Genomic DNA, 71,146 nt, shown 5'->3' with positions numbered 1-71,146 from the left:
CTAAATCTAATTCTGTAGATGCCTCGTACCAGTAAGACTGCCCGCATCAGCACCGGAGGTTACTACCCGCCTCGTGGTTTGTCCATTGAGCCTGAGGAGGAGGAGCCCCAAGAATAAGAATTTGATTTGCCAACACCTGTACCTATGCCTGAGCCTGTCCAGAAGGAACCCAAAGAAGTCAAGGTCGTCCAACTGTCCGACGATGATGATGAGAAAGACGTCGTTGAAGAGGATGAGCCGATCCCTCCCCTAGGATGGACGACAAAGGTTTGGTATAAGCCATGGTGTGAATCCTCCATTTCACACCACCGACTCATGAGCATTCTTCAGACTAACTACGAAGATTGGGATGCAGCGGTGGGTGGAGTACGTCTGCAATGAACATACGCACCCTATAGAAGACACCTATTGGAAGACCATGGTGTGCATCTCCATCTAGGATGAGCAGAAAGGCGCATATCAGCTGGATTCAAACTATGTGCATCATGCTCAGTGTGCCACCATGGAGGACAACATAGAAGATGCAGCCGCTGAAGCTTGCATAGGCCTTCGTGGTCGTCGAGTCGAGGATATGAAGGATGACCAATATCGATTCCTCCCTCACCAAACACCCGGAATTGGGATGGGCAATGATGGACCCGCAGGGCACGAATTCAACAACCCAAGTTATGGTACACTTTGACTATGAGTCCGTAGCAAAGATTCGCCGACTGGAGGATCAGTTGAAGGCACAACAGAAAACCATCAAGAGACACCAACATGTGATAGATGAACAAAGGGTGTGCCTCAACCTGCCAAAGATGTATGAGAAGCTTCCCCATAAACCTCATCCATAGATGTTGGAGTCCCTTTTATGTAAAAAACGATAGTAGAACGAGTCAAGTTGAGTCTAGTCGAGTCTATTAGTGCGGTATGAACATTTGTGTGCCTAGTTGATTTGTTATTATATTTATGTGTGAGTTGGATTTTTAATGAGTGCTGGAATTTTGTGGGCTTGTCCACAAGTTCCATAGTTAAGAATATTAAAGATTGGGTCAATAAATAAATAGTTGGGTTTGGTATATCTTATTCTCTCGGAATTTGTTTTTCAAAGCAGTCTGCACTTATCTCCATGCCAATTAAAATATACTTCACCAAAAATTATGAAATTTTTATGGTAATAACTAGACTTAAGTATCTTTCCAATGCCTCTGGAATCATCATATCTGATCTCGTTTCTGACATATTGCTGTTTCAAGATAAAGTTTCTGCGCAGTCTGGAATCTGGGAACAGTTTCGGTTGTATCCTAATTTTTAGTAACCTAACGACGACAGAATCTGGAAATATGGTCTGAATAAAAGTTGTAGATAATTTCTTAAGCTTTCCAACCGTATAAAGTATGACTCTTTTGGATATCTGCAACTCGAGATATGACTATTTTACCGAGCTGCTGATGTTGGAACTCGTCCAGAAAATTTCAGAATGTATTCTACCTTGGAGATCTCTAAAATTTGAATATTTGTGTTGAATAACAGATGTCTGGAAGAGGAAGAGGCCGAGGTCGTGGAGGTGTTCCCCCACATCCACACACCACCACCGCCACCGACAATTGAGCAACTCTTGGCAGTGTAGACACAGCTCATGCAAACGTTGGTGCAGAATCAGCAGAACCAATAGGTTGGTGGAGCACCGCATGACAAGCATGGTGAATTCTTGAAGGGCCGTCCCCTAGTGTTTTCTCATGCCACTGATCCACTGGAAGCAGATGATTAGCTTCATGCAGTGGAAAAATAGCTCAACATAGCACAGTGTGATGATCAGCAGAAAGTGTTGTATGCTTTAGGACAGCTCTAGGGAGAAGCTCAAGACTGGTGGGAGTCATTTGAGTATGGATGTCCCGCTAATGCTCCTCCTATCACCTGGTAGAAGTTTAGAGAGAATTTCTAGTCCTATCATATACCTGAAGGATTGATAGAGCTCAAGCATGAGGAATTTAGAGCTCTGAAGCAGGGATCTATGTCTGTAGTGGAGTATCGTGACAAGTTTGCACAGCTGTCATGTTATGCTCTGAATGAAGTGGCTGATGATGCCGACAAGCAGCGCCGCTTTCTCAAGGGTCTGTATGATGGTCTGCAGCTCCAGCTTATGTCCAATACATACCCCAACTTTTAGACGCTGGTGAATCGCGCTATTGTAATTGACAATAGGCGCAAAGAAATGGAGGCCAAGAAGAGGAGGCTTCAGGGACAGACCTCTAGGAGCAATACTCGTCCGCATACCAATCCTCAGCAAGGCTTCCAGCAGAGGTTCCAGGGACCACCCAATCAGTGGAATCGTGGTCAATACCCTCAGCGCAACCCGAACCAGCAGCAGAATGGCAATCAACGTCCTTAGCAGCAGAGTGGTCAGCAGACACCACGACAGGGAACACCTAACAACACTCCCATGAAGACCAGTGCACCTAGTACCCCCAATGTATGCTATCGTTGTGGAGAAGCTGGGCATTATGCTAACCATTGCCCCAGGAAGCAAAATCAGCAAACACCCCAAGGTCAGCATAGTAATCAAAAGGGAACACCACAGAAGCCAGCACCCAACACAGGAAAGGTGAACCATGTGTCTACCATGATGGCGCTTGCAGAACCAGAAGTCATGCTCGGTACGTTCGATGTCAACTCAACCCCTGCCACTGTTCTTTTTTATTCTGGAGCTTCGCATTCATTCATATCACAAGCATTTGTTAGAAACCATAGCATACCATTAGTGCTATGCAAAATCCCTCTATTAGTAAACTCATTGGGATGTAGTATGCAAGCTTCATATAGTTGTCTTCCAACTAGTCTATCCGTGAGGGGGGTAGAGTTTAAAGTGAGCCCCATTGTGTTGAGGACATCCAGCATGGATGTGATTCTGGGTATGGATTGGATGATGCAACAACAAGCAGTGATTCAGTGTAAGGAGAAGGTAGTTGTTGTGACCGCATTGAATGAGGAAGAAGCAGTGTGGATGTTGTAGTGCAGAAGTAGTTGACAGCCATAGTGAACCAGCGTTGATGAACGCGTCAATAAGGAAGACACTAGTGGTGGATGAATTCTAGATGTGTTCCCCGATGACTTGCTAGGTATGCCACCTGAACGTGACATTGAGTTTATTATTGAATTATTACTTGGAACTGCACCTATATCTAAGCGTTCATAAGAATGGGGTTAATGAACTAGAGGAACTAAGAAATAAATAAAGGAGTTACAGGAGAAGGTTTCATTCATCCTAGTTCATCACCTTGGGTAGCACCGGTTATATTGTTGACAAGAAAGGATGGTACTCAGAGGATGTGTGTGGATTATCGGTCACCTCAATGAGGTTACTATCAAGAACAAGTACCCGCTACCTAGAATTGATGATTTGTTTGATCAGTTGAGAGGGGCTTGTGTTTCTCTAAGATTGATCTTTGTTCTGGCTATCATCGGTTGAAGATTCGTGCAACTAACATGATGAGGACATCACTCCTTCAGATGTATCCGCTGATCCTCCAACCGTTATGCAAGGTCTAATGACCGCGGCTCGAATGCGTCAACTCAATTTAGAGGTGAGCTCGTTCTTAAGCGATCCTTTTCATACTTTTGAGAATAGAACTACTATCTAATGATGTTATCTGCTTAGGAACATAGGAGAGGTCATGAGGAACTTGGAGAAAGGTATAGAGGTGGAGAAGACCAGCAAGGACGACCAACACAAGCTGGAGGCCCATCCAACTGAATGTTGGAGCCCATCTTAGGTTCCCAGGACCAGTATATCATAAAACTGGTCACACCGGCGCCGTCCGGTCTGCATTTTGACAATCCACATATGGATAGAAATCTAATTAGATAAGGAAGCCAATGCAAGTGGTCTCATGTCAAAAACCCTTCGGAATCAATGGGAATCGTCGAAACAACTCAGCATCCAGAATCTACCAGGGTGCTGTGACACTGTCTTTTGGTCCGTTGGACGTGGTATTGTGTTTGGGCCCATTAGAGGTGCGTCCAGGGGGGTGACGCCCAAGACTCTATATTATACCGCCGTCACTCTCATTAGGGTTTTGGGTTTTGCTTAGATTAATCGGTCAAGAATAGTTCCACCGTTCATCGGTTGTGAGACGCCAACATTGTCAGATTAATCATTCATCTGTAATTTGGTTGTTTTCTTTCTTGTTCTTGCTTGTGTTTTTCATTGCGCAGGCAGGGGTTAGCCTTCTTGGCGAGGTAAATCAGATCCGTGTCTCGGTTGAGAACCAGAGCAAGTTGTGGTGCTAAAGATTGCTCAGGGTTCGATCTTTCAACTGAAGCCGGACCGGTTGTCATTCTCCGCCACCAACGATAGTTATCTTTACATGACGTAAGATCAGGATCCCCATCCCATTAAGTGGTATCAGAGCTAAGGTATACCGTCAGGTTTCATATTTATCTCCTAGTTTTGAGTGTTTCGCATTTGTCCCATAGTCTAGTGCCATACTCATTTTTTTCAGTCCTAGAACCTTCCGCGCCATAGCCTTTGCATATTTTAGTTTTAGAGTCCGTCGTGTTGAAGTTTGTGTCCTGGTCGATGTCTTGTTGCTGGTTAGGTCGTGTTTAGAGTCCAGTTCGTGTGTTTTTCCCCATCGTTTTCCATCAAATCCTTGCTGTCGTGACAATTTTTGCGCGCATTGTTCCCATTTTGTCCTCTAATTCGGAGTCGGTTCTCAAAAACTGGTCTAGTTTCGCATATGAACTATGATTTCGACGTTCCATATATCAAAATTGATCAGAAAAAATTTTGGATCCATTCATCCCGTCTTTTTGGGTTCAGAAAATTGTATTTTGGCCAAAAACTGGTCACAAGATCCTCTTTTCGTGGCTATAAGTTTTTTGTCAATTTTGAGCACGTCTTCTGAATTTTCCACAGGCCACGCCTTTCACTTGTTTATGCTCATATTTTCTGTGGTTACTTCTTTTGTGCTCCTAAGTGAAAAAATATCAAAAAATTAAAAAAGTCAAAGTTTTCCAAAAAAAACAATGATAGCCCAAAAAAATATAAAAAAGAGAGGGCAAAAGAGGAACAATATCTAAAGGAGCACATAGAGAAGGCCAAAGTGAGTTGTGTTAGCGTGTGCTGTCTGGTGCCTTGTTCGTGTTGCTCTTGCTATCCACCATACTTGTTTACCACACACCTGGCAATCTTGTTATCCACCATACTTGTTTGTCAAACACCTGACACTTGGAATATTTTAGACCAGCAACGAGAACAAGTACTTTGAACTATAATTCAACATTACTTTCTGTTACTGACTTGTGTGCCAACTATACATATTATTCTTTGTGTGCCTTCCAAGCTCCACAAACTCTTTAGATTAGTACAGAAAAAAGACCCTTGCAATCTTGGTGCCACTGCCTCATAGGTATCATGAACCAGCCACCGATTGTACCGCCCACTGCTTGTGTTGGTAAGAACTTTGTAGGAGCTTGGTAAGACACTTCCACTTGCTGTGAAAAGTGACACCACTGCAACCACGTAGTCATTTTGGTAGGGATAACTTTCACCATTTGTTCCTGTTTTTGTGTTTATAATGGGCAGGAGATGATCAGACTGGAGATAACAATCCCAAGGATTTCAATGAGTGTGTCAGCCAAGAGCAACTGCAAGCTGCTGTAGAGAATGCCCAAAAGGATGAATGCGGCCATCAGGAAGGCCGTCACTGACGTACTCACTGAACTCAACATTGGCAACAGCATGGAGAGATTGGACAAACGAATTTCCACGCTAACCGACAAGGTTACTGAGTGGAAAACCTTTGTGGCGGTCAACAACGACATCTCTGACAGCAACACCGATGGTCTCTTGCAAGAAGACACGGTGTTTGATGCCAATGGGAACATAGATCAAGCAGCCTTCCGACAAGCAAGATTACGACGAACGTCTTCGGCGCAACACGAAAGGTATGGGGTGGTGTCCACCACCATCAAGGTAATAATCATCGTGTGCCCGATGATCCTTATGCTAAGATTATGTTCACAATACCCATCTTTTTCGGGTCATTATGATGCTGAGGGATATCTTGATTGGGAGATGACGGTAGAACAAAAGTTTAGTGCACACCTTGTGCCTGAGCAACATAGAGTTCAACAAGCTACTAGTGAGTTTAAGAACTTTGCCATTATTTAGTAGAATGTGCTAGCTACATAGAATGCTTACCTGGTACATGGAAGAACTTAAGATAGCTATGCGTGATTGTTTTGTTCCTCCTTCGTATCATAGAGACTTGCGTAAGAAATTGATGCATTTAGAACAAGGAGAGAAATCTATACAGGATTACTATGGTGAGCTCCGAAAGGGATTGATGCGTTGTAGTGTTGTGGAGGAAAACAAAGATTCCATTTGTCATTTTTATTTAAGTTTGAGGCATGAGATTCAGGACATTGTTGATTATAAAGAATTTCACACTATCAACCAGTTGTTTCTGTTCGCTATGCTTGCAGAAAAGGAATTGCAGGGGCGTGAATAGCAGAGCAAGAGCAAGGTCAGCACCCATCTTCGGGGCTGACCAAGCCAACCACTTTTCGGGCACCTCCACCAGCGAGCAAGCGACCAGCAACCTCTGGAGTTTACCGCTACACCTAAGGCACCTCCTGCACAACCTTCAGATTTAGGTAAAAATTCTTTGCAGGTGCCTGCCAGGAGTGCCTCATCCATTGCATCAACAGGACGCACTTCGGGCATTCAGTGCCACCGCTGCCAAGGAATTGGCCAATATGTAGACGGACTACCCAAGTCAGCGGGCATACATTGCTATAGAAGATGGTTACATCAGCACCTCTGACATTGAAGATGAAGAAGACGAAGATACAGATGAGGAGGGCGGCGAAGTCCTTGGTGACAAGGCCACGACGGCCTATAGGAGCATCATTGTACAACGGGTGATTAGCACACAAGTACAGCAACCTGAGAAGCTACACGCCATAACTTGTTCTAGATTTTCTTCATCATCAGCAACCATTGAGCACGTGTATTATTGATGGAGGCAGCTGCAATAATTTGGTGAGTTCTGATTTGGTCAAGAAACTTGGCTTGACCACACGCCCGCACCCACGTCCATACCATATTCAGTGGCTAAATGATTCTAGAAAAGCAAAGGTAACACAAACTTGCAGAGTTTTATTTTCCATTGGTTCTTATGCTGATTCTATTGATTGTGATGTGGTACCTATGCAAGCCTATTCACTCTTATTGGGTCATCCTTGGGAACATGACAATGATGCTACACACCATGGTAGAAGTAATAAATACACTTTTGTGCATAAAGGAAAGAAAATTACTTTGGTACCTTTGACCCCTGCTCAAATTGTACAAGCTGATAGAGAACGCGCTGCTAGTTTGAATGATGTTCAATCTAAAAAATCAGCAAGTTGCTAATTCTATTCTCCCACCTAAAAAGGTTAAGTCTACATCTATTTCTAAGGCCGAGGGGATTAAATTGAAGGGTGGTGTTATGCTTGTAACAAATGTGACTTTGCTAAAATTTCTAATGATGATATTTGTTATGCTTTGGTATGCAAACGAGCTATGTTTTCGCTTGATCATATTATTAGCTTGGTGCCTCCTGCTGTCACTAACCTTTTGTAGGAGTATGAGGAAATTTTTCCAGCTGAGATACCCCCGAGGCTGCCGCCTATGAGAGGGATAGAGCATCAAATCGATTTGATTTCGAGAGCATCCTTGCCCAACCGTGCTGCCTATCGAACCAATCCTGAGGAGACTAAGGAAATTCAGCGGCAAGTCCAAGACCTTTTGGACCGTGGGTATGTACGCGAAAGCCTTAGTCCTTGTGTTGTTCCTATACTTTTGGTTCCTAAGAAAGATGGAACTTGGCGTATGTGTGTTGATTGTAGAGCCATCAATAACATTACTATTCGGTATCGTCATCCTATTCCTAGGCTAGACGAACATGCTTGATGAGTTGTGTGGCCTCTATAATTTTCACCAAGATTGACTTGCGAAGTGGCTACCACCAAATTAGAATGAAACTTGGAGATGAATGAAAAAAAACACGTTTAAAACCAAATTCGGGTTGTATAAGTGGTTAGTAATGCCTTTTTGGTTTGACAAATGCACCTAGCACTTTCATGCGCTAATGAATGAGGTTTTAAGAGCTTTTAATTGGTCATTTTGTGGTAGTTTACTTTGATGATATCTTGATTTACAACAAGTCTTTTGTTGAACATGGATCACTTACGTGTTGTTTTTAATGCTTTATGTGATGCACGATTATTTGGTAACCCTAAGAAGTGCATCTTTTGCATGGATCAAGTTTCTTTCTTGGCTATGTTGTAAACTCCATAGGGAATTGAGGTGGACAAGATGAAAATTGAAGCATAAAGAGCTAGCCGGTTCCCCAAACCGTCACATAGGTGAGGAGTTTTCTTGGTTTTGCAGGATTCTACCGCCGCTTCATCAAAGAATTCAGCACCATTGCTGCCCCGTTGCATGAGTTTGACAAAGAAAGTGGTTGGTGTTTCATTGGGAAAGGCACATGAGGAGTCCTTTGACACTTTGAAGGACAAGCTCACACATGCACCATTGCTGCAACTTCCAAACTTTGGTAAGACTTTTGAGCTAGAATGTGATGCTAGTGGAGTTGGCATTGGGGGTGTTTTGATGCAAGATGGTAAACCCATTGCTTACTTTAGTGGAAAATTGCATGGCCCTGTTCTGAATTATTCCACGTATGATAACGAATTGTATGCACTTGTCCGTTCTCTAGAGATGTGGCGTCATTATTTGTGGCCTAAAGAATTTGTTATCCATTCTGATCATGAATCACTTAAGTATCTTCGCTTCTCAACATAATCTGAATCGTAGGCATGCTAAATGGGTTGAATTTATTGAATCTTTTCCTTATATTATCAAACACAAGAAAGGGAAGGATAATGTGATTGCTGATGCTTTGTCTAGACAATATACCTTGCTGTCCCAACTTGATTGTCAGATTTTTGGGCTTGAATCAATAAAGAACAATATGCGCTTGATCCTGATTTTAAGAATGTGTTGATGAATTGTAGAGAGGGAACGTACATAGAACAAGTTTATGATCAATGATGGGTTTTTGTTAGAGCTAACCGCCTATGCATTCCAGTTGGCTCCGTTCATCTTTTGTTGTTGCAGGAGGCACATGGAGGCGGATTGATGGGACATTTTGGTGCCAAGAAGACAGAGGAGGGGGCTGTCCACACATTTCTTTTGGCCAAGGATGAGGCGAGATGTAGAACAGTACGTGGCTCGGTGCGCCACATGTCAAAAAGCTAAGTCCGGTTGAACTCACATGGTTTGTATATGCCTCTTTCTGTTCCTTCTACTCCTTGGGCTAATATATCTATGGATTTTGTGTTGGGTTTGCCAAGGACTAAGAGGGGGAGGGATAGTATTTTGTGGTGGTGATCATTTTTCTAAGATGGCACTTTTATTCCTTGTCATAAGAGCGACGATGCTATTTATATTGCTAACCTTTTCTTCAAGACATCATTCGCTTGCATGGTATGCCTTCTACTATTGTTTTAGATCACGATGCAAAATTCTTGAGTCATTTTTGGCGCACTTTGTGGAATAAATTGAGGACTAGGCTGCTATTTTTTACAATATGTCATCCCCAAACTGATGGGCAAACTGAGGGTAGTGAATCGAACATTGTCCACCATGTTGAGAGCAATTTTGAAGCGCAATTTGAAGATGTGGGAAGAGTGTTTGCCGCATGTGGAGTTTGAATATAATAGGGCGGAACATTCCACCACCAAGGTAAGTCCTTTTTAGGTAGTGTATGGTTTTAACCCCCCCCCCCCCACTTCTATTGATCTTTTGCCTTTACCTACCACTAAGAGAACACATAGTGATGCTTGAGAGCGTGCTGATTTCATTCATAAGTTGCACGAAACAACTAAAGCAAATATTGAAAGAATGAATGAAAAGTCCTAGAATTGCTGGTAGTAAAGGTTAGAAAAGAAATTAAACTTAAACTGGGTGATTTGGTTTGGTTACATTTGAGAAAAGATAGATTTCCTGAGCTGCGTAAGTCTAAATTAATGCCAAGAGCAAGCTAGTCCTTATAAGATAATTGAGAAAATAAATGATAATGCCTACAAAACTTGAGTTGCCACCCGAGTTCGGGGTTAGTCCCACCTTTAACATTGCAGATTTGAAACCTTATTTGGGAGAAGAAGGTGAGCTTGAGTCGAGAACGACTCAGTTCCCAAGAGGGGAGGATGATGAGGACATCACTCCTTCGGATGTACCCATTGATCCTCCAACCGTTATGCAAGATCCAATGACCCGAGCTCGAATGCGTCAACTCAATTTAGAGGTGAGCTCATTCTTAAGCGATCATTTTCATACTTTTGAGAATAGACTACTACCTAATGATGTTATCTTGCTTAGGAACATAGGAGAGGGTCATGAGGAACTTGGAGAAGGTATAGAGGTGGAGAAGACCAGCAAGGCCGACCAACACAAGCTGGAGGCCCAGTCCAACTGAAGTTGAAGCCCATCTTAGGTTTCTAGGACCAGTATGTCATAAACTGGTCACCACGGGCATGTCTGGGCTCCGTTTTCAACGACCCACATATGGATGGAAAGCTTATTAGATAAGGAGGCCAATGCAAGTGGTCTCACATCAAAAGCCCTTTGGAATCAATAGAAACCGTCGAAACAATTAGCATACCAGAATCTACCAGGGTGCTGTGACACCGTCTTTTGGTCCATTGGACCGTGTATCGTGTTTGGGCCCATTAGAGGCATGTCCAGGGGGGGTGACGCCCAAGACTCTATATCATTACCTCTGTCACTCTCATTAGGGTTTTGGGTTTTGCTTAGATTAATCTATCAGAACAAGTTTCGTCGTTCATCGGCTCTTGTGAGACCCCAACATCGTGAGATTAATCATTCATCTACAATTTGGTTGTTTTCTTTCTTGTTCTTGCTTGTGTCTTCGTTTGCGATGGCAGGGGTTAGCCTTCTTGGCGAGGTCAACCAGATTCGTTTCTCGGTTGATAACTAGAGGAGTTGTGGTGCTCAGATTGTAGGGTTCGACCTTTCGATTTGAAGCCAGATCGGTGTGTCATTCTCTGCCACAATGATATTATTCTTTACCCTGACGGAAGATCAGGATCCCGTCCCCATTATGACATACCCCAAGATCGCTTTTTACTAGAGGTATGGTTGTATGAGTACATTGTTATGCTTTTGGTTTGACCAATGCACCTTGCATACTTTATGTACTTGATGAATAAGGTGTTCATGGAGTTTTTGGATAAGTTTTGTGGTGGTATTCATCGATGATAATATTGGTATTCTACAAAATAGAAGAAGTGCATACTGAACATCTGAGGTTGGTCCTACAAAAGCTCAGAGAACACAAGTTGTATGCTAAGCGAAGCAAGTGTAAATTCTGGTTGAAGGAAGTTTCTTTCCAAGGCCATGTTGTCTCTAATGGTGGAATCGCAGTAGATCCAAGCAAGGTGAGAGATGTATTGAATTGGAAACCACCAACCGATGTGGGAGAGATTCGAAGTTTCTTGGGATTGGCTAGATACTATAGAAGGTTCATAGAAGGTTTCTCTAAACTTGCCAAGCCTATGACAGCTTTGTTGGAGAAAAATGCTAAGTTTGTGTGGTCCGAGAAGTGCCATGCTAACTTTGAAGAATTGAAGAATAGATTGACTACCGCCCCAGTGTTGGTTTTGCCAGATCTGAGCAAGAGCTTTTCGATCTATTGTGATGCATCTCGTCAAGGTCTCGGATGTGTTCTTATGCAAGAAGGAAGAGTGGTGGCTTATGCATCCCAACAGTTGAGAAAGCATGAGCTAAACTATCCTACTCATGATTTGGAGTTAGCAGCAGTGGTTCATGCTCTGAAGATATGGAGGAACTATCTTATCGGACATAAGAGTGATATTTATACCGATCACAAGAGTCTGAAGTATATTTTCACTCAGACAGATCTAAATATGAGACATCGTCGATGGTTGGAGTTAATCAAAGATTATGATCTAGAGGTACACTATCATCCTAGAAAGACGAATGTTGTTGCCAATGCTCTTAGAAGGAAGAGTTATGCCAATGAAGTGCAAGTGGCACCTGTGTCAAGTGAGTTGTGTGCTGAGTTTGAGCGACTAAATTTGGGCTTTGTCACTAATGTAGTGGTGGAGTTGGTGTTGGAGCCTAAACTAGAGCAAGAAATACGTAGGGGACAATTACAGGATGCAAAGTTGAAAGAGATAGCGGAGAACATAGTGATTGGTAAGGCACTAGGTTTCCGTATGGATGATAATGGAACTCTGTGGTTTGGGAAAAGACTACGTGTGCCTGAGGATAAGGCTATACGAGAGGCAATTCTTCATGAGGCACATGAGTCTGCTTACTCTATTCATCCTGGAAGTACCAAGATGTATTTGAATTTGAAAGAGAAGTATTGGTGGTACAGATTGAAGAGAGATGTTGCTGAATATGTTGCTTTATGTGATACATGTCAGAGAGTCAAAGCTAAACATCAAAGACCAACAGGATTGCTACAACCAATGAAGATACCTGAGTGGAAGTGGGAAGAAGTTGGTATGGACTTTATAGTTGGGTTACCATGAATTTAGAGAGGTTATGATTCAATTTGGGTAATAGTGGATTGGTTAACTAAAGTTGCTCATTTCTTACCGGTCAAGACTACCTATACTGGACCCTAATTGGCTACATTATATATGGAGAGGATAGTGTGTCTACATGGAGTTCCCAAAAAAATTATGTCTGATTGAGGTACTCAATTTACATATCATTTTTGGCAGCAAGTACATAGTTCATTGGGAACAAAGTTGAATTTTAGTACAGCATATCATCCACAGACAGATGGACAACTTGAGAGGATTAATCAGATTTCGGAGGATATGTTGAGAACTTGTGCATTGTAGTATGGTACAAGTTCGGACAAGAGTTTGCCTTATGCAGAGTTCTCATATAACAACAGTTGTCAGAAGAGTCTCAATATGGCACCTTTCGAAGCTTTGTATGGACGAAAGTGTAGAACCCTGTTATTTTGGAATCAAACGAGAGAAACTCAAGTGTTTGGACCAGATGTTTAAGAGACGTAGAAGAGCAAGTGAGAATGATCAGAGATAACTTAAGAGTGGCTCAGTCTCGACAAAAGAGTTATGCCGACAATATGAGAAGAGAATTGGTTTTTGAAGTAGGGGATTATGTTTACTTGAAGGTGTCACTTATGAGAAGTGTGAGAAGGTTTGATATGAAAGGGAAGTTAGCACCAAGGTATATTGGACCTTTTAAGATTTTAGAGAGACGTGAAGAAGTAGCTTATTAGTTGGAATTGCCTGAGAGTTTGTTAGGTGTACATGATGCGTTCCATATGTCTCAATTGAAGAAGTGTTTGTGTGTACCCGAGGAGCAGATACTGTTAGAAGAACTTATAGTTAAGGAAGATCTCACTTATGAGGAGTTTTCGGTAAGGATTTTAGAGACAGCAGAAAGAGTTACGAGGAGCCAAGTTATAAAGATGTGTAAGGTTCAGTGGAATCAGTACACAGAAGATCAGGCTACTTGAGAAAGGGAAGATGATCTAAGGAAAACATACCCACAGTTATTTGAGTAAGCATAGTCCGAATCTCGAGGATGAGATTCATTTTAAGGGGTAGGGTAGAATTGTAACACCCTAAAATTTTCAATTTTTAAAATAGTGGAATTTGATTTATTATGCATTTTGTGGGCATTTGAATTTAGGAAAATAATAATTTTACTAAAAATAAAATCAAATATAAGGTCACAATCATGTATGTGCATTCATGCTGTTGTATATTGTTTTCTTGTATTGTGTGCTTTGAAATTACATTTCAAAATGATTTGAATTTGCATTCAAAATTTGGGTGGAAATTAGGAAAAAAAAAGAAAAGGATTTTTCCTTCTTCTCTCTATTCCGGTCTGTTGGCCTGTCGCTGTCTAGTCTTCCCATGTAGCCTTGTTTCCTCACGCTAGCCCATCTTCCTCGGCCCGCTTCCAGCAGGCCGCCTCATTCCCTCCCATGCCCGCTCCACGTGGCCCAGCAGCGTTGGCCTAGTTCACCGAAGGCCCAACCGCACCGTTCTCCTCTCTTCCCTCCCCGCTGACACGCCGGGCCCGCTCATCAGGGCGTCTCCTTCCTCCTCCGTCTCGTGACCGGCTCGGACATCACCACGCCGATGCTGCCCGTGTCTGACCCCGCCATGCCTCGTGCGCCGTGCCGCCCAAGTCTTCATGCCCCATAAATACCGCTCGAGCCTGCGTCGCCTCCCTATCCCACCTTGCAGCAAGATTTCATGCTCGCATAGAGTTCACCGAGCCATCGCTGAAGTCCTAGGCGCCGCCGTGCACCATCCCACGTGGGTCGTCGTTGTCACGCCTTCTCCACCCACGAAAAGCTTTCTGGTGAGATCCCCACCATCTCCTCTCTTTCCCGGACTTCTCCGTTCGGAAAACCGAGCACCGTAGGCCCTAAACCATTGTCTCCGGTGAGCTCATCACTTCACCGGCCATGGTGCCACCGCGCCTGTCTTATCCGGCCGCCCGCCATCGCCTCTCACCCGCCTGATTGAATCTCAGCCGCTCAAGTCTAATCCAACGGGCCCAGATGAAGGATACCCCTTCGTTTTGGAATTTTGCAAATGAGTCCTTATAATTACTTGAGTCTTAACCCATGGTCCATAGCGCCTTTTCAGATTCTATTTTCTTCTTTTGAAAGCGTATTTTGCTTCGGGTAGATCTAAAATACATTTTCAGCTATTTAAAGTTTTGTCACTAGATTTGTTTTAGTTCCATAAAATCTCAGTTTTAACTCCGATTTGATTTGTTCAAGTTACGTTAGGTTCATAATTAAGTAATCTACATGTTTATACTACTGTTAAGTAGGTTTTCAACTTTTAAAATTTGAGGTTAGATTTAATCTATTATTTTACAAAGGGAAATCTTGTTTAATTCATAACTTCTTCGTTTTAGCTCTGATTTTTGTGATCTTTGCGTCTGTGTGTTCGTAGCGAGACATAGATTCATTTTACAAACTTTTCATCTTGGTTTCATGTTGTTGGTGTACTGTTCTAATCTATAGCTTTTGTTTGCTATGCATGATTGCTTCTGGATGCTTGTTGCTGTGATTATCGAGTATAGACGGTTAGCAGTTCATGGGTGACCAAGAGTATTACTTTGATGTGCCGGATCAGCAGGAGTACTTTGCTCAAGGCAAGTATAGCATGGGATCATCCTTGTTTCCTATTCACTTAATTCATTAAGTTCATGTTGCATGTGTCGCCTTGATAGGAATTCCCTAGAATTGAACTTATACCTTGTCACCTACGGGATATGCATTGGGTAGCTTTGCTAGTGCTCAATTAAACCATGATCTTGTAACTTGACTAATGGTATATGCAATAAACATTAAAATATGACTTTTTAGCAACTTGGAAACAGGGGGCTGGAGTATTTAGCTACTTTCTAAATGCTTTAGATTCCTCTCCCTAAGGACTTATCTGTAAGTGATCATCCGAGACTTATAGTACAGCTGTGAGGGCTACATGGCTCTGGCTTTAGCTCAGTATGAGGAATTTTTCTAGCTTGTTAGTGGTTACCTTTATTGGCATAAGAATGGCTTGACGAATCGGGTATAGGACAACCTCTACTCTTATGTGTATAGTCGTGAGGGAATTGTGTCATTTGATAGGGGGGTTCCTATATCTGTTTGCCGAGTGAATCTAATGGCCCTAACTTGTTAGACGAACCTTTGAAAGGCTTCATAGTGACCCCTGCCTACTCACCTTGGAAGTGTTTTGGGAGTAATTAACTCGGGCATATGAGTATCATGACAAACAGTGAAAGTGTACAACCTCTGAAGAGTGTAAAACTGGTATATCAGTCGCGCTCACGGTCACGAGCAGCCTTGGAACATTTACGGAATAGATGCACACTAAGAATTATCTATTTATGTTATTCATTATTCATGTTTACATTGATCATGTGTTTTGCATTGGGAATTGAAACAATTTGTTGCTACTCTTATGCTAAAATTGTGACAACTAAAAGTTGAATGTTGTTAAACCTGTGTCAAGCCTTTTGAGCCTCATGAACCCCATGTTACACTTGTTGAGTACGACATCTACTTACGCTTGTTTATTTTCATTATTTGGATAAAAATCCTAGATGGCAACAGATGGCTATGGTAATGACGATTTCCCTGAGGATTACTAGACTTGTGGTCAACCAGTTGACGTCCCTGTGATATGGAGCTTCCGCGAGAGATCTTTTCTTACTTCTGCTACATTTATGTGAAAACTCTATCTTATTCGTGATGTAATAAACACTTGTGATGATACTATTCATAATTTGTCGGCTTATGTGTGTGACTGATCTCTGGGCGCACATAAGATTTTGCATCCCATTTTATCCTTAAAATTGGGTGTGACAAGTGTCAAATATTGGATTGATTCAGTATTACTTAGTTTGGATGATTGTCAAGTTGAGAAATTGATTTAAAGTACACGAGAAGACTTAGTTTGGTTTTGAATTGAGATTATGAGAAAGGCCATTTGATTTTGGAGTAGATTTGGCTAAGATTGGTGCTTCTAGATCAAAACCAAAGTTCGAGATAGAGATCAAGATTAAATACAAGTGTAGATCAAGATTAAAGAAGAAACAAAGGGACTCAAATAAGGAATCAGGATCAAAGTTCAACTTTTAGTGTTCCACCTTCACCATCAAGTCAAGAAGTCTTCAAGCTAGTTGATGGTTTCATCACAAGTGATGTTGAGAAAAGAAGGATGATATGATAAGGGGGATACATGTCTCAGCAATTATTTGGCGAGTAGTTAGGCCCCTTGCTATAAACACTTGGGAAATATTCTTCCAAATACCTCTTGTTAATTGCTTTTGGGAGACAGTCACCTTGCAACATCTCATCTCTAGCAACACAACTTTGATCACTTCATACAGACTTTCCCAACTCGGATATATATCACTTATTGAACTTGTCGCTTTTTTTTTTTTTTGCTGTATGCTCAGGCAACATGAGCCCCCTTCCTTATCTCCTGGGACTGTCCCCAATTTCTTTTTGTCGAACTTGATCAAAGTCTTATCACTTGACAAAGCTTGGCCACCAACTCCTTCATGCATCATGATATTCAGGCCACTACATACAATAACACGCAGCAACCAACACAAAGTAATGATGAATATTGCCACACCATTGTGCTCCTAGAATCTCTTCATATGTATTCATGAACCTCTCTCATCTCCACTTTTGCTTAAATAGAGTCCAAGCACTTGAGCGATCTTTAGCACTTGGATCACATAGATAATAGATAATAGGAGTTCTCCAATCACCTAAATCGGCCCTAATCTCAATAGAATAAATTGGGCATGACTCAGCTTGTTATCTTCCTTTTGCATCGGCTTTTCTTTGATATGAAAATTATGCCCAATGATGTCAAAGCCTGATGCATGTTGAGTTAACATGTTAGCCTTACTATTTTGATGCCTTGTAATATGCCGAATTTGGAATTCGGAAAAATATGTAATGATGTTAATAAAACATTTGTCAAGATATGCTTTAGGTGATGCTTCAAAACACTGAAACATAATAGTGACTTGTTGTACTGCACCACTAGTAAAGAATCACCAAAGGCTTCAACATGCTTCACCTCTACGGATTGCAATATTTCCAAGCCAAACAAGAGAGCGTGATATTCGGCTTGAATGTTGGCGCAAAGGTAGTTCAATCGGCTTGATGTCTCAGATAGCACCATTGTGAGGAATAATGATTATGCCAACACCTTGGCCTTTTTTTGCAAGCGGATCAATTGAAATAAAGTATCCATGGAGTATAAGTAATATAACTGATTTGACCTTTTGAAGTTTTCAATGATTCAAAAGGCAAATAGAGCTCAATTAGTGTGTATGCCCATTCACCAATCCTTCCTCTGAGGATATTGACCGATGTAACATGTGCTTAATAACATCGGCCTAACAGGCAAACACACATGTACTAGATAAAAAGTAATGTCATAATTTAGAACAAGCATAGTACAATGATAAGTATAATTTTAATCATGGGCATACCTTGTCTCAAGATCAAGAAGACACTTTGGTCAAAAAAAAGATCAAGAAGACATCGGCCAATATAGGTGATAGCATATTATTTTCCTTCGTGTCTCAAGTCAACATAGCATCGATAAACCCACTTTGGCAATAGTATACAACATGAATGGAGCTCCTCTCCTAGATGCACGAAAAACCAGTGGTGTTGATAGATATCCCTTGAGAAGTGTGATTAACTTATCTTACAATTGGCTTCTGTGCTTTGATTTGCAAATGTTAGCTGTGGACCAACACCATCCCAAATATCAACTTTTCACATGTCGGTTGGAAGTTCTCGGAAGCCGATATGCTATTTCGGGCTTCATGATCATTAGCAAGTGCCAACTTATATTTTTCGGCATCAGGTTAGTGCAGATTGCAAATGACAATTGGTCCTTCAATTTCTTTGATAGGAATATCTGCGGAGCAGATTTTGATGGTTACTATCTCATTGCCCTTTTTCACGGGATCAACGAGAACTTCCTTTTCCCTTGGCACATATACTTGCTCTGCTAGTTCCTTACCCTCTTGTTGGACCTGATTAGCAGGTTCACCTAAAACTAGCTTAATCGGTCTTGCCTGGCTGGGGCTCATTTGGCCGTAGCTCAATCGGCTATGAATGACGCGACATTGCCTATTGTGAGCAAAACCAGCAGGCATCCTCCATCATTGAGGTATTTGAATCATTAATCATTAAAGGGTAAGTTATCCATACTCCACCTTGCCCCCATAAAGGATATGATGGATTTGGCATGGGGGCTCCCTGGATACAAGTGGATATGTAGAAACATGTTACTGAATTGGAGCTTCAATTTGCGATTCCACAATCTGTTTTGGAGGCTCGACTCATTTAGGAGGAGATCTGGCTCTTGTATCGAATCTGGCCTTTATGGGCTAATGAATGTCGAATCGGCCTTTATGGGCTCATGAATATCGAATCGGCCTTGCCTGCATACTTGCTCATAAGCCGGTTGAAATCTGATTGTATCTTCACCTCTTCATTGGAGATTTCAGTTTTCTTAGCCTCCCAAGTCTCAATCTCCGGATCCTTCGAATTACAAGTGTGTCGAGTTTTTTGTTTGTAGCTAGCTTGACTGATTTGAGAAATCTATCTTGCTAATTTTTCTATCCACCAACATTAGAATTAGCTTGGCCAACTTACAAAGTTGGCTTAGTCAATCCTTTTTGGACAGCAGCACTAGTAGCTGATTTTTGCTTGTCCACAGGAGTTTGGGCTTGCTCCCCGAGCCGAGAAGATTTAATAGTAACCTTAAGGCTCCAATTATTAGTGGACTTTTAATTTCTAACACCACTTCACAATCCAAGACTTTCTTTTCTTTCCTGGGTTCTCTGAATTTGCCGATGATCATATTTTTTTCCAATAGTGGAATCGGCTTGTTCCGGCCAAAATCAGGATGACCAAATTATTTATTTCTAGAGTTTCAACCACGAAGAGTGTCTAGTTGCAAGGTAAAGGATGTGCATCTCCATCATGCATAGCTTGCAGATCCAATTTTGCCTTTACTGATTTCCTAAATGGATAAACAGATTCTTGTAAATCAGTTTGGGAGGCATCATAGAAGCCTTAGGCGCAGGGAGGCATAGGGACCAGGCTTGATGACTTTGGAAAGTTAGGCAATATCGTAATACGAGGCGAAGAAGAGCGCGGTGCTGCTGACCCATCATCAGTTCGAGAGGTACGAACCAAATTTGGTGTGTGTATATAGCAACAGGAAGTAGAGTGCTAACTTTTCCAAAATTGGCCCTATCGATTTCAGGCACCTAAGAGGCCAATTCAGATTGATTAGCAAACACTCTCTCCGTCCCCAAAAGAATGCAATTATGAAACAATATCATATTTTAGTATACCAAGTTTAATCAATTATAGAGAAAAAAGTATAAATATTTATAATATCAAATAAATATTATTGGATTAATTACGAAATGTATTTTCATAATAAATTGATTTGGAGCCATAAATGTGAATACTATTTACTAGAAACTTGGTCAAACGTGAAACACTTAAACTGGCACGCATACTATAGTTGCATCCATGTTCTGATCTGTAGCACCCAATTTTAAGAACAAAACCAGATACACACCATATGTGCGCCCAGGAAGTCAAATATCACGTGTAGCTACAAATAAGGGTAATATCAAAAGACAATACTTAATTACATAGCGTATTAATACAAAGAATACAACCTTAGATAGTAGACAGCGGAAATACACTCCGATCTTCGAGCGAAGGCTCCAAATCTACAGGGACAACTGGCTGGTTGATCACAAGCCTAACTCCTCCAGACTCTAGCATTCTGGTATCTATCCAGGATTTTTCCAATGTATAGAAAAGTAAAAGGAAGCGTAAGTACATGTCATACTCAGCAATATAACATGGGGTTCATGAGGCTCAAAAGGTTGACACTGATTTACTGCAATTAGCTTTTAGTGAGTCAAAATTTTAGTAATTGAGTAGCAACAAGTTTATCATAAGCCCACATAAACACATGATCAGGTAAACATGATTAATGAATAGCATAAGTAATTAATCACTAATGATCATCTATTTCGTAAGAGTTCTAAGGCCGCTCGTGATAGTGAGCACGGCTGATATACCAGTTTTATACTTTCCAAAGGTTGTACACTTTCACCATGAGCCGTGATACCCATATGCCCGGGTTAATTACTCCCAAAACACTTCCAAGGTGAGCAGGCAGGGATCTCTATGAAGCCTTTCAAAGGTTCATCTAACAAGTTAGAGCCGCTAAGGATTCTCCATCAACCAGTAAGATCCCTCCCCCAAGGTGTGACTAACAAAATGATAAAGAAACCAAAGTGCACTCCCTTGGCAGGCCACGGGATCAAACCAATCGGAGCCCCTCTTGCGCCTTTCGGTAACCACTAACAAGCTAAAAAAGGTCTTCATACTTAACTAAAACCAGAGCCATGTAGCACTAATGGTTGTACTGTAAGTCCCGGTTGACCACTTATAGATAAGTCATTAGGGAGAGGAATCTAGAGCACCATAATAATAGCCCAATGCTCTAATCCTCTTGAGCCATGTTGCTAAAAAGCATCTTTTAGTGTTTATTTCATATACCATTAGTCAAGTTACAAGATCATGGTTATTTAATTTGAGCACTAGCAAAATACTACCCAATGCAATTATCCCATAGATATCAAGGTACAAGTTATCAACAACTAGGATATCCTTAAGGTTGACAAGGTAGACACATGCACATGAATTAAGTGTTAAAGGTTATTAGGAATCAATGATGGTCCCATGCTATACTTGCCTTAAACTCAGATCCTTCTTCTAGTCCAAACCTTCAATGAAATGCTTCTGGATTCACCACGTATAGCTCACCGACTGGACATGATCATAGAACACCACACAAGCATCCATGCAATCATACACGAAGCAAACAATAGAACTAAATTAGAATAGTATACCAAACATATGAAACAGTGAGTGAAAAGGATTTAAAGATGTTCTACATGTTGCTACGAACACACAGACACGTTAAGCACACTAATTAGAGCTATGGTGAGCAAGATACAACTACCGAAAGATTATTCTATAGGAGACAAAGAAAACTACTAGCTACATTTATTTTAACTATATAAAATTATATAAGATGTTTCAGAGAAATATTCAATATGAATTAAGTCAAATTAGATTTGAAATTAGAAATCTAAAGTAGTTTTAATCATATTTTATTTATAATCCTGTTGCGTATTCATTATTCAAGTTAGGAGTTAAACCATGAAATTCTAGAGATAGTGACATGGCAAACATTGTTACTAACGCGTAGATCTCGTCGTTATAAATCTAACGCAATTTGAACGGGTCAAAACGGAGCTAAAACATAGATTCTACGCTTAGAACATGGCCAATGGCAATTTTGTAAATACTGGATTTAGATTTCGAAATAAAATAAATAGAAATCAGGATTTTCAATAAGACAGGAACTGCAGACGGAATTTGCAGGAAGCTGGGGACCCCTTTAGAAAAATTGCCGATGAAGGGGTATGTTTTAATCTAGGCCGCTGATCTCAAAACAGACGGATGGGGTGACTTGGGGTTCCCCCCTCTTGCCGGAGCAGGGAAACTAGTGGGGCGGCACCATGACGGCGGCTAGAAGCTCGCCGGAGTTGGATGAAAACAACGTGGAGGCCTCGTATTTCAACGATAAAAGCACGGGGAGGAAGATGGAAGCACGGTGAACTCACCTAGGGGCTCTGCGCGGGCGATGGAGTCTCGAACCTATCGCGGGACTCGGTGGGGCGGTCGGCGACCACCTGCAACCAACCAGCGGCGGCGTGTGAGAAAATGAGACCGAGAGGTAGAAGAAGAGAACCTATGGCTTCTCTATCGTAGAGCGAAGCTCGGCGGCCGATTCTCGACGTCAGGGAGGCAGCGCCTGGCTTCAAATGTGGCGACGGGTGACCTCAAGCTCGGCGAGAACCCGAGCGTGCACGTGGCATGGATCTAGGGCCCTAGGATGGAGTAGATGGAAAAATGGAGGCACGGCAGAGGTCCTCGGGCTTTATAGGTGTGCCGGGCTTGGGGATCACGCCATATCCCGGGGAAATCGCGATTGACGACGATGATTTCCATCGAGCAGAGTCCGTCTTGGCTACGTGAGGAGAACATGCGGCTGATAGTGGGGCCCACCTGTAGGTGAAATAAGGGCGCGGGGCCGATCGGTCAGCAAAACCGAGAGGAAGAGAGAGCGCCTGCGTGGCTTGCTGGGCCGGCCTGCTTTGTGGGCCGCGCGAGGGGAAAGGAGCTAGGCCAGCGGGATGGGAAAGAGGGGACGGTGCTAGGCCTGAGGGAGCAGGCCAGGCCTTGCTGGCTACTAGGCTGAGGGAAGGAGAGAGAGCAGGCCTTCGAGCCAAAATGTGAGAAGAGAGAGATTTCCATTTTTTTCCTTTTCCTTTATTTCAGAGTCTACTCCAAAACCATTTTCAAAAGTAATTTGAATCACTTTGAATTTTGGTCAAAACCACCCATCACAATAAAGAATATGCACCAGCATGTATGCAAGAAAATATTGCTAAGCCTTATGATGAATTTTAATTTAATATTTTTTTGTTTTCCTATATTTTTATGAGCACAAAAATATAAAATTAAATCAATTTAGCTCTATTTTCAAAGAAGCAAATTTTAGGATGTTACAATTCTACCCCTCTTAAGATGAATCTTGTCCTCGAGATTCATAGAGACTAGCAAGAAGGATAAGGATATTTTTCAAAGAACAAAGGTCACAATCTACTTGAAAGCAAAAGCTTTGGGCTAGAGAGCATAACTGAACTTCATATGGCACCTTGAGTGTTCTGACCCTTCTTGGCTAGATAATCTGCATAAGCGTGATCATCTCTCGTATTGAGCTCCTCCAAAGGTGTTTGTTCCTCTATATTGACATATAAAAACTCACGACCCACTTTACTATCCTTAGTGTACACATCTTCCATTAGGTTATTCTCATATTTCTCAGGTGCAGGTTGAATACCCTCATACTCAATTCTCTCCTAAAGGTGTTGTTAGAAGCACCGAACGTTGGGCATACTTAATTACTCCTTTACAAGCAAACAAACCATCCCATTCCAATATAACATCAATGTCCATTAACTCCAATACAATAACGTTCGCCATGAAGTTTACCCCCTTTATGGCAAGACTAACTTTTGGGCATATACGGTCTGCCTTCATTTCTCCTTCTGGAGAGTTAACTATCACCGATTTTCTCATTGGAAGCATAGCTATCTTATGATCTTCTACATATTCCCTAGAGATGGATGAATGTGAAGCACTAGGGTCAAACAACACCATGGCAGGAGTTGAGTTTACTGGAATTAAACCACACATGACCTCCTTAGCTTCATGAGTGGTAATCATATCCACATTGTTCAAACTTTTAGGGATGTAGTTTCGCTTTAATTTATTTCCTTGCACCTGCTTCTTATGGACATTCTGTTCTGGCTCCTGGGCCTTGTTTAGATCACCTCCAAATTCCAAGTTTTTTCACTCTCTCTCCATCACATCAATTTTTAGCCGCTTGCATGGAGCATTAAATGTAGGTAAAAAAAATAACTAATTGCACAGTTTAGTTGGAAATCACGAGATGAATCTTTTGAGCTTAGTTGGTCCACGATTGAACAATATTTATCAAATAAGACGAAAGTGCTACTATTCATCGAGTTGCAATTTTTTGCAATCTAAACATGGCCCTGCTGCTATTGATTCTGGCTTTGATTACTTTCAGCAAACTTCTCAAGATAGTCGTTCTCATAATGTTCAATCTCACCACAATCATAACCTTCCTCACTAGTAGGAGTATTGATCTTCATCAAGGTGATAGTATGAGGTGATAGACATGGCTCTTGAGAGCTGAAATGCTGCAATTCGTTATTGGGTTGCTGATACTGATCCTGATCTATACTCCAAAGTAGATTCATAGAGTGTGACTAATATTCTGGTTATGTAGCAAAACGGAGATGAGTGTTTCTTAACTAGCGCTGAACGTCAAGCTTTTTCTTCTTCTCTTTCATCTCTCGATGCTTGTTCTCAATTACAATTGCTCTATTCATCAACGTTTGATAGTCGGCATACACAACGATCACCAGCTGTAGTTGCAAACCATGATTTAGTCCTTTCAAAAAGTATTTTTGTTTGTTAGCATCACTATCCACCTCTTTTGGAGCATAGCGTGACAACTGAGTAAATCTATCATGATACTCACACACTGACATGGAGACTTGCTTCAAGGTGAGGAACTCATCTTGCTTAAGTTCTACCACACCTAACAGAATATGGGTGGCTTGGGGTTCTCCCTCTCGGTCTCAGTTGGATGAGAACAACGTGGAGGCCTCGTATTTCAACGGTAAAAGCACGGGGAGGAAGATGGAAGCACGACGAACTCACCTAGGGGCTCTGCGCGGGTGATGGAGTCTCGAAGCTATCGCAGGACTCGGTGGGGCGGTCGGTGACCACCTGCAACCAACTGGCGGTGGCGTGTGAACAACTGAGACCGAGAGGGAGAAGAAGAAGAGAACCTACGGCTTCTCTATAGCAGAGTGGAGCTCGGTGGCCGATTCTCGATGTCGCGGAGGCAGCGCCCGGCTTCAAAGGTGGCGGCGGGTGACCTCAAGCTCGGCGAGATCCCGAGCGTGCGCGCGACGCAGAGCTAGGGCCCTAGGATGGCGTAGATGGAAAAACGGAGTCACGACAGAGGTCCTCGGGCTTTATAGGTGTGCCGGGCTTGTGGATCACGCCATATATCCCGGGGAAATCAGGATTGACGACGGCGATTTCCATCGAGCAGAGTCCGTCTCGGCTACGTGAGGAGGAAGACGCTACCGACAGCGGGGCCCACCTATCGGTGAAACAAGGGCGCGGGGCCGATCGGCCAGCCAGATAGAGAGGAAGGGAGAGCGCCTGCGTGGCTTGCTGGGCCGGCCTGCTTTGCGGGCCGCGCGAGGGGAAAGGAGCTGGCTAGCGGGATGGGAAAGAGGGGAAGGTGCTGGGCCTGAGGGAGCAGGCCAGGCCTTGCTAGCTGCCAGGCTGAGGGAAGGAGAGAGAGCGGGCCTTCAGGCCAAAACGTGAGAAGAGAGAGATTTCCTTTCTTTTCCTTTTCCTTTATTTCAGAGTCTACTCCAAAACCATTTTCAAAAGTAATTTGAATCACTTTGAATTTTGATCAAAACCACACATCACAATAAAGAATATGCACCAGCATGTATGCAAGAAAACGTTGCTAAGCCTTATGATGAATTTTAATTTAATGAATTCTTTTTGTTTCCTATATTTTCATGAGCACACAAATACAAAATTAAATTAATTTAGCTCTATTTCCAAAGAAGCAAATTTTAGGGTGTTACATGATCATAATGATAGTGGAACGGCTTCCGTAACCGGGGCTGATCCACTAGTATATGCATCATGAGGCAAAGTAACAACAGAAGCACCAAATACTCTTTTCTCTAATTCATCAAATTTTGGAGATAAGCTTATTCATAGCATGATAAAGTGGAGAACCCTCAATTATTTCACTTGCATTTTCCTTAGGTCTTGGTGTAGACATGGCGATGCTCTCCTGACCCATTGGATCGGTGAAAATGCCTTTGCAGCTATTGCTCCACATCCTAATTGATGGGGTCAATATCAGATGCAATCGTCCTTTTGTGTCAGATGCAACGGTAATGAAAACACAAGAAAGATAGATTTGAATCAACACATTGGCTAGGTCAGAAAAGAAGGATACAGCAAAACCAATCGTTCTCAATGGAGTCACAAAAAAAGTGTGTTGACACTGATTAGGTCACCACACCAAAAGGAGCTAGATCACTCGTTATAGGGCCTAGACAACTTTTAGATCGATTGACGCCTAATGCATGTTCGCATACGAACCTGGTGCCTCCAATAATGAGCACGGTACGCAAAACACACTGACGAGGTCTCTTGAAAACCAAAACCCCACACGCACGAGAGAGACCTCGTTGGGGCGTGCAGTGGCTATGGGCTGTCGTATTCATCTTGACCACTCTTGGGCTTTGTCGTCGTCGATCCATTGGCCATGCAGCAGCGACGAAGAATGATTGTGTAGTTGGATTACCTCAGTCGGCCATGATCCTCCAACATAAATAAAGTGAGGTAGTCTTATTCTAGTAGGATACCTTAAGGCGTAATCTTCATGTTTCCCACGAGCTCGGAATAGTCCCGATCGGCATCAAAAAAATTCGAACAAGGAACATCGGAAGTTCCGATGTCCGTCGGTAATCTAAACTTTGGTCAATATCGCAACTTTCGACGTGGGAGGAACCTCGGTGCCCAACAGTCTTTTTAGGTATATGGGAACTTCCGATGCATGTTGGAAGTTCTGAGACATAGGTCGGGACTTCCAATGTGAGGGCACTTTTGCAAGGGCATTATTTCTTCATCCGAACATCAAATTAGGCGTTCCATATATGTTATTTTAACCATTTCGATGAGATAAAACACAATGGTAAAGTTCATTATGTATATTGACAACTTCACAAAATGGATAATTTTAGTTTTCAACACGGTCTAGCCTATCTCGGCTATGGTTTTTTGTGAATATACCCAGGGTTGTACAAATGTATTAGTTTTTTAAGGAAAGTGACCGCCGGAAAAATCGCTTTTGCAAATTTATTTGTTCTTTTGTTTCGTTTGTTTGGTTGCTATAGTAAATCGTAAGACAACTCATCAAAAGCAAATAAAAAACAAAGAGAACGTGCAATCCATTGTAGATATGCGCGCCAAGACTTTTCCTGGGCCCGCGAAAACGAAAATTCACATCGCACCATTTAAGGCTGATGGCGAACCATTTCGGCGCGTATCCGTCGCCGTCCCCAAACTGCACACCACACCGCGCCCTAGACAATCGACAATCAAACCCAACAGCCATGAGCGCCGCAGGCAGGGATAGCCCGGTCTCCCGCAAGCGTCCGCGCGGCCCTGCCCACGCCTCGCCAGCGGCGTGCTCCGGCGGAGCAGGACTTTGGGGATCTGGCAGCCCCAAGGCGAAGCGTCGCCTCTTGGCTGCGGGCCCCGGCAGTCGCTCCACCTTTGCCTCCGCCGCCGCCGCCGCCGAGGTGCGTTTCTGCTGGGCCAAAATCCAACAGTTCCATAGTTTGGTTGAGTTCGGAGGACGTTGCATTGGTGGATTCAGATTGGCTGTGATCCAGAGCCTTTGGTGTGGAATCGGGGCATTTGTTCGTTCAGAACTTCAGATCGGTTCTGCGCACATTACTAGTCCATGGCTGTTCACTTGAAATGAAATCCACAAAAAATTGAATGTTCACATGGCCCTGCGTTTGCATAGACAGGTTCGATGCAATGCCAGTGTAGATTGATGTTCTGTTATATAAAGTTCAGAGCTTGATTCCATGATACTCATTGCAATGCGGGAATGTGGTACCTTGCATATTGGCATTTGGGATTTTGGGGGTTCCATTGATGCTTGTCAGAGCAGGAGCAGTGTATTAAATGTTCCACTACTCTAGCATTCCTCTGACGGGATTTTGTGGTCACCGTAAAGAGGCACACCAATCCCTTCTGGCGTACAATTTGAGCGACTTGTTTTGGACTATTTGCGTCTTCCTGATGAAGTTTTGGGACACCCCTTGTAGGTGGACTGGCTACGTCGTCAACAGCAGCTGATCCTTCTTGCTGGTGCTATGGCATCAGTAGCTGTGTCCTACATTGCGGTGATGAGGAGGCGCAGGAAGTACAGCGCCCAGCAGTTTGCTCGACTCCATGACGCCATTGTTGGTCTTGCATCTGCTGTTCGTGCTACCACTGCTCCAGTTGAACCACACCCTGATCTGTACCCCACTGTAATGGGCGTCCCTGGCTTCACTAAGGAGCAGCTTCTGGCTGCCCTCTCATACCTCAAAAAGGGCAGACTCCGTGGGGCGGCCTTTCTGGTGATGTCTGAACCGCATCGCGCGCTGTGGATCGAGCACATCCTCGCCAAGCAGGAGGTCTGAGCTAGCACTAGCAGGTGGGTTTAGATGGTTAGGAACTAGCAGGTGACAATGGCGGCTACCAGCCTACAACTCCCTTTTGGTGATGCAGTTGAGATGAGTTTGGTGTGACAGTAGTTGCAATTGATGATGGATGGTAGCATGACAGTGTATGCCGTGATTGTAGCAGCCATATTTGTGAATCTAGCTGCTTTGACACTTTGATAATCTCTAGTTCTCAATTCGTACTATTGTTGTTGCGCTGTTGATCTCTGCATAAGATGGATGGAAGGTTGAGTTGAGTTTTTGCTTATCTGTCATAGGCGAGTAATGATGAATAAGTGGAGTAACCGTGATTGTGATACCTTTACGTTTTTGTACATGCTTATTAGGGTGGAGACAGCACAAAGTGGGTTGCACCACTGATTGTAGCCTAGCAACTTCGTGAATTAGATTCGATTGGCTTGAAATCTCATGACTTTAACCAAACCTCATAAGACTAATGAAAAAGCAGAACTGCTTCATCGAACTCTGTATCTCATAAATCTTGAATTGTGAACAGGTTTCATTATCCCAAAGTCTGAAGTCTTTCATGTTTCTTTCTGTTGGTAATATTTCACAGAACTTGGGACGCAAACAAAATTGAATTACACATTCATATGGATGAGGAAGGACGAGGAGCCAAGAAATTACCATGGCAGCAATTTTTGTATTTCCTACACTGCAGCTAAAACGACAAAGCAAATGAAAGCGCAGGAGGAACTTGAGTGAACGCAGCAATGGCTTCCAAAGAGGAGAGAAGAAATGTCTGGTCACCAGGTAACGTGGGCCTTAATACTACTCAGTCCAGTTTCACCACGATATGCTATACCAGTTAACAAAAATTCTGATCGATCAGTCTGTCTGATGTGGCTCAACTACGATTCTACAAATAGTTCACCATGTCACTCCACCACACAAGTTCCAAAACGAAATACAAAGAAACAAATCCATTCGGTTGACTCAAACATCCAGCTTTGTGTACCCGCCATTTTGTCGTCGCAACTCAAACGATTTGTAGTAATAACAAATGCCATTTCATGTTCATGGCATTATCTGCATTCGTCCTTTGCTTGCAATTGAGAGTTCAAGGAAATTAATCTCCATCGTTGCTATTCCTTCAGAGCACCCGACAATAATCCTACACAAATTAGTGTACTCCCTAGTCATGAATTTGACATGGGCCAGAAGGAAAAACAAAGTATGTTTCATCAAAATTGAAGAAAATGAGCGAAGATTAACAATGTTTTAGTAAGCAAACAATTTATATTCAACAAAATACATGTCTTAACCTACTTAAAATGTATTGAACCACATCATGTATGCTATTGGATATCCTTAGTGTCCTGTACCAACTAGATTCATAGTGTCCGCTTACATGAACCATTATGAAAAAAAAATGGAGGAATATAAGAATTTTTTCTTATATAATTAGAGGATAATATATGATGCCATGGTGTAAAATTTATAAAGCAAATATGAAAAGGTGTCTGCTGTTCCAGTGGATATAGACTGTAGCCATCGGATAGTATAGAAAGTAAATAGTACTTTATAAGCCATGATGTTCATTATTCATCCAAAGTAGCTCATTATTCACTATTCATTGGAAGTACCATTGCGAGTAAAGTAGCCGGGGAACAGCAACTTTTGAAGTACCTTTGTAACTCCTTTATATATCCAACATCAGAAACTGCTCCTAGGTTAAGAGCAATAATATTCTCAAGCCTGCAAGGGAAGAAGCTTATATATATTGTTAACTTCTTTGGTAATAAAAACTCAGATGGATTATTTCAGCCAAATTTGATACCAATCCATCAACTATGCACACTGTATTTGCCCATGACAATTTTCATAATAACCATTTGTAACATTTGTTCTATTTTGACTAGTTCTTATTTGAACCTAATGCCCATATATGTATGTCAAAGGGATACCTGTAAGTAGTGGCATCCCAAATCCGAATAGTCCCATCAAGTGAACCTGTAATTAGTTTCTGATGATCTGGTTGATAGTAGACAACACTAACATGGTCTGTATGCCCTTGTAGGTATTCCCTGCGCCTATGTATCTCCAGGTCCCAGATCTGGTTGAAAAAAAAGCCAGAACCCATTGCAATGGTATTAACCATGGAAACAGCAGATGAATAATATGAATGTACTCTACAAATAAAGATGCAAAATGAAACCTGTGCAGTCCGATCCTTTGAGCCAGTGATAAGATGGTGACGATCAGCACCGGTGATGAAATCAACACAGACAAGGCCATCCTGATGCGTGTCCGACGTAATGGTGTTGCACACATCACAGTTGTTAAGACCCCAGATCTGTGAATGTAACCATATATAGCAGGCCCGTTCAAAATAGGTTCTTGGAAAATGTTGATCGAACATCATAAAATCATTTCGTATTGTTGGTACGTTAGCACTTTAGTAAGGAAAACAGAAATCAAAGGATCGCAGTAGTTATCTAATTTTCCAAATAGGAAAATAAAATTGATCAAACCTTGACAGTGCCATCCCATGATGCACTGGCGAAGCACCCAGGGTCCTCTCAGTTAAAAACTAGACGCGACACTGTCAGTGTGCCCCTCAAATGTGTGACTGCACACCCAGGGCTCCTTGTCAAAGTCCCAATACTGGTCCCAGTGCCAGAGCTTAATCAGGTGATCGTCATGAGACGATGACGGCACGTAGAAATCAGTGGGATGAACAGCCAATGACATGATGCGACCATCATGAGCTTCAAAGCTTGTGCTGTCTTGGCCTTCATCGTAGCTGTACACATGAATGCACCCAATGCCATCTCCGGCCACAATCCACTTCTCTTTTGGGATAAATTTAGCGACATAAACTACAATGTTACAGAATATTATTAAGCATCATAGCATGATTTTTGAGAAACTAATGGTTAAAAAAATTAGTCTTGTTTTGCTGCACACATATCCACTCAATTCCACGTGTGTTGGGGTGGATTGGGGGTGCAAAATTCCACTCCAATACACGTTGAATGAGGTGGATACAAGTGCAGCCAAATAAGGCGTTAAGTGGATTAAAAAGATTCCATGCCTCGTTCATCTTCAAATGAATTCAAGAATTCCTGCGGACAAATGAAAATATGAGCTAATTAAGTTTAATCTTCTCATCAAAATTAACTGTATTACGAGGCACATGCATTCTACCAAATGAGTAGTGAGTGCAATCACTACACCATAAACCCCCCTCTAGCAACATATGCCATGCAACGGAAATAAGATGTGTTTCCGTCCATCCCTCACGATTCAACATAAAAACAACTTCCCCCACCCAGACTCCCGATCAGCACACATGTCCTCAAACCAATTTCTCCCTGGCTCCCTCTCACGTAGGGTTTCGCATCGCCGCCTGGCGGTGCACTTCGCTTGCGGCGGCTGCAGGCCTCGTGCGCCGACGCCCGCTCCTGGATCGAAGTAAGGATGCTACATCGATACTCCCTGTATCTTTAACCCTGGATCTTTAACCCTCCATGGATCTTTAACCCTTTTTCGAGGCTCTCCATCCAGTCTGCTCCGCCATCTTCCTCTAGATGGGATCTGAAGGCATGTTCCTACAGGGCAGTCACGACCCTCGATCATGTACTGATCAATCGGTTCGGTGGTGAGGAGAGGGCATGCGCCTGCTAGATCTGATGGACGAAGCTGTCTTCTCATCCCATCTGCATTGTTGTTGCCCTCCAGACGGTGCCTTCACATCTACCCCAAGCATGTATCTTCCCCAGCCTGTACGTTCTTAAATATTTGAATCAACCTATGAAATTTAGTGCACTAATTGTATTCAAGCCCAGATGTGTTTTTGTCAGAGATGCAGGGTCGACAGTTGTTTCAACTAAATATATTTGACAAGACATGCCAGCAAGTGTTTACAGGTATTCGTTTCTTGTCGGTGTGCAGAAAAGGTAAAAAAATTTCAGTAAATGTTCTTACTTTTTTTTTTTTGCAATCTTTACTGCCTATTATTAAATTAGAAATTAATAGCTGGATTGGTGATAGATATCTCACACCATCTACTTGCAGTATCAATTGTTGACTTGTGAGTAGGATTTCCTTACTATTTTCTTTTACAGGAATATAACTTGATGTTGCATTGGTACTTTTTCGGATCAGCTTTGTGAACTGCTTGCCTGGTGCTCTTTCATGATTGAATAGGCATTTAATTTTGTCCCAATAGTGCCTGATAGTGCAGATGGAATAATTAATGACTGAAAGAAGGATCCGAGTGAACTTCCCATTGACAGTAGTACTTCTGAAAATCACTCGTTGTTTTGATCCCTTTTAATTAGTTTGTTCATGCATGTGTGGTAACTCCGTCTATGGTGGGGCGCCTTTGGTGTCCCAGCATAGCAGGTCCCAAGTCCTGGTAAAGGTGGAGGGTTGTGTTAGGCACGGCGAGCCAATGTAAAAACTTAGCCACTTTAATGGAGATGAAACCCAAAAAAAATCCCGTTGGGGCGTAACCCTCTTAGCGATGCGCCATGTCAAAACCTAGCGGCCCTAACTTGTTAGACGAACTTCTGAAAGACTTCATAGTGTACTGTGCCCGCTCACCTTGGAAGTGTTATGGAAGTCATGACCCCGGGCAAATGGAAATCACGACTCACGGTGAAATTATACAACATCTGCAGAGTGTAAAACTGGTATATCAGTCGTGCTCATGGTAACGAGCGGCTTTAGACCCTTATGGAATAGATGATCATTAATGACAATTATGTTTATGCTATTCATTATTCATGTTTACTTGATCATGTGTTTACTTGGGTTTATGTTAAACTTGTTGCTACTCAATTGCTTAAAATTGTGACTCAATAAAAGCCAAATGCAGTTAAACCCATGTCCATCTTTTGAACCTCATGAACCCCGTGTTATTCTTGTTGAGTACGAGATGTACTTACGCTTGTTTATTTTTACTACTTGGATAAAAATCCCAGATGGGTAACAGATGGCAATAGTTATGAAGATTTTCCTGAGGATTACTAGTCTTGCGATCAACCAGTCGCCCGTCCCTGTGGCTATGGAGGCACCATGGAGTTATCTTTATTTATTTCCGCTCGCTAGACTTTGATATATTTATGTAATGAATTAAATAATCGTGATATAATAAAGCATTGTGCTTAGTATTCTCCTTTAATTTGTCTCTATATGTGTGTATTTAATTCCTGGGCATACATATAATTTATATCTAGATTTGCCTTTAAATTTGGGTATGACACTACCTTATTTTGTTATACTACCAATTAGAGATGTTCATCCTTACCAGATGACTAATAAAAAGAGAGAGAAATCATTAAGTACATCCGCGCCTTGGTTTGGTGGCCCAACAAATCATTATTGATGGACCGTACATTCCTAATAGACTGTATATATAGTAGATATGCCAACGGATGCTAGACCGGCTGGTCAAGCACTTCGGGTGGCACCCTTGCGGTCTGGATTGCGCACGGAACAAATCATTATTGACGGGGGCGAATTGCAGTACCGGAGGTAAAAAAAAACCCTCATTTGTCCCGTGTTACCCAAAGCATAGGTTTGTGGCGCCAGCCCACTCACAGGTAACGGGACCCTATGTGCGTGCGGGGTACGAAGTTCGGGGTTTTCTTGACTAGGTGAGGAGTCCTCTGCTTTAATGCGAATGCTCGAAGGCCGCATGCTATCCCCCACAGTCCGAGTTTTTTATATATATAGTTGATATGGAAGGCAGAAAATTAGTTAAGATAGGAGTAGCCGTGTCAAGTATATGGTTTAGATTTATTTGCTCTATTTAGAGTACAGTTGACGCATATTAACTTTGCGTTGATACATCTTCCCCAAACTGAAAGGAGAGTGAGAAAAAAGAAATCTTGCGTCCACATAGACATGGGACGCTATGCCTAGAACCGCGACTCTGTTTTGACCTCTACGTATAACATGGGTTACAAAATGGGCTTGCATGACGATTAGTACCGCAAAGCTCATTCGACATGTTATCAAAAATAAAAAAAAAATCATTCGACATGGATCCGGGACCTTGAATAATCCAAACAATTTGATAGGACAGAATAAAAAAAATAACAAAAAAAGGAGATTGTGCTGCACCTTACTGTATCAGATGGAAGAAACAAGAGCTCAGGAAGCTCCCAATGCTTGGTTGCTGCGGAAGAGGAGATTGGCGGAGCAAGAAACCAGCAGCAGCAGCCAAATTAAATCCAGCACGGCACCAGCAAGATGTGCAGTAGCAAGATGTGCAGTAGCGGAGACCCTTGACGTCCAGATCTGCAAGCTCGAGTGTCATGAGTGAGAAAAGAGATGTGCGGTTCGGGGAGATGCATTACCGGCTCGCGGATCCCGTCTTGGGGTCACGTCAGCTGCAACGGGGCGGAGCAGGAGGTCCTTGGCTCCTTGCCGACCAAGAAGACAGGCAGACACCGGCAGCGGCGTTTCTCGAAAGAAACAGAGCAGATACGAACGAGAGAGAGAGAGAGAGAGAGAGAGAGAGAACGCGGCTCCGTCGGTACCTCACCTTCGGCGATCTCGGCGGGCGAGCTTTAGGCGGCGGCGGCGGGTGGAAGAGCTCCGAGCAGCGGTACGGGGCGCATGCTGTGCGATTCGATGAGGGGAAAGAGAGAGGGAGGCGGGACTATGGTTGCTGCGCGGACGGGCGATGTCGTCCGTCCACCTATATCCGAGTGCTGTGCGTTCGGTTCTCGGTTCAGTTCCAAAAATTTTTAAGAACCGAGCATTTCGGTTCTCGGTTATTTCGGTTCGATTCCGGTTCTAACCGAATTAACCGAATTTTTTCAGAATACCTCAAGACAATAATAAATATACTTGTTCTAAGTAAATTTATGCAACACTATATTCATTTTTAATAATAATAATATATAAGAAAATAATAGCAATATAGTAACACATATATAGCAGTTCAAATATAAAACACTACACATAAACCAAACATAATCCTACAAAATACAAGTAAGTGAAGTATAATTCATGTAATTCGGTTCTTTCGGTTAATTCGGTTAGCCGAGAGTAGAAACCGAATTTTCTTTGGTTATTTCTGTTCCTCAATATCAGGAACCGAATAAGGAACTGAATTTTTCGGTTCCGGTTCTTTCGGTTTCGGTTCCGGTTCTTTCGGTTCGGTTCTCGGTTAAATTTGCCCAGGGCTACTGCTCACGTCGCGCGGATCGACGCCAGTTCATATCGGCCGGTTTGGCTCTGATGGGGAATCAGATACTTTAGCTATCTACGAGGCACAAAAATTGGCCGACATAGCACCTAATGCTTGGGCCCGACACATCACCTAATGCTCGTGCAAACACCAGGTTGATATGTATCCTTATGGTTCGGATTCATGATGAGTGATTGTCAACGTGATTCGTGTCTTGGGTGAATTTGTAAACTAACTATAGCGTGAGTTGGGTTGTGCAACATGTCTCTTGCTTGTGGTGAGCACGTGTGAAGCTCGGAGGCGGTGGTTGACGGTGAGGAGAAGGTCAAGTAGGGACATGCCGTGCCGATGGATCGGAAGCGATGAAGGACGAACGTAAGGCTTGGACCGAGGGAACGGGAGGCCGGGTGACCAGCCGAGGTGGCTGACATCTGGAACATCGACAAACGCAAGTGTACATAGGAGTGACCGTGTTAGACCGATTCAAGACGGCGGACGTGCAAGTCGAGCGAGGCTCTAGAAGACTTGGCGCCGGGGAGGTCGAGGATGGAGGTGACACGCGTCAAGTGGGGACGCGTATGGAGTACGCTACTCGCGGCAGTTTGGTGGGTTGAGCCTTAAAACCACCGGGTGATGGTTTCGCGGGTTTGGCCTCAAAACCCGGGTGGAGGTTCCGAGGAGGAATGGATGGCACGTAGCGGCATTGAGTTGTTCGCGTCGAGGCGAAGCTATCTCATGAAGGGTGCAGTCGCTGTCGGATGAAGACTATCTCGGGTTCGACCAGAACGCCCTCGGGTTAAGTAGTTCGACTCAAAATATTTATGGCGTGTTTAGGATTATGTAATAGCCCTGATAAATAAGGATGAGGGAGCCCCAATCTGCCTCACCTCTTGTCATTTCATTTCATCTCCTTAGGTTTTCCCCCTCTCTAGGTTCTTCTCAAGAGGTCCATCGATGAACGAGTGTCCCGGTGTAATTGAACCTGTGATTTTGATTGAGAATGGAGGCGCTAACCTTCTCGTGTCCTCCGGAATTCGATTTGTGAGGTGCTTTTGTGAATCGCGTTTGTGTTCTTCGCGTTCTTGTTTTCACCCCTTTCTTTCTTGGCTCGATTCATCATTTTGAGAGCGCTTTGACTCGTTCTTTTTAATCTGAGATGGACTAGGACGTGAGTTGATCCCTTCCACCGAAGGATATTATCTAATTCCTCATGAGTTCATAGATCAGGGCTAATCAAGTTCTAGGGTTGAAAAACTAGGGTTCATCACAATTTCTTGATTTCCCGATGATTGTCTTTGTCTTGGGTGATGATCTTTTAGGAGTAGCCTACCAACTCTGTGATAATCCTCTCTGCAAAGTTTCAAGTCATTCTGAGTTGATTTGATCGAGTTTTGTGTGTTGAATCGATTTTTCCCGAGAACTGCTCGAAAATGCCAGACGCGTCCGGTAGGTCAAACTTTCGAGTTTGGAGCTAAAATTTGGTGGAGACCTACCTCAAGGTGTCTAGAAGCTGTGGTTAAAATTTTATAATTTTTGGACACCATTTGCTAGGGTTTTTTATTTTTCTCCCAAAGTCGCTCTGTGCCGTTCAACATACCGAACGTGTCCGGTATTCATACCGGACGTGTCCGGTATTTGCTGACTGTGCTCAGTTGTAACGCCCCAGCCCGGGAAAACGGCTTAGATCCACTCTACACGTTGAATGGACCACGCCTGCTAATTAACTCTCTTGCGCTTTCGTCCTCGCTTCGCGCAAAAGGTTCGAACCGAAGTTCTTTAGCTTCCCATGCTCAGGCTTTTTAAGTTGGTTTGGCTCAGCTTTAGTTTCCGAGGTGGTACTACTTCTATGCCATAGTGTTTTCTACGACGCTACAGTACCCCGCATCACTCTGTTGCTACAGTATTCGGTCATTCGGCCCAGCCCACTGGCCCATTAGTGGGGTCTCACATACACCCACACTTAAGGACTCGACGTCCTCGTCGACAACTGAACCAACCTACCCAAACGTGTCTAGGATTTGGCCCACGTCCATATTTCCAGCTCCCTAGGCCAAGTGCCAAGCGCGACCTGTCCGGGCTCCCAAGCCATATGTCCGTGAAACCGCTCGACTCTCTCTCTTGACTCATGTCTATATTCCCAGCTCCTTGACCCAAGTGCCATGCTCTCACAGGAGCCATGCGCAGTCTGTCCGAGCTCTCGAGCCATATATTCGTGAAACCGCGAGAGTTGGCTCTGATACCATTTGTAACGCCCCAGCCCGAGAAAACGGCTTAGATCCACTCTACACGTTGAATGGACCACGCCTGCTAATTAACTCTCTTGCGCTTTTGTCCTCGCTTCGCGCTAAAGATTCGAACCGAGTTCTTTAGGTTCCCAGGCTCAGGCTTTTTAAGTTGGTTTGGCTCAGCTTCAGTTTCCGATGCGGTACTACTTCTATGCCACAGTGTTTTCTACAATGCTACAGTACCCCACACCACTCTGTTGCTACAGTATTCGGTCATTCGGCCTAGCCCACTGGCCCATTAGTGGGGTCTCACATCAGTTCAGTAGGTTTTCTGAGGTTGTGCTTACCGGACGTATCTGGTGCAGTTCCTGGACAGGTCCAGTGTGATTTGTTCGTTTGAGCTCCGATTCGTTTTTCGTCTGTTGCATTGGCTTTGTGGTGTCCCGCTGTGTTCCTAGTGAGCATCCACCCAATCGTTTGGTGTCACGCCCCAAAATTCCTATTTTGAGATGTGACTTGAAAACACTAAAAACTAACCAAAAGATTTTTACTATTTTCTAAAATTTTCTAACTTTAATTATGTTGTCAACAATGGCAGCTACCACTCCCTTTTGGTGTTGCAGTCGAGATGAGGTTGGTGCGGCAGTAGTTGTAATTGATGATGGATGGTAGCATGACAGTGTATGCTGTGATTGTAGCAGCGATATTTTGTGAATCTAGCTGCTTTATGCTATAGGTACTATTGGCGCTTTGACAATCTTCAGTTCTCAATTCGTACCATCGTTGTTGTGCTGTTGATCTCTGCATAAGGTGGATGGTAGATTCAATTGAGTTTTTGCTTTTCTGCCATAGATTGGGTAATGGCTAATGAGTGGAGAACATGTGATTGTGGCACTACCTTCACGTTTTTGCTACCTGCTTATGGTGGAGAGAGCAGAAAATCGGTTGCAGGAACCACTCTGACTGTATCCTGCCAACTTCGTGAATCATATTTGGTTAGCCTGAAATCTCACGACTGCAGCCAAACCTCATAAAACTCAATGAAAAGTAGAACTGCTTCATCGAACTCCATAACGCCATGATTTTGAGCAAATCTCATAAATCTTGAAGTGTGAACAGGTTTGATTCTCCCAAAATCTAAAGTCTTTCATGTCTTTCTGTTGGTAATACTTCACAGAACTAGGGACGTAAACAAAATTGAATTGCACATTCATATGGAGGAAGGATGAGGAGCCAAGAAATTACCATGGCAGCAATTTTTGTATTTCCTACACTGCAGCTAAAACGTCGAAACAGATGAAAATGCAGGTGGAATTTGAGTGAAGGGCTGAAGGCAGCAAAGGCTTCCAAAGAGCGAAAGATGAGAGGAGAGGACAGGCCACAACTGAGCGTTTGGGCCCAAGCCAAGCCACCATGCACACTCAGATGCAAAAGCTGACGCCACCCTTTTCGCCCCATTCACCTTGTCTTTGCGCCTCTGCCGCCACCATGGAAGAAGTATGAACACCCTCCCCCATCCCCATCCTTCCCAATCTCTCTCTGACCTACTTGGATCCGTGTGATGGGTTGGCGGTGTAGCACGGTTCTCTTTAGATCTTAGTTTTGGTTGGATCCCGTCGCTGCGCGTGCCACTTTATGCAAATCTGACGAGTGAACTAGTGTTTTATGCTATGTGAGTATATTTTTGGCTGAGTATATGCGATTACCTCTGTACCATTTATAATTGGGTCATACATACAAGCACGTGAACTAGTGTTTTATGCTATGTATAGGTGTTGTCATCTGGAAATGTAGCCTCTTACAACGTAATTAGATGCATAAAGGGAGGAAAGCCATCATAGTTCTCTAAATCATGTACAAGTAAATTCTAGTGTCAGCAAATTCTAATATTGCTCAGGTTGTCTCGGCCTTTTAATAACTGTTGTATTTTCACTGTTGTCATTCTGGTTTAGGTTAGTTTTAGTACTATTTACCATAATGGCATAAACATTGTAGCTGTGTGTACACTGTCAGTAAGCATGGCATGACTTGTATTATATTGTTTCCACCAGTCATTTCCATTTTTATATGACTGTTGATCTGTACCGATATCGCCTTGTTTCAGACATAGAATGCTCTTGGTGCTTGATATGCTTCCATTCTATCACGATTGCGGATTTTTGGCTTTATATTTGGAGCAAAATCTTAAGTTATGAGTGAAATTGTTACTTCCTTTCGCTATGATTAATACCTGTGGTATATATATTTTTTCTGTTGGGAACACACAGTTTTGAATTGTTTATTGCTATAACTATTTTGTTAAGTTAGTAAAAAAACGAAACGATCTTATCTCTAGTTGTGTACATGCTTCTGTGCTTATGGTGTTCTCCATTCTGCACAATGCTGTGGTCATCTTGTTATCTTTTGAGTATGTAAACTTCAACTGTCTACTTAATAGGATTGTATCGTGGATTTATGGAATTAGATTCATCATTACTTCTGAGGAATTTGTTTTGACATATGTTTTTTTACTCTTGCCACATATTCGTTTAGATTCATTGTTACTTCTCGCATAATGTGCCACATGCATCTCCCCTGAAACCTGAATCGGAACTGCACGAGTGAAAGTTTTTGCTCTGCAGAATTTTCGTGCAACCGATTCGAGTTCAGAATGCAAGAAACGAAGGAAGTTATTGTCACCAAAATTCAGTACTAGCTACTCTATGATGATTGATGATTAGTTTATACTGCACATCAATCAATCTCAATCCACATCCAAATAATCATGATGTGCCATAACAGTAAACAGAAATTCCATCGGACTACTTGATGTGGCACCACTACGAATAGCACACCATTCACACTCTCCTTCACCAAGTTCTAAGAAACATAATATAGAGAAACAATCCATCCATTAGCTTCACTGAAACATCCGGCTGTTTGTGTACTCGGCATTTTGTCAGTGAGCTTGCAACTCAAACGATTTGCATAGTAATAACAAATGCCATTTCATGTTCATGGCATTATCTGCATTCGTCCTTTGCTCGCAATTGAGAGTTCATGAAAATTAATCTCCATCATTGCTATTCCTTGGTAGCATCCGACAATAATCCTACACAAATTAGTGTACTCTTTAGTCACGAATTTCAGATGGACCAGAAGGACAAGATTGATGAAAATGAGCGAAGACAAACAAAGTTTTAGGGTCTTTTTGACAGAGCTCCACACAGCTCTAGATCCTAAAATGCAGCTCCGCTCCAGATTTTCTCTGCCAAATGGTTTTAGATCCAATAGCTCCACCATAGATCTGCTCCACGAAAATGGTGGATCTGCCCCCAGATTCATGGATTTGGTGGATCACCTCAAGGGATGTGTTGCGGGGTCAAAACTGTGGCAAGCATGTTGTTCGAGCCGGTGTTAGAGTACGGGTCTCCGGTGGCTCGGGTGGACTCAGGAACACAAGGATCACGCAAAGAAGACGCAGCAGTTTATCCTGGTTCGGGCCAATTCGGTCCCTACGTCCAGCAGTTGATGATCCTTATACTCAAGAGCACCCAAAATCAAGGTGTTACAATGGAGTGTAAAGGAAGAAAATTTGGTAGGGGGTTAGCTCGGTGCTAATCCTAAGGTTGCCTCAGCGTCGGTGGAGTCTCCCCCTCGTCGGAGAGGAAGGAGACGACAGGATGCGGTGGAGGGGCTCTTGGTGCCCCTCTATGGGTTGCATTGCTCTCGGTGCCGAGCGGAGGCGGATGGAATGGAATGGAGTGTCTGGTGATCGATCTGGGATCCTCTCCCCTCCTAGGTCCAACCTTATGCCTTATATAACGAGATAGGTCGGGTACATGACGGTTTGGGGGTTCTAGTCTACGGTCTACGTGCCCCAAAGTCCAGGAGGGCCTTGTAGCGGTGCGCCATGGACCGTCGAGGTGTCTTGGAGCCAAAGAAGCCTGGGCGTCGTCCGGCTGCTCTGTTCTGACACTCTACGTGTCAGGATATGTCGGCTTGGACCGGTCTCCACCAGGTGAGACATTCTAGAGTCTTCTTGGTGGTGAAGGAGGTCGGCTCTAGGGGTGGACGCGCGGGCCTGGAAGCCCCCGGAGGCCGTGGGAAGCTTTTGTCTTCTTGTGTCATGCCTCGGACGTGACCCTGACGGAGGAGCAATTGACAGGGGCACGCCTAGGGAGCGGCGCTAGGGAGTCCCTAGGCATCGGTAGCCTGGCACTTGTCTTCTTGTGCTCGGACCTTGTCTGGCGTCGTCAGCCGGGCAGGAGCCAAGGGTCGGGCTCGGAGGTGCCGTAGATCGGAAGCCCAAGGCTCGGGGAAGCTCCCGAGCCCTAGGCAGAAGTTGCGGCCGAGTCAGGCTACCGATAGGGTACGCGCGAGCGTGCCCGATGGGCATAGTCCCCGAGCCCCCGGGCGATCCCGGAGGGGTCGGTCGGGGAGTCTTCTTCGGTCGAGAACCACTGGACCCGAGGCTTAACATACCCTTATGCTAGGATCTCGTCAGGGTGCTTCACGAAATCAAATTTGGTGGAGTTGAGGGAAATTATCCACCACCACCACTCGTTAGTGGAAAATGACCGGTTTGTTAATGTTGTGTTTCGGTTCTTCCTCGTCCGTTTCCGTCGGGAGCGTAGTCGCCTCCACCGACGCCGGCGAGGACTGCTCCCACCGCGCCCACCCCCAGCCTGCACCGTGGCGTCCCACCGTGTTCGCCGACCCCGCGCCCGGCCATAGCCGCCCCACGGCGCCTGGCCATGCCACCCTGCCGTGCTATGGCCGCGTGTTGCAAGCCGCGCCATGGCCGCGTGCGGCAAGCCACATGGTGCTCCCCAGTCGCCGGAGGGCTGCCCCAGCCTCCGCTTTCCGTGCTGGCCCCACCATGGCCGCGTGCCGCCGTTCTTAAGGTCGAGGTCCATCGCCGCACGTTGACGACGATGGATGAGATCTCCTTCGGCCGGCCGGTCCTTGCACACGGAGAGCAGGATGGACGACGAATAGCCCTTCCTCAACTCGCACACGTACGCTTGTTATATATTGGACAACACCGTTGGTTTGTGGCCACACTGGCCCCGCCATGGCCATGTGCCGTGAGCAACGCGGTGCTCACCAGCCGTCGGAGGGCCGCCCCAGCCACGTGCGAGAGGGCCGTGGCCGCCTCCACTGGCCGCGCGCGCCTAGCCGCGCTAGCCCCGTGAGGCCGCGGTAGGTCCCACTAGGCAGCCTTTGGCCATCCGCTCGCGCAGGCGCTAGAGCCCATCGGGGGGAAGAAGACATGCTCATTTTTTTTTATTTTTTGTTCTGTCGCGTGGGCCCTAGATTTCAGTGAGATGGAGGGAAACCTGGAGCCGTACCAAACGCTTTTCGGGATCTCGGATCTACGGTGGAGTTGCTCTATGGTGGAGCTGCGTGGATCTGCAGATCTGAAGTTATTTTTTGAGAGCTGGAACAGGCCCTTGGTATGCAAACAATTTATATTCAACAATATGTGTCTTAAACTACTTAAATTGTATTGAACTAATTCATATATGCTATTGGATATCCTTAGTGTCCTGTACCAACTAGATTCATAGTATCTTCTTACATGAACCATTATGAAAATAAATGGAGGAATATAAGAATTTTTCTTATATAATTAGAGGATAATATATGATGCCATGGCGTATAATTTATAAAGCAAATATGAAAACGTGTCTGGTGTTCCAGTGGACATAGACTATACCCATCGGATGGTTTAGAAAGTAGCTCATTATTCATCCAAAGTAGCTCATTATTCACTATTAATTGGAAATAGCATTGTGAGTAAAGTAGCCGAGGAACAGCAACTTTTGAATTACCTTTGTAACTCCTCTATATATCCAACATCAGAAACTGCTCCTAGGTTAAGAGCAATAATATTCTCAAGCCTGCAAGGGAAGAAGCTTATATATATTGTTAACTTCTTTGATAATAAAAACTCAGATGGATTATTTCAGCAAAATTTGATACCAATCCATCAACTATGCGCACTGTATTTGCCCATGACAATTTTCATAAGAACCATTTGTAACATTTGTTCTATTTTGACTAGTTCTTATTTGAACCTAATGCCCATATATGTATGTCAAAGGGATACCTGTAAGTAGTGGCATCCCAAATCCGAATAGTCCCATCAAGTGAACCTGTAATTAGTTTCTGATGATCTGGTTGATAGTAGACAACACTAACATGGTCTGTATGCCCTTGTAGGTATTCCCTGCGCCTATGTATCTCCAGGTCCCAGATCTGGTTGAATAAAAAAAAAAGACAGAACGCATTACAATGGTATTAACCATGGAAACAGCTAGCAGATGATACATGAATGTACTCTACAACTAAAAATGCGAACTGAAACCTGCGCAGTCTGATCCTTTGATCCAGTGATAAGATGCTGATGATCAGCACCAGTGATGAAATCAACACAGAGAAGGCCATCCTGATGCGTGTCTGACATGATTGTTTTGCACACATCAGAGTTAAGACTCCAGATCTGTGAGGGTAGTCAATGGCCCATTTCAAAATAGGTACTCAAAAAATGACCATCATGAAACACCATTCTAATTTTTTCATGTTGTTGGTACACTACCAGTTCAATAAGGAAAACTAAAATTAAAAAGTCAAGGGATCGTACAAGTAATAAGGTTCACTACCAAAATGGTGGAGTTCTCCTAGTGTTTTTAAGTAGTAATAATAACACTACTACCAGTCATAGCACATGAAAATCCTCACTAGGAGGCATTTGGTAGGGAAAAGCTCATACTAAATATTGAATGCTAAACATTAGGACAATCCCACATCACTACAAGAAGTTTAATATTCTGGTTGTGGTTCAAACCTTGACCGTGCCATCCCATGATGCACTGGCGAAGCAACCAGGGTCCTCTCGGTTAAAAACTAGTTGCGACACTCTGTCAGTGTGCCCCTCAAATGTGCGAGTGCACGCCCAGGGTCCCTTCTTGAAGTCCCAATGCATATCCCAGTGCCAGAGCTTAATCAGGTGATCGTCATGAGACGATGACAGCACATAGGAATCAGTGGGATGAACAGCCAACGACATGATGTGACCATCATGAGCTTCGAAGCTTGTCGGGTCTTGGTATCCATCGCAGCTGAACACATGAATCCACCCATTGCCATCTCCGGCCACAATCCATTCCTCTTGTGGGATGAATTTAGCGATATAAACTGCAAAGTTGTGGAATGTGATCAAACATCATGGGATGATGTGGGAGGAGCTAATGGTAAACGATTACGGGGATTAATTAGAAAGCTTCCGTACCTGCTCCGTCTTCAAATGAATTCAAGACTTCCTGCAGATAAATGAAAATATGACCTAAGTTGAATCTGTTCATCAAAATTAACTGGAGTACGAGGCACATTCTACTGAGCAGTGAATGCAATGCAAATATACCGTTGTCTTGTAGTTCCAACGGCGAAGGTTTCCCCCTTCATGGGTTGTCAGAATCCTGAGGCAGGCAATTAGAATTATTACACCACCAGGCATTGATTATTTGGAAATCATTTTAATTTGGTCAGCAAACAAAAGGTAATATATTAGAGAAGTCACCATGGCTCCGTCGGATGAACTTGTACAGACGACACTTTATGTGCGTTCAGCGTGGCTATGATCTGGTGCAACCAAATGGGAGGCACGATCATCAGTTCAGAGGAACCAGATTGTTCATGCTTCATTCCTATTTTTCTTATTGAAAAATGAATTCATAGTTAGCATCTAGGAACAAAAAATGAAGATATATAATTACCTCAAATTTTTGTCCGGAGAGCTGCTGGACCAATGCAAACCCCAGGAAAACCATATATATAGAATAAGCAAAAGAAAACAGGCACCTGTTATTACATTACACAGGAAGAGGTGAGAGGTCACTGAACAAAGCTTACATCGGAGGAGGGAGGCCAATCATCTCTCAAGCTCATCGCCTGCACATCATGCGTTGGTCCCGCTTCCTCCACTCCTCTGCGGCGGCGCTTCCTGTTCTGGTCGAAGTTGAACTCCGCGGTATCCCTGCTCACGCATGGGACCTGGAGACGGCTAAACAGTTACTCAACGATTTCTGCTGGGTAGATGGAATGCATCCAGATACGGCGGATCGGCGGGACGTTTTCCGGGTAATGGCGTGGTGTTCTTCGCCGAGCCGTGTCCCCACAGGCATGGAGTTGGAAATCTTGGAACCTACAGTGGCTGGAGCTGGTGATCAGGACGGGATGCGGAGCCTCGTCTATCAGGTGGAGGTTTCATGCTCGGCCCCTGATCGGAACCCATCGGCTGATGCCCCCCCCACCCCCGCCTCCGGCTGACCACCAAGGTGGTCGCCGTTGTAGGCGTTGGCAGCGGCGGCGTGGCTCGCCGGTGGAGCATCCGGGGCAGACGACATCCGAAAGTCCCTCGGCGGCGCGACCCCCCGTGCATTCAAGGTTGGGGCCTGCTCGCTCCTCGTGCGGCACGAATCCAAACGACGGGCTTGAGGGTCCGCCACCCGAAGAGGCCACCCGGGAGGAAGGGACGGTTGAGGCACCCGAGGGGGCCATGGGAGACGTGCGTGTGGAGTTTATGGCATGTGCGGCCTCCCAGGTGGCCGCCAACATGGCACCCGAGGGAGCTCTGGAAGAATTGAATGAGGAGATTATGGCGCATTCGGCCAGCATGGCACCCAAGGGGACCCTGGAGGATGCGCATGTGGAATTAATGGCGTGTGCGGTCTCTCAGGTGGCCACCAAAATGGCACCCGAAGAAGCTCCGGAAGAAGTGAGTGAGGAGTTTATGGCGCATGCGGCCAGCATGGCGCCCGAGGGGACCCTGGAAGTTGTGCATATGGAGTTATTGGCGCGTGCAGCCTCACAGGTGGCTGCCTGCATGGTCCCTGGCGGAATTAATGTGAAGGTTCATGAAGATGAAAGGGCTCATGAAGATGAAGGTGCCCAGGAAGACGAAAAGAACGTGGCTGACTCTCTGATGGATGGGCCTCACCCTCCTGGGCCTACCTCAGAGCAGAGTGGGATTCCAGTTGGGCCACTGCTGTCTGGTAGGCCAGGGTCTGGTGGGCCTACTTCGGAACAGAATGGGCTAAAGCCTCTCTCACCCAAGGAAGACTCTCGATCCATCAACGACCTAGTGTTGGAATGCTTCAAGGACGGTGCTCCACCACCGCTGCAACCTGCTCCCGCCGACAGAGACGCTGAGGCACATAGGCTGGCGAGCTTGCCGGCGCCCATGGCTCCCCCCGCCCACGGCAGGGCCTCTCTGGGCGACGGGCCGACCACCCCGGTGGCGCATGGTTCTCTCCCGACGCGCTTCCCGTCGGCGGCAGATCTCAGGATGTGGAGCATTTCGGTACCCACCGTCGGTGGCTCCCAAGTGGGGGATTTGGAGCACCCAGTGGCTCCTTCTGCTCCCTCTCTGACACAAGATGATGCCCCGGCCACACCACGCCTCCAGGTTTGTGAAGCTTCACCTGCCCCCTTAAGGGTTTATTCTCGGCAGCGGCGTAGAGCCAAATCAGGGGAAGCGTATACAACAGATGCCAATTCTCAGGGAGTCAGGCCGCAATCACCAATCCAGAAGCTCAACAAGGTGTGCAAGCCAATTGATTTGCTTCTTCCTCAGCCAGTGATTCAGAAGTGCCGGAGGAAGTTACCACCGCCAGGATCTCTGCCTCGGCGCAGCCGATGGGTCGCTGGTGCAGGACCATGCTCACTAAGGCCTTTGGTAACAGAGGCTCAGAAGAGGGTGATGAGGCAACTAGGCTTTAGTGAAAGGGAAGTCATTGAGCCGAAAGCGCAAGACAGATATTGCAAGCTTTACAATCCTTTGCTATCTGATTCCCACATATCAGCCATTGCTGCCATCTTTGGCTGGACTGTTGGGGATGGGGAGCAGGTGGTCCGCTGATGTCCTGTGAGACTCTGGTCCTATCTCAGGTCGATTGTAATCCGTTGAAATGAATCCTACTACTATAATGATATGGAATGCACGAGGCCTAAATCAGAAGGATCACCAGAATTCTGTGAGAGAGGCAATTTTTTCCAGTAATGCTGATATTGTGTGTTTGCAAGAATCTAAGGTCACCAATATGTCTCAACATCTGTTACTCTCAGTCTTTGGCACAGCTTATGACAAATTCATAGCTCTCCCGGCCGATGGCACTAGAGGAAGGGTTTTGATTGCATGGAAAAGTAATGTTTGTCAGGCATTGGCTTCCAGGGTGGACACATACTCATCTTGTATTTTGTTCTCGGAACAGGAAGGTCGCAATTGGTGGTTCACTGGCGTATATGGCCCACAGGGTGATGATGAGAAGGTGCTATTTCTGCAAGAACTTAGGAATATCTGAGCACTTTGCAATGGACCTTGGCTTGTGGCAGGGGATTTCAACCTGATTTACCAGGCTACCGACAAGAATAATACAAACTTGGATAGGGCTATGATGGGGAGATTCAGGCGCTTCTTGGATGAGGATGAGGTAAAAGAGATACCGCTTATGGGTCGTAAATACACTTGGTCGAATGAGAGAAGGTCTCCTACTCTAGTTAGATTGAACCGTGCTTTCTGTTGTTTGGGCTGGGAAAGTATCTTCCCAGATTCAGTCCTACAGAGTTCAACGGCCGGAGTTTCTGATCACTGCCCACTGATTCTTGGCTTGAAGGTAAGCACCAGTGGAAAGCGGCGCTTCCACTTTGAAAGTTTCTGGACCAAAGTCCCGGGTTTCTTGGATGCTGTGAAGCAAAACTGGGAGGCTCCTGTACAGTCTAATTGTGCCATTGAGCGTCTTTTCCTGAAGCTGCAGCGCCTCAGTAAGGGTCTCCAAAAGTGGGCACAACGGAAGATAGGGAATATTAAAGTCCAGCTTGGAATGGCTAAGGAGGTCCTCCACCGTTTGGAAATTGAGAGGGACTCTAGGGACCTATCGGATGGGGAGGAATGGCTGCGCAAGAAACTAAAGCTTCACTGTCTTGGTTTGGCCTCACTAAAACGGACCATTGCCAGACTACGTTCCAGAATATTGTACCTCCAGGAGGGGGATGCTCATACTGCTTTTTTCCATCAACACGCTAGATTCAGGAAAAAGAAGAATTACATCCCAAAGCTACATGTTGGGGAACAGGTGGTCATATCACAGAAGGATAAACAAGATGCAGTGTTGGATTTCTATGAAGGCATTCTTGGAAGTGCAGTTGAGAGGGAATATACAATAAATCTGGATGAAATTGGCATTCAGCAACATGATTTGTCAAGTTTGGATGTGCAATTCTCTAAAGAAGTATGGGCTACCATAAAGGATTTGCCATTGGACAAGGCCCCTGGGCCTGATGGGTTTACTGGGCGCTTTTACAGAACATGCTGGAGTGTTACCAAAGGCGATTTGTTGATGGCCTTGGATGCTATTCACCGTGGCCATGTCATTAAGTTCAGACTACTCAACTCGGCCTTCATTACACTGATGCCTAAGAAGATAGATGCACTAGAGGTGAAGGATTTTCGGCCTATTAGCCTAATTCATAGCTTTGCTAAGTTGGTCACCAAGATCTTGGCAAATCAACTGGCTCCATTTCTCCCCTCTCTGATTTCTACAAATCAAAGTGCTTTCATCCGAGGCAGGAACATCCATGATAATTTTCTGCTTGTACAACAGATGGTGAAATCCCTGCATAGGAAAAAGGAAGCTCATATCATGCTCAAACTGGACATATCTAAGGCTTTCGATTCTGTCTCCTGGTTGTTTCTATTGGAAATCCTTCGCCATGTGGGTTTTGGACAGCGATGGTGTAATCTGATTTGCCTGATCCTATCCACATCGTCCACCCAGATTCTAGTGAATGGAGAACTAGGGGAATTCATAGTTCACCGCCGAGGCCTTAGACAAGGGGATCCTCTCTCCCCCATGTTGTTCCTGTTGGTAATGAATGTTCTTAATTCAATGGTTGAGCATGCATCCTGGGAGGCACTGCTTCAACCTCTAGCCATTCAGCAGGCCCGGCATCGGGTCTCTTTCTATGCTGATGACGCTGTTATTTTCTTGAAACCTGACAGTTTAGATCTTAACACAGTCCGCCACCTCCTTGACCTGTTTGGACATGCCTCGGGACTCAGAACCAATTTATCAAAAAGCTTAGTGTCTCCTATCAACTGTACTGATGAAGAGCTGGTTCTCACGGCTGAGGTTCTCTCCTGTTCTATCAAGGCATTCCCCTGTACCTACCTTGGTCTTCCACTCACAATTGGCAAACCGACCAAAGAAGTACTGTTGCCTTTAGTGGATAAGGTGGCTGATTATCTTCCAGGATGGAAAGCTTCCCTGTTAAACAAAGCCGGGCGATTGGTACTGGTAAAAGTGGTTTTAACCGCTGCTCCCATTTATCATATGATAGCCATGGATCTTCCAAAATGGGTTTTCAAGGCTATAGACAAAAAAGGAAGGGGCTTCTTGTGGAAATGACAGGAACAGGCCAATGGTGGTAATTGCTTGGTAGCTTGGGAAAAGGTGCAGACGCCTCTGGAATATGGAGGACTTGGAATTATTAACCTGGAACTGCTTGGCTGCGCATTAAGGGCCCGCTGGCTTTGGGCACAAAAGACAGACCCTTCAGGCCATGGGCTGGTCTCCCAGTACAAATTTCCAGAAACACTCAGGCCCTTTTTAATGTTGCTGTGGATGCACTAGTTAGTAATGTGGAGAAAATCTTGTTCTGGACAGATCGCTGGCTGGATGGTCATACTTTGGATGAAATTGCTCCCAATCTGTTCAACACGGTCCCTAAAAGATTGACCAAAAGAAGGACTATTGCTCAAGCGCTCCAAAATAATCGCTGGGTGGGTGACATCAAGGGAGCGCGTACAGTTCAGGTCATGTATGAGTACCTTCAGATCTAGGATATTGTGGAGAATGTTGTCTTGCAACAAGATACTCCAGATCAATACAAATGGAAGTTAAGTCAATCGGGGTCCTATAACAGTAAATCGGCATATGCTGCCTTCTTTGAGGGTTCTGTCAGAATTGGGCCTTGGAGGAGGATTTGGAAAAGCTGGGCTCCTCCGCGTTGCAAATTCTTCATTTGGTTAGTGTTTCACAACAAGTGTTGGACCGCTGATCGCCTGGCTAAGCGAGGTCTGCCTCATCCGGAGGCTTGCCCCCTTTGTGACCAAGCTCCGGAGACAATCCACCACTTACTGGTTGGCTGTGTGTTCTCCCGCCAGGTTTGGGTGCTGATCTTCCAACGCCTGGGTCTGATACACCTAGCTCCTGAATCTCCCGAGACCCGTTTCTTTGGATGGTGGAGGAAAACATTCTTGGCTGTACCAAAAGAGATGCGTAAGGGCCTTAATTCTCTGATAATCCTGGTCGCTTGGGAGATTTGGAAACACAGGAATGATTGCGTGTTTGAAAAGGTCAGGCCGAACACTCAGGAGGTTCTTAGGGCTATAAACACTGAGGGCCGCCTATGGTGCATGGCTGGGGCTTCCAAGCTCCAAGAGCTAGTGCTCTCTGTTTGGTCACCTCTTCCCGATTCTGGCGCAGCCTGAGTATAATGGCTGCTGAGGTGTTGGTGTGTGTTTTGTAACTGGGTAGGAGCTACCCAAACCCGTTTTTTCTTCTACCTTAATGAAATGACGCGTAGCTCTCATGTGTAGTTCGAGAAAAAAAAAACTTACATCAGAGGAGGTTGCCTCTTCATCAGCTGGTGGTGGAGCAGAAATACACTTGAGCGTCACCTCTTGCATCTCATCGTCAGCAGACTCTTGTGCTTTCCTGAACATATTTTCATATTCTCTGGACGCCGACGCTTGGTTACTAAGATTCTTCAGCTGTAGCTCCTGAGAATGGCTCACTGCAACACTCCACAACACGAAGGCCTCATCGCTGTCTGACGGTGGTGGTTTCAGCTGCTTGCTAGTCATCAGGGCGAGGGTGTAGGTGCACCTGGGAGGCACCATGCCGTGGAGCGGCAGGCTCGTGTGGTACCTCTTTGGACTCTTATGACACATAATCCTGAACGCCACAGGATCGTCTTGCTTGTTGTGTAGCTGCACCAAGCAGGTGGCGTGTTTTTTCGGCTTGAAGGCGAAGCGGAGATCCGTCGGGTGCACATCAAGCAGATCACTGTCGTCGTGAATCCATGTCTCTGTTTCATCCAACGCACGGACAACCTCTACTATGTCGGGCCGATCATGCCTGTCGTACTCAACACATTTCAGTGCTATTAGGATGCATGCCATCACTTGGCGGCAATATCCTTCCACCGACCGGGCCTTGGATGTTTCCTGCTGTAGCCTTTTCCTCCACATTCCGAGTACCTGCACATCGAGTTAACAGTGCAACGTAAGATCGAATGATAGATAAAAAAAAACAAATGCATTTGTAGACGAAAGTAAGCCTCTTTTTTTCGCCTTACAAGTTCGATAGAGTCTTTTTGGGTTTCAAACTCGGGGTAATCCTTGTGTCCTGTGATCATCTCCAACATTATTACACCCAGGCTGAATATGTCATGTTTATTTGAAATTACTCCTTTATTAATGTACTCTGGCGCCATGTATCTCCTGCAGAACATCATAATATCAGACACGGTTCTGGTAAAAGAAAATGCAATTTAGTAGCCAAAGGGCAAAAGCCACGTTAAGTTGTGGCCAACCACAATGATGAGGTGTCAACAGGTCTCAGAGTACTGTGTGCTTCCAATAGTGTTAATATACCAAATTGTCCAATTTTGGGCGTCATATTCTCATCAAGCAATATGTACTGAGGTTTCAGGTCCAAATGGAAAATAGGACTGGGCAATCCCTCGTGAAGGTGTCTTAAACCAACACAAATTCCCTTAATTATTTTGTATCGTGTGCGCCAATCGAGTCCAAAACACTCGTCTGCAAAAGCAAAGCAAGTGTATTGTATGCCCAAACTTTCAGGTTTATAGAATATCAACAAATAAAAATGCTGCAGCGCTGTACCTGAAATATACCGTTCAAGGCTTCCGTTTTGAACATACTCAAAGCAAAGTGCCCTAATTGACATCTCAACAACGATATTTCTTCCATTGTGTTCTACAACTATATCTTCTGTTTCCTCACAGTAGCCAACTAACTGTACAATATTTTCATGCTGGACATGGCATAAGCTTGCAGCCACTCTCTCGAATCCTTGCACCAGTTCACGAACATGTTTGTGGAGAATCTTCACGGCGATGATTGTCCCATCTTCATAAATTCCCTATTTAAAAATTAAAATCTCATCTTAGTGAAATTAGAACTTGGATCACGTGCTTCTAGGTTTTGAATGGCCACCTTTTTTTTTTCAATGGAATCGGAGCTGCCGATTAGATTAAAAGAAGAGAAATCCAAACTGGATAATACAAAAAAAAAGCGACAACAACAACCCTAGCATACTAAATGTAAATTTTAATCATACCTTGTACACATCTCCAATGATGCCTTTACCAATTATCCTATCAGCCGAGAAATCATTTGTAATGCCTTTAAGTAGAATAAATGGTAGACTCCTTGGCTGAAAAAAAACGGTAGACTCCTTGGCCATTGAATAGGTCGCGGGCCCCGTTCGCTTCGCTGAAAAAAAAAACCGAAATACAGTTCTGGCTGATTTCTTGGGAGAGAAAAATACTGCTCCGGCTGAAAAAATAAGCTAAAAAGTACGGATTATAAGAGAAGCGAATAGGGCCACTGTTGACAAGTTGGGCCTCCTCTCTGTTGAGAATTATTATTTAATGATTAATTAGGAATTAATATCAAAGGTTTCTTTTCACCCCTTTCTAGTAACTGCGTGTGCACATCACTGTTCAATGGCTTCCGCGGCGGGCCGGACGCCCACGGCCTCTGCGCCCGCACTCGTGGCAGGTGGCCCCGCGCGGCCTGCTGCGCTGCGGCCCCGAACCGGCGGCCGGCTCCCCGCAGCGCCTAGGCAGCAGGGAGCGCGCGCACGCGTGGTCCCGCGCCAGCGGCCTCGCGCCCGCGGCAGGCGCCCGGCGCTACTGGCTTGCTCCGCGGCGGCGGGAGCCCGCGACCTGTGCCTGCGGTTACCGGCGCCCCCGGCTATGCGCCCCAACCGGCGGCTTCTGCGCGACTCCGAGCCTGCCCTCGGCGGCGGCCTCCGCGCCCGTCGCGCCTGCAGCCGGAGGCCATGCGCGACTCGGAGCCTGAGACAGGCTGTCCCTGGCGGCCGGAGCCCGCGGCCGGTCCCTCGCACCCTACAACGGACGGAGTACGAGCGGTGGCAGCCAGCACCCACTCGCCGGGCCCGGTTGCGGTGGCCGCGTGCCAGGCCGGCGTGGCTGCGCACGTGTGTACGGAGGCATTCGTGCCTACTCACCCCACCGACGTCGGTGCCGCGTGACCGGCGATGGTGGCGCCGTCCCTCTGGCCCCGAGGCCGGGGGGCCACAGAACCCATCCGTGTGGACTGTGGAGCAACGTTCGTGGGGATAGGATAAGGGCCCTGTTTGATACTCTAGCACAGCTAGAGGTTAGAGTTAGTTTCTAGCTAACTAGCCCTGAACTAACTCTAGCCTAAGAGATGTTTGATACAAGGGTTAAAATGATAATAAATGTGCTTTCCAAATCATTGGTGCAGGTGAAAGTAGAGAGAAAACAGTGGACCCCACCTCAAATAGCCCCAACTAGCCCAAATAATCATCTCTTTGGGGGATAGTTTTTTAGGGTGGACTAGTTGCAAATAACCCACTCTAGCCCTCCTGTTTGGCTACTTTAGGGCTAGTTGAGCTCCAACTAGCCAAAACTAGCTCTAACCCATGGATCCAAACGGGGTCAAGGATTGTGCCGTTTTGCACAAAGACTCTCCTATATTATGTGAATTACGTGATAATCCAAGGATTATTAGCGTATTTCAGCCTTATGTTTTATTTACCCCCATTAAATCATCAATGCGAATATGCAATATATTCCATTTACATATATTTCATATAAATGCTCGATTTAGACCTCTGGTTTAAACAATTTATGATTATGATGCACAATGTTTACCTAGTGTAAAATTTTGAGATCTACGCGTGATCAAATTTTTGCATCATGATCAATTATATTGCAAGTTATATTGTAGATGAATTTACTATTGCAATGTTTAGATATGTTTCTTGTGTTTATAATGTTCTGTTTTAGTCATGGACTTTAACATAGTGGTATAGTAGAGTTTTACTCCTATACATTTTTTAGACCAAAAAAATTATATATGTCTAAACATACTTAGTTTGTCGATTTTGTTTTTGGCAATGATTTTATTTGCAACAAAATCGAATCCTCTTAATTAGATAGTTAATTAATGATGGGTGAGTTTAGGCCCATATTGGCCTAATCTGGAAAAGCAAAATGGCAGTCAAACCTTTTTTTGCTAGTGAGGCTAACATTGGAAGTGGATTTCCGCTTTGATCCTATGGGATTTTGCATAGTTATGCCACTAGCCAACTATAGTACTATGTGCTTAGTAAGTTTCATGTTTTAACGGTACCAGTACAGTAAAGTGATCATTCCTGTACTTTGTTGACCTTGTTAATTTAGTAATTTTTCATAAATTGCATTTTAACATAGGTGAATTCTCTTAATTAAGTGTTACTTAATTAATAATAGATTATGCAAAATTTTCCAATGCATATCTTGGATATATATGGGATCAAAACACAAGTGATGAAGTCCTAGGCATTGGCTGCGTTTAATTCATATTGAATTATTCTGCCCAAAGACCGTGCCTATGGCAGTGATTATTCGCCCATTGCTGAGAGGTCTACATCATGTTTATTTGAACTTGATGATTACCTACATTGTGCTCTCCCAAATAAGTGTTTTGGAAATATGAGAATGGTACCATCATTCATTGTTAAAGGCTACACACAGGTAGTAGAGTCTTAGGCATGGGCCGTGGTCTATTCATCCGAATATATCAGCCCAGAGACCATGCCTATAGCAGCAATTTATTTGCCTACTACTGATAGATCTACTCTATGTTTTGGATATAGAGATTATCTACAATGTGTGTACCAATATTAGTGCTGATTGTTTGTGAGGTCTACACTTCTGGTTAGCTCTAATGGTTGTGAGGTTTACAATTTTTGTGACTAGCTCCAACTATCCAAAACCAAGTGACAAGATATGGAATCCCCTAGAATTTTGCATTTTATATTATAACATCGCCATATTGATTTTTAATTTACCATTATTGTAAATTAATTAAATCAATGGTTTGTCACATATTGTGGATACTCATTTCAGAGGAGTTTGGTAAACTCGCCCTAGATGGCACCACTATCTCACATGGACAATGGACATTAACATTGGTTTATCCCATGGACTAATGGAAGAAATTAATGAACCTCAATTATGGGTTGTTTGTTATAGTTCAAAGAAAATTGTGCCTTATTATTGTTAAGGTACTACATCCATAAAGTTTTTCGATTATGGAAGACAATGCACATAATTTGTGGCTCACTCTTCAAGAGTGTTATGAACAATAAATGAACTCATATACCTTGAGGCTAATCATGAGTGGATCATGTCTAGTTTTCAAACTATGGAAGACTACGATCATATTGTTCATACAATTTGCTTCCAATGACAGAAGCAAAAGGCCTAATGTGCAAAATGAGTCATGACAATGTGAACCCAAGAATGACATAGTAATGTCATATATGTGGTTGTGTTTAGCATAGCACTAAACAATATCATACTCTTAAGTTTGAAATTGATCTATATCAAAAGTCTATAAGGGAGGAAACAGGAGCTAAGACATAAGATATGAAGTATTTTTCAATCTTAAATCTAAAGCTACCTAGGATGTTGGTTATTCACTGCTGGATCCTATGGGATCACATAACAACACTTCACTTTTCTCGTAAGAGAACCTCAAATACATGGACAACATGATCATCAAATATGCTTTGAATGACTTGCTTTGAGATTTGAAATAATCTCATGGTCCATTGATATTATTTGATAATGTCCATCGAAATATGTTGTAATGCTTATTGTCAATGCATAACTATTGTGGGTATCATATTGATGTATTCGATACTCGACAATATTTATGGATTTCTATATATTAGACGAGAATTTCATTAAATTCTTGTCACATATAGATTATACAGGAATCATTCCAATGGAAATGATATGTGCCTAGTGGACATTTGTATCCACAAACTCTATAATTAGGGAAGCAAAATATTCCTGGTTCTTGAAGAGGGAATAATTTTGGCCATCGCTCATGCGATGCAATGATAGTTTGGCCTATTTAGCCACTATCATTCTTCATATGGATACTGAGTTAGCAATTGAGGATATTTATTATGTCCTAATTAAACTTATATCTTACCAAATTATAGAAATATCCAAATGTGTTTTTGTATGGAAACACAAAAAGACAACATTGGATATGGCATATAAGTAATGAGATGAGTCTCGGTTTCGTTGTATTATGCATATAACCATCCCCGTACAACATGTTGCGTATAAGATATTTTTTCACACTATTGATGCATTCTGAATTTGGAATGATCAACTTGGTCATCATATGGGATGAGGTGAAAAATTATTGGCAATTCTTTTGGTCATGATTTTCCCAAAGTAAGGATATGATAAGTGCAACAGGAAAATATATTTTAAGAACCTCTTATCTTAAAATCAGATTGAATGTCTTAGATTCCTTGATCATATTCAAAAGTATAAGTGTGGGTCCGACACAACGATTGTATGGACAGTTCAGGCATTTCATGGTTGTGATGATACATCTATAAGATGATCTAGAGTGTGTGAAGGATCCACACTCAGCCATGCATTTGGTAAATACTGGCTCATGTTGTGTGCTGATTATTCTGGACACTACTAAATTTTTGTGCCTACAATGACGATTGTTTGGTATATCAAAAGTTTAGTTACATATCCAAAAGGATAAAATGGAATCTATGAGAAAGACATCACGATCATAGTAGGACCACTGTTAGTGAATTGCTATTTGCCAACTTCGTGTTGGGATCAGGCAAATTTACACACTCCTGATTTGTGATTAACTGTATATCCCCTATATGCATTTAGTACGTGGAAATCCATGAAGATTTTCTATTTATGTAAGATTAGGTTATGTTGTATGCATACCAATCTCACCACCACAGTATACACTGATGGGTACACACAGAAAACTAGAGATCAGTGTGAGATTTCAATCTCTCCATTGATTGTTAAGTGTCTAGAACCTCTTATGGAGGATCTATTTATGACCCGTATGCTGGTTTTATTTGATAATGAGTATTTCCACACATTAGGGGGAGATTTGATGTACCACACATAATGTCAGAAAATTATTTGGAATGAATGAGGCATTTCAAGCTCAGGATCACATACTAAATGAACTGAAGTTTGAGTTCAAAAAATTATTGATTTGCATAATATTACAAATAAACTGCCAAATGCATTTACTGATTACTAAGGTGTCTTTTAATCTTGTTAATCCTTTGCAAGTGTGTGCTAGAAAGAGTGGTGGTACCAAGGAAAACCACTCAACTCCCAATTTAAATAAGAGGGGGAGAAGTATGGCCATAAAGCAGAATTAGTCATGCTAAGCAATAGAAAGTTTTCTTTCTAAGATAGTAAATGCAGGTCAACCTATTGTTGGCGACACCTTATGGGTAAATATTGGATATTACCCAGTGGATGGATGTCATCCACAAACCTAGCTCAGAGGTGCACCTAAATACTAATGTTGGGATATAGGAACGCCCCGACTCTCGTTTCGGAAAGTCACGATGAGTCATTCAGGGTACTTTGAGTTTTGATAGACCGGAGAATTATATGATAGAAAGGCTACATGTGTCGACACATACTTCTCTGAATAAACTGTATACAACATTCCAAGTCATCCAGTGAATAAGACCATGGTAGAGTGTTTTCTCACTCTTACTAGAACTTGTTGAGTGATGTAATACATGCAAAGATAGTCTTGCTCACCAAAAAGAAGGTGTTTTGGGGCTACGATGCCAACACCTTGAGGTATCTTTACTGTGGGATACAAATGTGTTTTTATCTTGTAATGGATTGAGAACAATACGGTGGTGAGATCAAAGCAAGATTAGTAGCACAAGGGGTTTACACAAAGCCCAAGCATTGATTTTCAATGCAAATTATTCTCCATAGTAAGTGTTATAAATTTCCGATACTATTTTTTGATTGGTAGTACAAAAGCATCTATCTTTGTAGTTGATTGTTGATAGATGTAGTGATTGCATATATTTATATGACCACTTGATTTGGTATATTTGTGAAGCTTTTAGGAAGGAGTTCACTTACCCAACTCTCATACATAAAATTGCAACATATATTGTGTATTGCTTAAGTCAATATATGACTTAAAGCAGTTAAGTTGAATTTGGTATAGTCGACTTTGTGTGTATTCCTTAAACTGAAGGGATACAAGATTGATTACACATGGGTGTTCATTTTGAAGTGTTTGATTGGATTTCATAGTATTATATGATGGTTAATAATCTTGACATAATTGGTGATGAACACATGTTAATAGTACGTAGTAATCTGAAGACGGAGTTTGAGATGGAAGATATAGACTAAACCAAAATTTCATTTTGTGTTTGTGATCCAAGCATCTTCTCTCAGGATTTTGTACAAAAGCTATCTATATCCATATCATATTGAGTGACTCAATATGAAGGTATCATATGGTTGTTCTGCCTCATGATAGAGGAAGATTGTTTTATGCCATAGTGATTGAGATGAGATTTTGGGACATGTGGTCCATTGTCTCTGTGCTATTGATGCGCTAATATATCTTGCAAAAGTTCTTGTCCAGATATTATTTTTGCAATGATTTGCTATCTAGTAGCAGCGCTACTCCTACCAAATATTGGTAGATTGAAGTTAAGAATATCTTTTGATATCTTAACAGCACATGTGATCTTGGTGTGTTCATTTGTAAGAACCCATGATCCGGTTATGATTGGATATAATGATTCTGGTTATCTATAACATCCACAAATTCTAGATCATTAAAAAGGCTTAACATATGGAAAGACCATTTTGTGGTAGTTTTTGAATAGACATTAGTGGTCATTTCCACCTCATTCTGATATTGTATGGTACAAGGCTTTTACATGAATGTTTATAGCTTGACAGAATGATATATCACATACTGAGGTTATGTGGTGTTGATTCTATTGAATCAATGGTCATTATCTATAAAGGTAATACAACTTGTGTTATGTAGATGGAGACAAGTTATACTTAATGCAATATTTTTGCACTAAGATGGTTCTACTCCATAGGTAATATGAACATATGAACATTTGCAAACTAAGTCGTGTGATAATCTCGCTGAGATATTCACAAAATCTACCATACTCCATATTTGATGTGTTGGGTGCATTGGTACAAATTGACTTTGAGATTTGCATGTATCAGGGGGAGAGTCTCTCTGATTAATAACTTGTTGCAAACACCATATTGTACTCTTTTCTTTGTATGAGTTTCTCATGTGGTTTCTCATATAACGATTTTAATGAGGCAATATCAACACAAGGTTATGTCATATCATCCATTTTTTCCCACAGGGATTTTTGGTGGACGATTTTGGGGCATAAGATGCATTGCACTCTTTTCTTTTTGTGAGTTTTCCATTTATGGTTTCTCATATAAAGTTTTTGATGAGGCAATGTCAACACAAAGGTATATGCTATATCATCTATTTTTCCCACCGGGGTTTTTGGAAGATGATATTTGATGCATATTGACCATATGGTCATGGTGTTTCTAGACTAAGACTTTGGGTTTATCTCAAAGGGTCTAATAACATTGGTGATTGTATATCTTGGTGTTTGTCCTTATTTTTTCCACTGGGTTTTAAGGAGTTTTGTCTGGTATGCCAGTATTACTTTGGTTTTTCCCATAGGGTTTTCCAAAGATTCATAATAGATGAACAATGAAGATTACAAGGAACTAATTGATCAAGGGGGAGTGTTGAGAATTATTATTTAATGATCAATTAGGGATTAATCTCAAAGGGTGTCTTTTCACCTCTCTTTCAGACTTATAATTGCCTATTTGGGCTCTTGTATATATATGTACATCACTGTTTAATGGAATACGGGCAATCATTCACATCCACTCGTTGTCTCTGGCTATCTACTTTCTAACACTCTCTGCTGTCTGACTAGATTCTAATTGCACAACATTTCATTTACACATAAGTCACAAAAAACATTTAATTTACACGTAAGAGAGTCGTTATGTCCATTTGTATTTATTTAGACATAAAAAAGGCCTTGTAACGACCATTCAATAGAATAATAACTCACAGTACCAGCGGACTTGCTCTAGGAGGGCTTAAACCGTTTATATTATTGGATACTGTAACATCCTAAAATTTGCATTCTTTTAAAATTAGTAAATATGATTTATTTAAGCAAAGGTGTGTGCATTAAAAGATAGGGAAATAATAAATTTTGTGGAATTAAAATTTAAAAATAAGTTTAGAAACTTTTTGATGCATACATGCTGTTGCATATCATTCTATGAATGTTTGGATTTTGTTAAAGATTTCAAAAAGAATTGAAAGTTGAATTTAAAAAGGGTTTTGGAAAATAGAAGAAATAGAAAAGGAAAGAATCATTTTTTTCCTCTCCTTTCTTGAAATCGGCCCGCTGGCCCCCTCTCCCCTTTTCCCCGCTCGGCCCAGCACCGCAGCCCTAGCCCAGCTCTCCCCTTTTCCCCGCGCGGCCCAGCACCCCGCCAACCGCAGCCCAGCCGCGCGCCTCAGCCGCTCGGCCCAGCAAGCCGCGCCAGGCAACCGTCGCCCACGCTCCCCCGTGCCCTGCCACTGACGCCCGGGCCCCGCTTGTCGGCGCCGCCTTCTTCCCCACGTGGCTTGGAACCGCTCGAGCCCGGCCTGGCCGCAACTGCCGCCCACGATTGGCGTCGTGGGAGCGCCCCCTCGCGCCCCGGCCGCTTCAAATAGCAGCCAAGCCTTTCCCCGCGCACCCTGCTGCTCCTCGCTCTCTTCTTCACGCTCGCCAAGCATCGAGGAAGCCCGCAACCGCCACAGCCGAAGGTCACCGGAATCCGCTGTCTTCTCCTTCGCACGGACCGCCGCCGCCGAGCTTCCCCGTCATCCTTCTTCCCCGCGGTGAGAACCCCCTGGCACCCCTCTATCTCCCGGTGCCCTTACTTTCTCTTTTCTTGGCTTCTTGAGCCCTGGTTGCGAGCTCCGTGAGCTGTGGTCGCCGGCCATGGCGGCCACCGCACTGCCCGCCGTTCCCGGCCGCCGTAACGGCATGGCCGAGACCCCCTTCCTCCCCCGCGCTCACCGGTGCACTCGGATTTCCGCTTGGTGAACCCTAGCCCCTAACCGCGCGCGACCGAGACCTCACACCGCCGGCAATGGCGCCTCACCGCCGGCGTCACTGTGGCCGGCCGGATTTCTCCTCTCTCCCTCCCCAGGTCTAATCCGAGCCCTGCATCCATGATCCGATGGCCGAGATCAGCCGATACCCTTTCGCGTGGCTGTTTTGTAAAAGAGACCCAGACTTTTCTAATCCTAACCCGCAGTCCAAGGCGTAAATCCCTAAAAGTGCAATCCCATTTGGAAAGCGTAAACTCCACGGCTTAAGTCAAAAATACGTTTTCAGTATTTACAGAAATGCCATTTGAACTGTTTCGCTTATAAAATTATCGTTTTAGCTCCGAATTGATCCATTCAAATCGCGTTAGCTTCGTAATTTCATAAGCTACATGTTGGAACTACTGTTAGTCAAGTTTGGAACTTTTTAATTTCATGATTAGATTTAATTAAATATATGGCTATAGGAAAACCCGTTTAAATCATAACTTTCGCATTATAGCTCCGTTTTTCGTGAACTTCGCGTTGACGTGATCGTAGCGAGACGTAGATTATGTTTACAAACATTTTATCTTGTTTTCAATACTGTTGGTGTACTATTCTAATGATAGGAATGTTTGCTTTGCATGAATGCTTTTGGAATGTTGTATGTTGCTGTGTTGGTCGCGTTCAGACGTTGAGGAAAACGTTGGAGACCAAGAACTCTTCGACGACCAGCAGGACCAGCACGAGTTTGTGAACCAAGGCAAGTATAGCATGGGCCTTCCTTGATGTCCTATTTCACTTTAATCAATTACTCATTTGCATGTGTCTAATTTTGATACCCGTAAGGACATCCTAGTGATTGTTCATCCTGTTCCTTGTCTCCTATAGGTTAAATGCATATGGGTAGATTGATAGTGCTCTAACTGAACTTGATATACATGATGATGAATGATTCTTTGGAACAAAGTGAGTAACATGATTTATAACAACTGTTCCATAGGGCGAATGTACAAATGACCTTTGTTCATGTTGCTCCCAGCCCTCCATAAGGACTTATCTGTCGGCAAAAGCTGGGACTGACAGTGTAACCGAGAGAGTCATATGGCTCTGACTTTAGCTCAGTAATAGGATCTTTTCTAGCTAGTTAGAGGTTACCTTTTTGGCGCAAATGGGGCTTGCCACGTTGGGTATAGGACTGCCTCTGTTCCTATGAGTATAGCCGTGATGGATATGTGCCACAGGAAAGGGGGTTCCTACATCTACCTACCAAAGAAACCTAGCGGCCCTAACTTGTTAGGGAAACCTATGAAATAGCTTCATAGTGTACCCTGCCCGCTCACCTTGGTAGTGACATGGGAGTAATTAACCTGGGCATATGGGGATCACGACTCGCGGTGAATGTGCACCACCTCTGCAGAGGGTTACAAACTGTTATAACAGCCGTGCTCACGGTTACGAGCGGCCCAAAAAACTCATAGAATAACTGAATACTTGATGATGATCTATTAAGATGTTCTATGATGATCTATGATACACTTTACACTGATATATGTTCTTATGGGATTAAATGGGAGCTTAAGCATAACTTGATAATACTTGAGAATAAAAGCTTGACCTACTAAAAATGCTAACTGCAGTAAACTAGAGTCAATCCTTTTTGAGCTTCATAACCCCATGTTAGCTTGCTAAGTACAGAATGTACTTACACTTGTTTATTTTCTTTATTTGGCTAAAAATCCCGGATGGATAACAGATGACAACGGGTATGAGGATTTCCCAGAGAATTTTTAGGCTTATGGTCAACCAGTTGACCTTCCCTGTGATGAAGCCCACGAGAGTTTTATTATCTTTTTATTTTTCCGCTGTGATGTATAAGACTATGTTTTATTATAACTCTAATGTATGAGACACCGTGATGATACTTTATGTAATTTGTCAGCTTATGTGTGTGATTGATTCCTAGGCACACACGAGTTTTGTGCATTCAATTTTATCCTTAAAATTGGGTGTGACAAATTGGTATCAGAGCCAAGTTGACTGTAGGACGCAAGCCTAGTTAGAAAATGGTCGTTTTAGCATCTTTGCTCCTCTGGTTTCTTGCTTACTGACTTATTCTTGTTATTTTATTAAAATATTTATGCTTTTCATACCTTAATCTATTATTTAAAATTGTTGATTTTAATTCTATCTCACTTTAAATCTATAGATGTCTCATAATCCGAAGACTGCTGGCCTTAGCACCGCCGGCTATCGTGCCATGTTCATCCCGCATGCCCCACCGGAGGAGAGGGAGATTGTGATCATCTTCGACGACAAGGAGATAGCTACAACGACACCTTCACCTGCTCCTACACCAGTCGCCGTGCCAGTCTATCCTGTTGTAGCTACACCTGAGGAGTCGACGGCTACTTCCCCTACACCTGCACCCTCCCCAGCTGCCCCCGTGGAGGACGAGGAGATTGGCTGGAAGTGCAAGTACTACTTCAAGCCAGCTCCAGAGACAGCCTACTACCACACTCTCCTCACCCATGTGCTAGACGACTACTACCCTGACTTGCACACCTCCATCAGCTACCACTGCGCCGAGTACCAGCACCCATTGGAGGCTACCTTCTAGAAGGTAGAGCTGGTGGTCACCGCTTGGAACGATATCAAGAATGGACATGAGGTGGAGACTGTCCACTGTGCCCCTGCCAGGAGAGCCCATGCTTTGGATGGCATGGAGGATGCAGCACAGAATGCCTACATCCACTACCATGGTCGTCGCTTTGAGGCCATGAGGGAGGATCGCTTTAGGTTCCTTCCTCGAAATGATCATGAGGGTGTTTGGTAGGTTTTGGCTCCACCAGAGAATGACCCAACTCTGGAGGCAACGGTGCAGCATGTCCACGCTATGCAGGGAGTGGATGAGGAAGTCAAAGGAGAACTGCGTGCATCTCAGAGGGCGCAGAGACGTCTTCAGAAACAAGTGGATGAACTTCGAGCATAACTTGGACAGCCTTCCATCTACAAGAAGAAGCGCCGGTCCTTCACCATGATTGACACCGCTCCATAGGTGTTAGGTGCCTTGATCTAGATTACCACGTCATTAGTTCGTGTTCTTATTTAGTCTTGTGGTCTTGTGAACTTGGTTGATTAGATGTTTAATTTGTGAACTTAGTTGATTTGGCATTTTGCTTGATTGCTGGAAGTTTGTGGGCATGTCCACAACTTCCTTAGATTGAAACTTTTAGTTAGAATGAAATCTTAATACAGATGTTTCGCTTTATCTTATCTCTGCTGTGCTGATTTCTGGAGCAGCCTATGTTCTTTATCTGATATCTCGAAATCTGGGATGATAAAAATTCTGAAATTTTTGTGGAGATAACTAGACCTCTGTATCTTTCAAATATTTCTGGAATCACATCAATAGCTGTTCAGGTTTGGGAGATCTAGCTGTCACAAGTTGATATTCCTGCGCTGTCTGGAACTCAGAACAGTTTCTGTTTAGCTCTACTTTTGACTATGTGTGAGTCCGAATCTGTAAAAGTGGTCTAAATGAAAGTTGTAGCTGATGTCCTAAGCTTTCTAACAAATCTTGGTGCACCTCTGTTGGATCTCTGAAACTCGAGTTATAACAGTTTTACTGAACCGCTGAATTTGAGTCTTGTCCAGAAAATTCTCAGCATTGTGTCTTATCTTTTATAAGCTCTCTATAATTGGAAAAATCTCTAAATTTTGCACATTTGTTGGAAAACAGATGGCCGCAAGAGGAGGAAGAGGCAGAGGTCGTGGTCATAGGCGTGATGCTCTTATAAATCCACCACCACCACCTGTGACCATGGAACAGATATTGGGAATGCAAGCGCAGCTGATGCAAGCTATGATGCAGCGTTTGGACAATGAACCTGCAAGAGGGCCACCGCCTGTTCAGGTCAGAGATAAGCGTGGAAAGTTTATGAAAGGTCAACCACCGGTGTTCACCCATGCCTCAGACCCTATGGAGGCAGATGATTGGTTGCGTGCTGTGGAGAAACAACTAAACATAGCATAATGCAACAACCTTGAGAAGGTGTTGTACGCTTCCGGGCAACTCCAAGGAGCTGCTCAGGATTGGTGGGAATCATTCCAGTTTGTTCATCCCAACAATGCTCCTACTATCACTTGGCAGGAATTCAAGGATAGTTTTCGGTCATACCATATTCCTGATGGACTAGTGGAACTGAAGCAGGAAGAATTCAGATCTCTCAAGCAAGGATCAATGACTATGGCAGAATATCGGGACAAGTTCGCCCAACTATCACGCTACGCTCCTAATGATGTAGCGGATGACAAGGATAAGCAATGCCATTTCCTCAAGGGACTCTATGATGGACTACAGCTCCAGCTGATGTCTAATACTTATCCTAACTTCCTGTCTTTGGTGAATCGTGCAATCGTGATTGATGATAAGCGCAAGGAGATGGAAGCTAAGAAAAGAAGGCTCCAAGGGCAAGCTTCTGGAAGCAACACTCGCCCACGTGCTTATCCCCAGCAAGGTTTCCAGCAGAGGAATCAAGGACCAACTCACCAGGGAAACTGTGGTCAGTATCCCCAGCGGAACCAGTTCCAGCAACACCCTTAGTATCAGCAACAGTTTGGAAATCAATGTCTCCCCGCAACAGACCAGCAATCCTACAACACGCCAGGGAGTGCCTAACAATGCTCCTGTGAAGAGTGGTGCACCCAACAATCCCAATGCCTGTTACCGATGTGGAGAAGTAGGTCACTATGCTCATCAGTGTCCTAAGAAGCAGAATCAACAAGCACCTTAGAACCAGACCAACAATTAGAAGTTCAATGCCCAACCACCTCACATAGCGAAGGTGAACTATGTGTCATCTGATGTAGCTCAGGAGACGCCTGAGGTCATGTTGGGTACGTTCAGCGTCAACTCTATCTCTGCTACCGTACTTTTTGATTCTGGTGCTTTGCATTCTTTTATCTCCCAAGCTTTTGTTAGAATGCATAGCATACCTTTGTGTGCCATGAAAAACCCCATACTAGTGAATTCCCCAGGAGGTAGTATGCCAGCTTCTTATTGGAGCCCCTCAACTAGCATTTCCTTAAGGGGGGTAGACTTCAAAGTGAAGCCTATTATGTTGAGAACAGCGGGAATTGATCTTATCCTAGGAATGGATTGGATGAAACAACACCGGGTAGTGATTCAGTGTCAGGAGAAATCTGTGGTTGTGACATCACTCAATGGGGATAGAATCTGTGTAGAAGTAGTAGTGCAAGCTCAGCCTATAGCCACAGTGAACCAGCTAGATGGTGAAGTCAATGAACAAGATCGTGTCGTGGAGGAGTTCCCGGATGGCTTCCCCGATGACTTGCCAGGTATGCCACCTGATCAAGACATTGAATTCATTATCGAATTATTACCTAGAACTGCACCAATAGCTAAACGTCCATATAGAATGGGAGTTAATGAATTAGAAGAGCTTAAGAAACAACTAAAAGAGTTGCAAGAAAAAGGTTTCATACACCCCAGTTCTTTCCCGTGGGGGGCACCTATGATCTTTGTGGATAAGAAGGATGGTAGTCAATGAATGTGTGTGGATTACCGCTCACTTAATAAGGTTACCATCAAGAATAAATACCCCTTGCCTAGGATTGATGATTTGTTTGATCAGTTGAGAGGAGCACATGTGTTCTCCAAGATTGATCTCCGATCTGGTTATCATCGGCTTAAGATTTGGAACTCGGACATACCCAAGACAGCATTCACTACACGGTATGGATTATATGAGTACACCGTTATGTCTTTTGGATTGACCAATGCACCTGCATACTTCATGTATCTGATGAATAAGGTGTTCATAGAGTTTCTGGATAAATTTGTGGTAGTATTCATAGATGACATACTAATATTCTCCAAGACTGAAGAAGAACATGCTGAACACATAAGGTTGGTCTTGCAAAAGCTTAGGGAACATAAGTTGTACGCTAAGTGGAGCAAGTGTGAGTTTTGGTTAAAGGAAGTTTCTTTTCTGGGTCATGTTGTCTCCAATGGTGGAATAGCAGTGGATCCAGGCAAAGTGCAAGATGTACTGAATTAGAAACCACCAACAACTGTAAGTGAGATTTGTAGTTTTTTGGGATTAGCTAGTTATTACCGAAGGTTCATTGAAGGCTTTTCCAAGCTAGCCAAGCCCATGACAGCTCTGTTGGAAAAGAATGCTAAGTATGTATGGTCGGATAAATGTCAGGCAAACTTTGATGAGCTAAAGAAGAGATTGACTACAGCTCTAGTATTAATCTTGCCTGATTTAAGCAAGAACTTCTCTATATATTGTGATGCATCCCGTTTGGGTCTTGGATGTGTGCTTATGCAAGAAGGAAGAGTGGTTGCATATGCATCTAGACAACTAAGGAAGCATGAGTTGAATTATCCTACTCATGACTTGGAATTGGCAGCTGTGGTTCATGCTTTGAAGATCTGGAGATATTATCTGATTAGACATAAGAGTGATATCTATACTGATCATAAGAGTTTGAAGTATATCTTCACCCAATCAGATCTGAATCTGAGACAACGTCATTGGTTGGAATTGATCAAAGACTATGATTTGGAAGTGCATTATCACCCGGGAAAGGCAAACGTCGTAGCTGATGCACTTAGCAGAAAGGGCTATGCCAATGGACTTCAGATAACATCTATGTCAGTAGAGTTGTGTGCTGAAATAAAGTATCTCAACTTGAGCCTGGTCACTAATGCAATGGAATTGGTGATAGAGCCTACATTGGAGCAGGAGATACGCAAAGGTCAATTGGAGGATGAAAAACTTAAAGAGATAGCAGAGAATGTAGTGCTTGGAAAGGCACCCGGATTCAGAATGGATGAGAATGGTACTCTTTGGTTCGTGAAAAGGATATGTGTACCTAAAGTGAAAGCTATCCGTGATGTAATTCTGCAAGAGGCCCATGAGTCTACTTATTCTATACATCTCGGAAGTACCAAGATGTACTTGGATCTTAAGGAGAAGTATTGGTGGTATGGTTTGAAGAGAGATGTGGCAGAATATGTGGCTTTGTGTGACACTTGTCAAAGAGTGAAAGCTGAGCATCAAAGACCTGCAGGGTTACTACAACCAATGAAGATTCCTGAATGGAAATGGGAAGAAGTTGGTATGGATTTTATTGTAGGACTGCCCCGCACTCAAAGAGGTTATAATTCAATATGGGTAATAGTGGATCGACTCACCAAGGTTGCTCACTTTTTACCAGTCAATACTACCTATAATGGTGCAAGATTAGCAGAGTTGTACATGGAAAGAATAGTGTGCTTACATGGTGTTCCCAAGAAAATTATGTCGGATAGAGGCACCCAATTTACATTGCAATTCTGGCATAAAGTGTATAGGTCTTTGGGGACAAAGTTGAATTTTAGTTTTGCTTACCACCCGCAAACTGATGGACAGACTGAAAGGATCAACCAGATTTTGGAAGATATGTTGAGAGCTTGTGCACTTCAATATGGTGATAGTTCGGATAAGAGCCTGCCTTACACAGAGTTCTTGTACAACAACAGTTATCAGAAGAGTCTCAAGATGGCACCTTTTGAGGCGTTGTATGGACGTAAGTGTAGAACGCCTTTGTTCTAAAATCAGACTGGAGAAACTCAAGTGTTTGGTCCCGATGTCCTTAGAGACGTGGAAGAACAAGTGAGAATGATTAGAGACAATTTGAGAGTAGCTCAATCCCGACAGAAGAGTTACGCTGATACCCGCAGAAGAGAGTTGACTTTCGAGATTGGTGATTATGTGTACTTGAAAGTATTACCAATGAGAAGTGTGAGAAGATTCAATATGAAGGGAAAATTAGCACCAAGATATATAGGACCTTTTAAGATCTTAGAGAGACGTGGAGAAGTAGCTTATCAGTTGGAACTGCCTGAGAGCTTGTCCGGTGTGCACAACGTGTTCCATGTTTCCCAGTTGAAAAAGTGTCTGAGGGTACCAGAAGAACAAATTCCTTTAGAAGAACTTACTGTCAAGGAAGATCTTACTTATGAAGAGTATCCGATAAAGATCTTGGAAACTGTCGAAAGAGTTACGAGAAGCCAAACAGTAAAGATGTGCAAGGTGCAGTGGAATCGTTATACAGAGGATGAGGCTACTTGGGAAAGAGAAGAGAATCTAAGAAAGACTTATCCCCAACTGTTTGAGTAAGCAATCACCCGAATCTCAAGGACGAGATTCATCTAAAGGGGGGTAGAATTGTAACATCCTAAAATTTGCATTCTTTTAAAATTAGTAAATATGATTTATTTAAGCAAAGGTGTGTGCATTAAAAGATAGGGAAATAATAAATTTTGTGGAATTAAAATTTAAAAATAAGTTTAGAAACTTTTTGATGCATACATGCTGCTGCATATCATTCTGTGAATGTTTGGATTTTGTTAAAGATTTCAAAAAGAATTAAAAGTTGAATTTAAAAAGGGTTTTGGAAAATAGAAGAAATAGAAAAGGAAAGAATCAACTCTGTCTATGGTGGGGCACCTTTGGTGTCCCAGCATAGCAGGTCCCAAGCCCTGGTAAAGGAGGAGGGTTGTATTAGGCGTGGCGAGCCAATGTAAAAACTTAGCCACTTAAATGGAGATGAAACCCGAAAGAAAATCGTTGGGGCGTAACCCTCTTAGCGACGCGCCATATCAGAACCCGGGTATGGTGTTAAATGGGCAAGGGCCGGGTCGTCACCCCCGTGACGCGCCGTGTCGT

At 43.5% G+C, this 71,146-nt stretch overlaps 4 protein-coding genes and 1 long non-coding RNA gene across 21 annotated transcripts; 1 reads left to right on the top strand and 4 right to left on the bottom strand.

The window, feature by feature from the left end:
* The first annotated feature begins 27,521 nt into the window (after positions 1-27,521).
* On the top strand, positions 27,522-29,375 carry LOC136483700 (uncharacterized). Of its 2 annotated transcripts, XM_066480840.1 has the most exons (3): positions 27,522-27,751; positions 28,289-28,662; positions 29,247-29,375. In XM_066480840.1, exons 1-2 carry the CDS (start codon positions 27,563-27,565, stop codon positions 28,646-28,648), a joined length of 549 nt encoding a protein of 182 aa, XP_066336937.1. In that variant the 5' UTR covers positions 27,522-27,562; the 3' UTR covers positions 28,649-28,662; positions 29,247-29,375. The 2 variants fall into 2 exon arrangements, with proteins under 2 accessions (XP_066336937.1, XP_066336936.1); XM_066480839.1 differs by lacking the exon at positions 29,247-29,375 and having other exon boundaries at positions 28,289-28,897.
* A 54-nt stretch (positions 29,376-29,429) lies between these two features.
* On the bottom strand, positions 29,430-35,314 carry LOC136483701 (uncharacterized). 13 transcript variants are annotated; one of them, XR_010765571.1, is made up of 7 exons: positions 34,766-35,314; positions 33,242-33,312; positions 31,165-33,050; positions 30,849-30,986; positions 30,598-30,746; positions 30,320-30,388; positions 29,430-29,804 (listed from the first exon to the last, which is right to left on the bottom strand). It is a non-coding gene; the product is annotated as an uncharacterized lncRNA (long non-coding RNA). The 13 variants fall into 13 exon arrangements; XR_010765575.1 differs by lacking the exon at positions 33,242-33,312 and having other exon boundaries at positions 31,165-31,512; positions 31,728-33,050; XR_010765577.1 differs by lacking the exon at positions 33,242-33,312 and having other exon boundaries at positions 31,165-31,512; positions 31,728-31,758.
* A 5,466-nt stretch (positions 35,315-40,780) lies between these two features.
* LOC136481869 (coatomer subunit beta'-3-like) lies at positions 40,781-52,364 on the bottom strand. 4 transcript variants are annotated; one of them, XM_066479147.1, is made up of 9 exons: positions 51,729-52,364; positions 45,630-45,764; positions 45,474-45,528; positions 45,342-45,372; positions 44,898-45,247; positions 44,418-44,552; positions 44,160-44,308; positions 43,882-43,950; positions 40,790-41,156 (listed from the first exon to the last, which is right to left on the bottom strand). In XM_066479147.1, exons 1-9 carry the CDS (start codon positions 51,749-51,751, stop codon positions 41,060-41,062), a joined length of 1,044 nt encoding a protein of 347 aa, XP_066335244.1. In that variant the 5' UTR covers positions 51,752-52,364; the 3' UTR covers positions 40,790-41,059. The 4 variants fall into 4 exon arrangements, with proteins under 4 accessions (XP_066335247.1, XP_066335244.1, XP_066335245.1 ...); XM_066479148.1 differs by having other exon boundaries at positions 40,791-41,156; positions 45,630-45,756; XM_066479149.1 differs by lacking the exon at positions 51,729-52,364 and adding an exon at positions 45,962-45,965 and having other exon boundaries at positions 40,791-41,156.
* LOC136479831 (uncharacterized) lies at positions 51,751-52,361 on the bottom strand. The gene is made up of 2 exons (XM_066477566.1): positions 51,814-52,361; positions 51,751-51,754 (listed from the first exon to the last, which is right to left on the bottom strand). The coding sequence occupies exons 1-2, from the start codon at positions 52,359-52,361 to the stop codon at positions 51,751-51,753; spliced, it is 552 nt and encodes a 183-aa protein (XP_066333663.1).
* A 211-nt stretch (positions 52,365-52,575) lies between the features above and the next one.
* LOC136479830 (probable receptor-like protein kinase At5g18500) lies at positions 52,576-54,447 on the bottom strand. Its single transcript, XM_066477565.1, has 4 exons — positions 54,391-54,447; positions 53,476-53,630; positions 53,019-53,277; positions 52,576-52,613 (listed from the first exon to the last, which is right to left on the bottom strand). Exons 2-4 carry the CDS (start codon positions 53,599-53,601, stop codon positions 52,576-52,578), a joined length of 423 nt encoding a protein of 140 aa, XP_066333662.1. The 5' UTR covers positions 53,602-53,630; positions 54,391-54,447.
* Positions 54,448-71,146: the final 16,699 nt, after the last annotated feature.

The sequence above is a fragment of the Miscanthus floridulus genome, chromosome 9 (genome assembly GCF_019320115.1).
Source record: "Miscanthus floridulus cultivar M001 chromosome 9, ASM1932011v1, whole genome shotgun sequence".
Classification (NCBI taxonomy): Eukaryota; Viridiplantae; Streptophyta; class Magnoliopsida; order Poales; family Poaceae; genus Miscanthus; species Miscanthus floridulus.
This window is presented reverse-complemented; position numbering and strand designations above follow the sequence as displayed.

Bases quoted from the DNA above. Each gene is read 5' to 3' on its own strand.
- LOC136483700 (XM_066480840.1), top strand. From the start codon at position 27,563: ATGAGCGCCGCAGGCAGGGATAGCCCGGTCTCCCGCAAGCGTCCGCGC. The intron at 27,752-28,288 runs GTGCGTTTCTGC...CACCCCTTGTAG, and splicing joins CCGCCGCCGCCGCCGCCGAG to GTGGACTGGCTACGTCGTCA.
- LOC136481869 (XM_066479147.1), bottom strand. From the start codon at position 51,751: ATGAAGAGGCAACCTCCTCTGAT. The intron at 45,765-51,728 runs GTAAGTTTTTTT...TTTTTCAATAAG, and splicing joins AAGAGGCAACCTCCTCTGAT to AAAAATAGGAATGAAGCATG. The intron at 44,309-44,417 runs GTTTCAGTTCGC...TTATTCAACCAG, and splicing joins CAAAGGATCAGACTGCGCAG to ATCTGGGACCTGGAGATACA.
- LOC136479831 (XM_066477566.1), bottom strand. From the start codon at position 52,361: ATGTGGAGGAAAAGGCTACAGCAGGAAACATCCAAGGCCCGGTCGGTG.
- LOC136479830 (XM_066477565.1), bottom strand. From the start codon at position 53,601: ATGGCCAAGGAGTCTACCGTTTTTTTTCAGCCAAGGAGTCTACCATTT. The intron at 53,278-53,475 runs GTATGATTAAAA...ATTTTTAAATAG, and splicing joins TCATTGGAGATGTGTACAAG to GGAATTTATGAAGATGGGAC. The intron at 52,614-53,018 runs GTACAGCGCTGC...GATGTTCTGCAG, and splicing joins CCTTGAACGGTATATTTCAG to GAGATACATGGCGCCAGAGT.